The sequence below is a fragment of the Sapajus apella genome, unplaced genomic scaffold (assembly GCF_009761245.1).
Source record: "Sapajus apella isolate SASKATOON/1434 unplaced genomic scaffold, GSC_monkey_1.0 scaffold39, whole genome shotgun sequence".
Taxonomy (NCBI): domain Eukaryota; kingdom Metazoa; phylum Chordata; class Mammalia; order Primates; family Cebidae; genus Sapajus; species Sapajus apella.
In genome coordinates this window covers 13,895,622-13,967,710 of record NW_022436979.1, presented here as the reverse complement: position 1 = coordinate 13,967,710, position 72,089 = coordinate 13,895,622, and positions in this window count along the sequence as shown.

The following is a 72,089-nucleotide window of genomic DNA, read 5'->3' as shown; positions in this document are numbered from 1 at the left end:
CTTGATGAGAAAAGTCAACCTTCTTCTCAAGCAACCATGGAGTACTGAAAAGCTACCAAGCTAATAGTGTAACAGCTGTCAGGTTTTGTATACGATACATACTGTACTGTAAGATTTATAAACACTTTTCTTTATGTAATGTCAATTTGAGTCTCTTAATTCATTTAAGTCTGTTAAAACAGTTTGAGTATGTGAAAAAAGTAACTCAAACATCAAAAAATTGGGATCAATGTGGTCAATGCTCAGTAAAGGTTAACAGAGAATGTCTATTTTTCTAGAACTATTCTGATTTATGTATAAAAAATCACTTGGGGGGGTGGATCCAAGATGGCCATTTAGGAACAGCTCAGGATTGCAGCTCCCAGTGAAAGTGCAGAGGGTGAGTGGATGCCGCATTTTTATTGCCCACAGACTAGGAAATTCCCAGGTGGAGGAACTCCACGGGTCGCCAGCACGGCTGTTTGGCCAGTGCGGCTGTGTCGGCCGGCACGGCTGATTTGCCCTGCACAGCCTCTTTGTCAGGGCCCTAGCACAGCGGTTCTCCGTACAAAATACACTGGTCCGGGTGCCCTTTTTGCTGGCAATTGAAGCCACGGGAAGTCACTCATTCATCTGTTTAACAAGAGGACTGAACAGAGAATGAGGACAGTAGATTCCAGGGCAAAAAAAGCGTCACGAATCTCAGTGCTGCTCTTTAAGCCAGCGCAGTGAGTTGCTGCACGGGAAAACACACAGATCCCGGCGCCTCTTCAACAGGCGACTGGAACACCATCTTAAAAAAAAAAAAAAAGGGCTATGAGGCAGGGAGCCAGGCGATCAGGCTCAGCTGGTCCCACCCCCACAAAAGAACAGCAATCAGAAACTCTCTGGATTGAGAGTTTCACAGCAAGCACAGTTGAACCCAGGACAGTCCAGTTCTGTGGGGGACGGGCGTCCGCCATTACCAAGGCACTCCAAAACTATGGAGGTAGTGAGCCAATGCTGAGGCAGCCCGCCATTGCCAAGGCAACCCACCACTACAGAGAGAGTCCGCCATAACAGAGGCGGGCCACCATTGCCGAGGCAGTTCTAAATACACCCATATAAACAGGACTGCAGGGAAGTTCACTCGGCAGCTGGGCGGAGACCACAGCAGCTCAGCAAAGCCTCTACAGGAAGACAGTGACTAGGCTGCCTCCTTGCTGGGCAGGGCAGCTCTCAAGGAAAAAAAACTGAAGGCAGCAGCACAATGGAAACTCATAAATAAAGCCCTAAATCTCTGGGACAGAGCACCTGGGAACAAAAAGTGGTTTATGAGTTCTGCTGCAGCAGGCCTAAACATACCTGCCCAGCAGCTCTGAATGGACAACGGAGCTCACAGCTCAGCATTTGAGCTCCTATAAAGAACAGACTGTCTCCTCAAGCAGCTCCCTGACCCCTGTATATCAAAAGAGCCACCTCATAAAGGAGAAATCAGACTGACACTTGGCGGGTATCCTTCTGGGACAAAGATAGCAGAAGAAGAAAACTGGTAACATCCCTTACTGTTATGCAGCTGCTGCAGGTGATCCTCAGGCAAGCAGGACCTGGAGTGGACCTCAGCAGACCTACAGCAGAGGGGCCAGGCTGTTAGAAGGAAAACTAAGAAACAGAAATAACTTCATCATCAACAAACAGAACATCCACTCAGAGACCCAATCTGAAAGCCAGCAACTACAAAGACGACAGGTGGACAAATCCATAAAGATGGGAAGAAACCAGCGCAAAAAGGATGAAAACACCTGAAATCAGAACACCTCTCCTCCTAAAAGGGATCACAACTCACCAGCAAGGGAACAAGGTTGGAGGGAGAACGAGTGTGATGAAATGACAGAATTAGACTTCAGAAGGTGGGTAGCAAGAGACTTCTGTGAACTAAAAGAACATGTTCTAACCCAATGCAAAGAAACTAAGAACCTTGAAAAAAGATTTGACGAAATGATAATGAGAATGGACAAAATAGAAAGGAATATAAGTGAATCGATGGAGCTGAAAAACACAACATGAGAACTTCGCAAAGCATGCACAAGTATCAACAGCCAAATTGACCAAGCAGAAGAAAGGATATCAGAGGTCGAAGATCAATTCAATGAAATAAAACAGGAAGGCAAGAATAGAGAAAAAAGGGTAAAAAGGAATGAACAAAGTCTCCAAGAAATGTAGGACGATGTGAAAAGACCTAATCTATGTTTGATAGGTGTACCTGAATGCGACGAAGAGAATGAATCCAAGCTGGAAAATACTCTTCAGGATATTATCCAGGAAAACTTCCCCAACCTAGCAAGGCAGGCACATATTCAAGTCCAGGAAATATGGAGAACACCACAAAGATATTTGTCAAGAAGAGCAACTCCAAGGCACATAATTGTCAGATTCACCAGGGTTGAAATGAAGGAGAAAATACTAAGGGCAGCCAGAGAAAAAGGTCGAATTACCCACAAAGGGAAGCCCATCAGACTCACAGCAGATGTCTCAGCAGAAACCCTACAAGCCAGAAGAGAGTGGGGGCCAATATTCAACACCCTTAAAGAAAAGAACTTTCAACCCAGAATCTCCTATCCAGGCAAACTAAGCTTCATAAGTGAAGGAAAAATAAAATCTTTTGTGAACATCCAAGTACTCAGAGATTTCATCACCACCAGGCCAGCTTTACAGGAGCTCCTGAAAGAGGCTCTACACATATAAAGGAACAACCAGTACCAGCCACTCCAAAAACATGCCAAATGGTAAAGGGAATCAACACAATGAAGAATCTGCATCAACTAATGGGCAAAACAGCCAGCTAGCACCAAAATGGCAGTATCACATTCACACATAACAATATTAAACCTAAATGTAAATGGACTAAATGTCCCAATCAAAAGACACAGACCGGCAAATTGGATAAAAAGGCAAAACCCATCGGTGTGCTGTATCCAGGAAACCCATCTCACATGCAAGGATACGCAAAGGCTCAAAATAAAGGGATGGAGGAAGATTTACCAAGTAAATGGAGAGCAAAAAAAAGCAGGAGTTGCAATTCTCATCTCTGATAAAGTAGACTTTAATGCAACAAAGATCAAAAGAGACAAAGAAGGACATTACATAATGGTAAAAGGATCAATGCAACAAGAAGAGCTAACGATCCTAAATATATAAGCACCCATACAGGAGCGCCCAGATACATAAGGCAAGTTCTTAATGACTTACAAAGAAACTTAGACTGCCACACAATTATAGTGGGAGACTTTAACACCCCATTGTTAATATTAGACAGATGAACAAGACAGAAAATTAACAAGGATATCCAGGACTTGAACTCAGACCTGGACCAAGCAAACCTAATAGACATTTATAGAACTCTCCACCACAAATCCACAGAATATACATTCTTCTCAGCACCACATCACACCTACTCTAAAATTGACCACATAATAGGGAGTAAATCACTCCTCAGCAAATGCAAAGAACGGAAATCATAACAAACAATCTCTGAGACCACAGTGCAATCAAGTTAGAACTCAGAATTCAAAAACTAACCCAGAACTGCACAGCTTCATGGAAACTGAACAACTTGCTCTTGAATGTTGACTGGATAAACAATGAAATGAAGACAGAAATAAAGATGTTCTTGGAAACCAATGAGAATGAAGACAAAACATACCAGAATCTCTGGGACACATTGAAAGCAGTCTCTAGAGGAAAATATATAGCAATGAGTACCCACATGAGAAGCAAGGAGAAATCAAAAATTGACACCCTATAGTCAAAATTGAAAGAGCTAGAAGAGCAAGATCAAAAAAACTCAAAGTCTAGCAGAAGACAAGAAATAGCTAAGATCAGAGCAGAACTGAAGGAGATAGAGACACAAAAAAACCCTTCAAAAAATCAATAAATCCAGGAGCTGGTTTTTTGAAAAGATCAACAAAATAGACAGGCCACTAGCCGGATTAATAAAAAAGAAAAGAGAGAATAACCAAATTGATGCAATAAAAAATGATAAAGGGGGATATCACCACAGATTCCACAGAAATTCAGACCATCATCAGAGATTATTACAAAGAACTCTATGCACATAAACTAGTAAACCTGGAAGAAATGGATAAATTCCTGGACACTTGCCTCCTCCCAAGCCTAAACCAGGAAGAAGTCGAAACCCTGAACAGACCCATAACAAGGTCTGAAGTTGAGGCAGCAATTAAGAGCTTACCAACCAAAATAAGCCCAGGTCCAGACGGGTTCACAGCCAAATTCTATCAGACATACAAAGGAGCTGGTACCACTCCTTCTGAAACGATTCCAAACAATACAAAAAGAGGGAATTCTTCCCAAATCATTATATGAGACCAACACCATGCTGATTCCAAAACCCGGCAGAGACTCAACAAGAAAAGAAAACTTCAGGCCAATATCCATGATGAACATAGATGCAAAAATCTTCAATAAAATACTGGCAAACTGATTACAACAGCACATGAAAAAGCTTATATACCATGATCAAGTAGGCTTCATCCCAGGGATTCAAGGCTGGTTCAACATACACAAGTCTATAAACGTAATTCACCACATAAACACAACCAAAGACAAAAGCCACATGATTATCTCAATTGATGCAGAGAAGGCCTTTGACAAAATTCAGCAGCCCTTTATGCTAAAAACCCTAAATAAGCTAGGTATTGACGGAACGTATCTCAACAATAAAAGCTATTTACGACAAACCAACAGCCAATATCATACTGAATGGGCAAAAACTAGAAGCATTCCCCTTGAAATCTGGCACTAGACAAGGATGCCATCTCTCACCACTCCTATTCAATATAGTACTAGAAGTTCTAGCCAGAGCAATCAGGCAAGAAAAAGAAATAAAGGGTATTCAAATAGGAAAGAAGGAAGTCAAATTGTCTCTATTTGCAGATGACATGATTGTATATCTAGAAGAACCCATCGTCTCAGCCCAAAAGCTCCTGAAACTGATAAGCAACTTCAGGAAAGTCTCAGGATACAAAATCAATGTGCAAAAATCACATGCATTCCTATACACCAATAACAGACTTAAAGAGAGCCAAATCAAGAATGAACTGCCATTCACAATCGCCACAAAGAGAATAAAATACCTAGGAAGACAACTAACAAGGAACGTAAAGGACCTCTTCAAGGAGAACTACAAGCCACTGCTCAACGAAATAAGAGAGGATGCAAACAGATGGAGAAACATACCATGTTCATGGTCAAGAAGAATCAATATCGTGAAAATGGCCATACTGCCCAAAATAATTTACAGATTCAATGCTATCCCCATCAAGCTACCAATGACCTTCTTCACAGGACTGGATAAAACCACCTTAAACTTCATATGGAACCAAAAGAGAGTCCACATATCCCAGTCAATTCTAAGCAAAAAGAACAAAGCGGGAGGCATCACACTACCGGACTTCAAACTATACTACAAGGCTACAGTAATCAAAACAGCATGGTACTGGTACCAAAACAGAGATATAGACTAGTGGAAAGAACAGAGGTCTCAGTTGGCAACCCAACATATCTACAACCATCTGATCTTTGACAAACCAGACAAAAACAAGCAATGGGGAAAGGATTCCCTGTTTAATAAATGGTGTTGGGAAAACTGGCTAGCCATGTGCAGAAAGCAGAAACTGGACCCCTTCCTGATGCCTTACACTAAAATTAACTACAGATGGATTAAAGACTTAAACATAAGACCTAACACCATAAAAACCCTAGAAGAAAATCTAGGCAAAACCATTCAAGAAATAGGTGTAGGCAAGAAATTCATGACCAAAACACCAAAAGCATTGACAACAAAAGCCAAAATAGACAAATGGGACCTAATCAAATTCCACAGCTTCTGCACAGCAAAATAAACAGTCATTAGAGTGAATTGGTAACCAACAGAATGGGAAAAACTTTTTGCAGTTTACCCATCTGACAAAGGGCTGATATCCAGAATTTACAAAGAACTAAAACAGATTTACAAGAAAAAAACAAACAAGCCCTTTCAAAAGTGGGCAAAGGATATGAACAGATACATGAGGCCAACAAACATATGAAAAAATGCTCATCATCACTGGTCATGAGAGAAATGCAAATCAAAACTACATTGAGATACCATCTCATGCCAGTTAGAATGGCAATCATTAAAAAATCTGGAGACAACAGATGCTGGAGAGGATGTGGAGAAATAGGAACACTTTTACACTGTTGGTGGGAGTGTAAATTAGTTTAAACCTTGTGGAAGACAGTGTGGCGATTCCTCAAGGACCTAGAAATAGAAATTCCATTTGACCCAGCAATCCCATTACTGGGTATATATCCAAAGGATTATAAATTGTTCTACTATAAGGACACGTGCACACAAATGTTCATTGCAGCACTGTTTACAATAGCAAAGACCTGGACCCAACCCAAATGCCCATCGATGATAGACTGGACAGGGAAAATGTGGCACATATACACCATGGAATATTATGGAGCCATCAAAAACGATGAGTTTGTGTCCTTTGTAGGGACATGGATGAACCTGGAAACCATCATTCTCAGCCAACTGACAGAAAAGCAGAAGATCAAACACCACATGTTCTCACTCATAGATGGATGTTGAACAATGAGAACACATGGACACAGGGAGGGGAGCACCACACACTGGGGTCAGTTGGGGGGGAAATAGGGGAGGGACAGTCGGAGGTGGGGATAGGGGAGAGATATTAAGGGGAGAGATGCCAGATGTAGGTGATGGGAAGGAAGGCAGCAAATCACACTCCCAAGTGTGTACCTATGCAACAGCCTTGCATATTCTTCACATGTACCCTGAAACCTAAAATGCAATAAAATAAATAAATGAAAAAAAAAAAAAGAAAATTTACTTTCTTTGAAGCATTTGTAGAACATTTACAAGAATAGACTGTGTTTGGCCGTAATGAAGGTTTACTTTTCAGAACTGTGCCATCCACTATAGTAGCCACTAGCTGCATGTCGTTGTCTAAATTAAAATTAATTAAAAACCACAATCCAGATAAGTAACAAGACCCTAGTTCGAGGGCATGCAATGTCCTTTTGCCTTCAGACCAGAGGCGACAAGACGGTGGAACACTCCGGATGAGAAACTGCTGCTGCTGCGCTGAGGGAGCTATGAAGGCGATGGCTAAAGAGCTGAGCCCTCGGGAACCGGTGCTGCTGTCAGAGAAAATGTAGCCTATGGAGAAATTCTGGAATACATTTTTGGCAAATAAGTCCCCCTGGAAGAACATGGTCTATAAGGCATACAGAAAGAATATGTTTATTTTTACTCATGTACTTTTATCTGGCTGGATTATTCATTATTATGTGAAATATCAAGTGTCTACAAACCAAATGCCATCTTGTTCCTACATTACCATATTTACTGAATTTTCTGGAAAAGTAACTAATAAAGTGTAATCTCAAAAAAAAAATCACTTAATCTCCTTGCCCCACATAATTTATAAAACACATGCCATTAAGTACTTAGGATCTTGGATATTGGTCCATTATGTGCCTGTTAACAGGAGACAGTTTTTGTTCAGATTTCAGTGGCTTTGTATTAAGATATTAACAAGCCTGTGCACTGATTAGATTAACACTATCATGAGAGTATGCTATCAAATGCTAAATTATATAATGGTCCTTTTTGTAAACCAATAAGGAGAAAATAAAAATACACGAAAAAAAATCTAGATTTGCCAGGTGAGATGAAAGATAAACATATATTTAATAGCCAACTGAAGAAAACATATACAAAATAAACACATTTAAAGAAAAGTTGTTACTTGTTCTTTTCCTAAGCTCCTAAAGAAAGCAATACTGTGCAAAAATTAATAAAGTAAACATTTATAAGCACATGCTTTTCTCTTCGAAACAAAATTTCGTAAGTATTAATGATAAGGTATCTTATGCCAAAACTAAAAATTAATTAATGCCATATAATTTTGAAAAAGGCAACACTATACAGGCAGAGAACACATCTGTGTTGTCAAAGATTAGAGAACAGCTACAAAGGTGCACTAGGGATTTGTTGCGTGCTACTGAAATGTTCCATGGTTTGATTGTGGTGATAGTTAAATGACTGTATGCATTTGTAATAATTCCTTGAGCTATTACAACTAAAATGGATGAATTTTGGTGCATGTAAACCAATACACCTTTGTTAACAAGACAATCACATGAAACAATAAAATAGAATCAACTATAAACCAGCATGCAGTCTTAGAAATTTTACTTATCTTTTAAATGAATAGAAAAAAATTGAAGAGTATATATAAATTGCCTTTGGCTATATGTTCCTCTAATCCCTACATTTTCTTACAGCCTATATGAGCAACTGTTATAAGTGAAATAACTCCAGTTAATAATTTTCTATATAAATGACAACTAAAATCCTCATAAAGAAAAAATATATATAATAAGAGTGTACGACAGGTCAAAATCCAGATTTGTCTGAAATATATGTAGATATTTGTTGTAATCATCTATTTTCTTGGTCTACAAATGCAGAGTATATGTAATGAATAAAAATATAGTCCAGGCCAAATGCAAAAACTTCAGAAAGAACATATTCATTCTGCAGATAAAATGAATATTCATGGACACTTTTTGAAAATAACCTGACTTTGTCTTTACAATTTCAATCAATGAAGCTAATTCAAAGTTCTATCATAACCCACATAGGTATTTTATATAATTGGTTTGTTCAGAAAAATTAGACTATTTGATGATTCAGTTTTATAACTTAAAATGGTATCTTTGTTATTTTAAAAAGTTTTTGAATTAAGAACATTTTATGATATTTTTATGATACATTTCATGGCATGTCTACATTCTTCATGCAAATATATTCTTGAAGATTTGAGTGCTCAAGTGGTCAAGAGACTAGAGAATACTGTTTATGATATTTGCTGACTTTGGGATCACGGGGGAGCTTTGTAGTTTGATCAAAATTCTATCAAGATGAACTTCCAGGAGCGCATTTGCTAAGATGATGCATTAGAAAACAAGTTTATAATACAAAATTAAAGAAAAACTTATATGATATGTAATTCTTTCATTTAGAACACTTTATGGAGTTCAAACTTTGGCATTATGTTTCCTTAGTCAGTGAATTATTTCTTATATCTTCTTTGTTTTCATCTTTGAAAGCTCTGTTTATGTTTCAAGATGGTACATCTCCAGGGCAAAGATCATATCCATCTTGATTATTATTAATTCCCTGTTCCCATCATAATATGTAGGACTCAATAAATGGTTGGTGTATGAATAAATAATAAATTATCTCAACACTAAAAATCGTTAGAAACTTTTAGTATCACTGGCTTTCTGAGTATTTTTCTTTTAGAATAAATTTATTGAAGATACCTATTTTATTTTATTTAAGCTTTTGGTTTTCTTAGTATTTAGTAGAAAGTTTTAAAACCTGAGTTAAATTATGATGGTATATACTTGGTTACATTTTAAACATGGGAAATCTTTCAGTGTTAGAACATACTACAAGTCAGAATTTAATGGTAATCCAGAAACCCTTGTGATGGAGTTCCTCAACACATGACTATGTTCCTCAACTACAGAAATAAAGATATCTAACTTCAGAAAAACTTCTATTATGACAGGCACCATAGAGTGCAGAAACACAAATAATCAACGAGAGAGAAAGAAAAGGGGTGGGGCATGAGAGAGCACACTCAAATTGAATTTGTTCTAGTGTTCCTAGAGAATTCTATAAAATTCCTAACATCCACATAGTAAACACACACTGTATTTTAGGATAATATTGACTGGAAAACACCATTTTGAATTCATCATAGAACTCAAACCAAAATCATACACACTAAAAAATCCCAGTAAGCATTTCCAAATAAGGGGTTGACTAAAATAGATGAAACTATCTAACTGTGACCTATTTTAGTACACATATCTGTACATCAAACATTTGCCTCTATGATTTTCATGCTGAAAACATTTTCAAATCTTTGACCCTTGAGATTTCTGTACTGCTTAGCATGCAGCTAAATTGCGTTCAAACAACATTTGCATATGTAGTGTGATTTGGTAAACTAACCCCTGAGATGCTGCTCTCAAAAGCACAAGATCTATGTTTACTTGCGAATTTACTGACTTCATGTACTTTAAATATGAAATATGTGAAAAAATCTCTTTTGGGTGTTTGTAAGAATAGTTTCCTATTCTTATAAGCTGTCTATGTAAATACAAGAACTTTTTCCTTCTTTCTAGTCCATGTTGAAGTTATATACAGGTACTGAATGATAAAACAAAAATAAGCAACCCTGTGTATTCACCAACTTTTGGAATAAGCTTAATTTTCTACAATTTTTCATATGGGAAGATGAAACAGAAGATACCTGACCATCAGTTAATTAGATGTTTATAAACAAACATCTATAATCTTCAAAGTAAAATAAGTCTCTGCTGAATATCCCTATGAATACAAATAAGTATAAGCAACAATCCTGGCTAATTAGGAAATTAGGTTTGACTTAGTGAAGAAATACAACCTATCTATCTATGAAATGTTAATTTAATAGCATAATCTAAATAAATTAGAAATGCAGAGAAACATGTCTTGAAGAACTCAAAGTCTGGTGATACTATTTGGAATTCCATTGAGGTAAAGTTTTACTCTAAGGTAACTTGTTACTAATACATGGAAAGAACTGCATGAGAGAGACAAGGGCAAGGCAAGATGCAAATTTTAGCTGTGGGACATTCTGGAAACAGACACTTGGAGATTTTAAATACAAGTGTGTTTTTGAGGAAAGAGTAGAAAATTGTGGCTGAAGAAGTACTGTTTCATGGCCAATGGTCATGGTTGTTTCACTTACAAAGGCAATGTAAAAGCAATCTACTTCCTTATTAAATTATGTAAGTTAATTTCAGAAGCTGAGTCATAGAGGTGAATTTATAAAGTTTATAGTTTATAAAGGTGAAGATGAGGGCAAGAATCTTTTGTGTCATTCTAGCAAATGCTTTCTTCTCTATCAATCTGAGAACCTGCATGTGCAAAGTGGACATGGGTCCGAGAAGGGCAGGCCATTGGCCTTGCAGATGAGAGTCTATCATAAAAGATGATGAAGATGATCGTAATGGCCCAAGTAGATAAACTGACCTGAGAAGCAGATTTTGTGATTGTCTCATTCTTTCAACTGGCTTGATAATGTTATTGATCAAAACTTGCTTTAATGAGAAGTATGAGAATTTCTTTTTTTTTTTTTTTTTTTTTTTTTTTTTTTTTTTTTTATAGGGAAGGAAAAATATGGAACGCTTCACGAATTTGCGTGTCATCCTTGCGCAGGGAGAATTTCTATCTCTGTCTAGCTGTCTGTCTATCTGTCTGTCTCTCTATGTATTTCCATTCTCCAGTATCTTTAACAGCCAAGTTTAAAGGACACAGAAAGATCTGTTTGTGTTGGGTGTCACATCAGTTATTGCTCAAGCCAATGTTTTATTATGTAGTAGCTAAAATAAAAATCAACCATTTTTATTTTGAAAAACTCTTCATGTCTGGGTGTTTACATGTATGTTGTAAGAATAAAGTCTGAACATTTTCTGTTCATCTCATAACCTAAATTAGTTATGATAAATTTCAATTATCTTGGCTAAAGAGTTTCTTACCACATCGACAGTGAAGGAACTCAGTCTATTCCTCAATGGCCAAGTAAGATGTCAGATTCAAGATGCAGAGTTTCAAGATCAAGGGTTTGTGGGGCCGGGTTGATTATAGACGTTAATCTCTATGTATATGTTAGATAAATGATAATTTCTATCTCTGTAAATGTTAATCACTATCTTCAAAGTTGGTCTTGTCTAATACTATGACCTATACCAGTTAATATTTCTCATGTACTTACTATATGCCAGGAAATACACTAAGTAATTTTATTATTAATTTACTTCATTAATTAATCTTTGAAAGTATGCTCTTTATAAGTACAAGTATACATACACAGACATATGTACACACACATATGTGTACATATGTATATGCATGTGTACATATGTATATATGTATGTGTGTACATATACACATACATATATACATATGTACACACATACAGGAGTATGTGTACATATGTCTGTGTATGTATACCTGTACTTGTAAGGAAAAAGTGTACATTCAATATTTAAAATAATTAATGAAATAAATATAGATATATATCCTTTGATAACATCAAAGTATCTATACACCTATATGTATATATATATATATATGAATATCTGTATGTTTGTGTGTGTATAATGTATGTATATATAGCCAATGAAGAATAGGGAGGTTAAGTAACTTTGCCAAAGTCCAAAATACAGGATATATAGAGCCGTATTTTAAAATCAGAGAGTCAGGATTCAGAGCCAGGACCTCACCCAAGGACACAATCTGCTTCTTTAGTCCAGATTTCAGTATTTCTCAAAGAGTAAAACTAGGTGATTCAACTACAGATTTTATGTCACTCATAAATAAGATAATTTATGTTATGTTTGAGGAAATAGGAGGTAGGAAAAATATATATCCCTTTTACAAATGAGTTTCAAAAAAATAATATGTATAAAGTTCCAACAATACAGAGCATTATTTGATGTTATCATTTTATCATATATTGTTATTAATTTTCCATCAATTATTACAACAGCCATTCTATAAATGTAGTATGATATGTTTCCTTTCCTTCTCCCACTTTAACCTAACTTGTGCAGATGGGAATGCCAGGACATCTTAACCTGTAAATATCACCCCCCAATAAAGTGTTTCTGAGGAGTTTAGAGAAAATATTTCCACCTTCCATACTAAATTCCACTGGGGAACTGGGAAAAACATTTCTCCTTTTAAAGGCCTCAGTTGTTTTAGTTATAAAATTGTACTGCATGATACTAAGAGCTTCCAGTTGCTTATGCTATGTTTAAAACCCATCAATGGCTTTTCTTTCTTTGTGGCAAAAAGAGAGAGAGAGAAAGAGAGAAAGAAAGAGAGAGAAAGAATCTTTGGCATGGTGTTAAAGCCCTGCACCATCCTGTGGGCCAATCCCAGTCTATGTTGTGCTTTTTCCTCCACATTCCATCTTTCATTTCTTGAAAAGTGTCAGCTCCTCCTAGCCTGAGAGTCATGCAATTGCAGTTCCCCTTACCTGAAAAGCTCTGTTCTCCTCCTTCCCAACCTTGCTTAGGTAATTTCTGCACACTTCTCAGTGCTCTGTTCAAAAGGTATTAAGGAAGCCTTCTCAGACCTCTGGACATTCTCCTCCTAGTGCTTCTCTTTCATAACATGCACAGTAATTACAATCACTGAACATGCAGTTAGGAATTTAACATCTGTGTCTTCAAATAGAATGTAATGGATCTTCTTAGTTCATTTCTACATCTTCAGCATCTAGTACTATTAGCACAGAGTAGACGCTCAACAAATATTTATCACATAATTGATTAAATGAATTTTTAAAAATCCCTGTGATTGAAAGAAGAATTTGCCCAGCTTTCTTTATAGGAGCAATGCTTCTTACCAAAGGAATAATTATTTCATATTTTTACTTCTATCTACTATCAAATAGGTGGTTGTCAAGGGCATGTATTTCATATCTATCTTATTTCTAAAGCACGTTTTAGCAGAAATATTGAATACTACCCTTAACTGGCAAAATTTTCAACAATCTATGCTTTGGCATAAAGGAAAAGCAACGTCAACTCTCAAAAAAGTATCGTCTTTGCAAAATGGAGCTTATGTGGAAAGATTAGAAAACATCACCTATTCTAAAATTTTTTATTATAAAAGTTATATTAAAAATAATGAATACAACCAGCTCCAAAATTAAGTACCTACTTATTACAAAAGAAAAAGTTAAAGAGGAATAAGTGTATATGTTAATGTCAGAATAAACCTTATATTACTTATATTATTTCTTATCCCTTATGTAATGGAGAGCTTTTCCAGTCATACATTTCATCCTCATACATGACGGTACTAGTAGCATTTGCCTAATTTGCACTTACATGTAAAAAGCCACAGGATTCATTTTCATTTTGATGTCTATCTTTGCAGTTTGCCAATGTGAAAATTAAGAAATTTCTAGTGCACAGAATTTCTTTCTCCTCAAAAACACATACATTTTCCTTCTTCTTTGTTGCCAGCTGAATGTGTGGATTGTGGGATTTTCGTTCCCTTGGAATTCAGTATCACATCTCCACTGGGGGCTTTTACACAAGGAACCAGGACTCAAACCTGAGGAATCAGGTATCTAAGCGTAGTCACCACTGCTCACAGGCAGAGGCTACATGGGCCAGCCTAATGCACTACGCCATGCTTTGAATGGTTACCAGCCATGTTTCCACTGTGGTTACCATCTCTGCATCTTGTCTGACCTGGGTAAAACCCTAATAATTTGGACACCTCTTTTAAAAATTATGGGGTAAGGTGACTCCTCTGTTTTCAGACTTTCTCCTCCATGCTATGTCCAGCCTTGGGTTACCCCCTTTTGACTGTGACATACTTTTCCATAGAAGGCAAAATGAGCTCCCTTCATTTTAAAAAGTAGGCATAGCATACTCAGCCTCTTTCCTTTCCTCTTGTTCTCTAATTTACAATAAAATATTCTGATCGTTTCCCATTGGACACCAGTCAGCGATATTTCTTACAGTATCCTTTCTCACCAATAAAACAGAATGCTCATCAGAAATGTTCAAAATGTGAGAAACAGGAAGTAAAGCCAAAGCCAACAATCAAAGTGAACACACAGGCACTAGCCAGGCTGCCAGCATCTAGGGGCAAAGTAGCTGAGATAGCCAAGGGCATATCATTAATGTTTTATCAGAACTTCTGCTGTTTCAACCAAACGGCAGGGAATTCCACTTGGAGTACTTCCTCTTAACAGCGTTCATAATTGAATAACCAACCCATGTCGAGCATTTCAAGTAAAGAGGTCTGTCAGTAGGTTTGATATCAAATCTGGATGCTTTCTCTATTAAAATAGATATGCTCCTAGTGCTCCTCAAGTGAAGATCTTTTTTGAGAGAATATATATCACAAAAATAGAAAACTTCTTGGTAACTAAGAAAACACATTGCATTTGACTGCTAATTAATAGCTTTATAATAATAGCACATAAGATTCAGCCTTATTTGTTTTGCTTTGCATTATTATCCTTACACAACTGGTTTCAAGGATACTAAACATTGTTGTAGCTTTGGGCTACAAAATCTACAGACCATAACTTCACGTCATTTGTCTATGTGATTAGAGCCATATGCAAATGGGTAATGAGGAGGTCACGAATGTCTATGATTTATTATTTATACAAAAGCATTTCTTTTTGGTAAATTGAGTCACTAGAAGGTTACCTCCCTGTTGTTGTTATTATTATTATTATTATTTTATTTTATTTTTTGAGACAGAGTCTTGCTCTTTCGCCCAGGCTGGAGTGCAATGGTGCGATCTCCACTCGCTGCAACCTCCGCCTCCCGGGTTCAGGTAATTCTCTTGCCTCAGCCTCCCAAGTAAGCTGGGATTACAGGCTTGTGCCACCACACCTGGCTAATTGTTTGTATTTTTAGTAGAGATGGTATTTCACCATGTTAGCCAGGATGGTCTCCATCTCCTGACTTTGTGATCCACCCGCCTTGGCCTCCCAAAGTGCTGGGATTACAGGTGTGAGACACTGCGCCCGGCCCTACTGTTATTATTTTTTAAAAGAGCTACTACTTGTGTGGTAGTTGTAGACTATATATCAGTACTGCTAACTGTATAATGAGTTGAGCAAAGGATCATGTAGATTTTGTTTTTATTGAGACTTTAAGGGCTTCTTATCTTTTTCAAGAAGGACCATGGTAAACTTCTTCCAGTGTGCTATTGTTGGTCCAAACCTTCTTTCAAAAACTGTAATCTTAGGTTGTCACATATAAGTGCATTTTTCTTTAATAATTATGTATCATGTATTGTAAAAAGAAAGGTGCTTTACAAATGACATAACACAAGATAGTATTTAGGAAACTTTAAAGAGTCAATTAATTTAACTTTAAAACCAAGTCAAGTCAATTAATTAACTCTTCATTCTCCAAAGAGTTATCAGCACATGGTCCTTTTATCAGCTCATCAAAAGTGATGTTTGCTTAAAATTTATAGTTGCTCAACTAATTATACTCTTTGTGACTGCATTTGGAAAATAATTCAAAAAGAGATCACTGACCAAACAGAATATGCTTAATATAGATTTAAATATATTATTATTTCAGTATTGACTGGTCTTTCTATGTAACAAAGGCTCAAGCACCTCCTGCTTTAAGAAAACCAACAAGGATTAAAATAACAAATTGGAAATAGAAATAAACACACAATGATTCTATTTATTGACATCTTTTGCTAACATATTCATTGCTTTGATTGAAGAAAATATCCTTATTACATGTAATAGCATTTACTTTTGGAGTAATACATAATCAGTTTAATTATTAAAAGTCATATCTAGGTCCGTGAAGATAATATTAGTTAAGAAATGGGCTGAAACATAAAAGCCAAACTGCTGAAAGCAGTCTTGCCATTTGTGTGTATGTGTGTGAACACAGACATACATTTCTAAAAGAAAATGACTATATATTCATTAGACACTAGAATGAAACAGTTATCAGAGGGGCTAAATGAAGTAAGGTCATACAACTTTTATAATTCAAGTTATAGACAATTATACAAATAGTAAAAAGACATTTACAGGTTTTATTAAAATTCTTTTAAAATAAAACCTTGCTCCAATTTACAGAGTCCATTTATATATGAAGGTATTCATCAAAATGTTTTGTTAATTATCAAAAATTAGCAAGTATTGGGTATACATAAGTTCAGAGATCCCTTTTTAAGGGCAATTATGAGAACTGTACTGCTTTAATGATTAATATTATACATCAATAATATAAGAAAATGTTCCATAGAAAATATTACAAAAGTTTACATTTTGAATTTTGATTTTATCTCTATGGTTTTATTATGAGTGTTTTTTAAAATTGTTGCATGTATGTTATCTCTACAAATGATAATTCCTGAATGTCTCCATCAGAAAGGTGTGTCTCCTGGTGTGTATATATAGAATAGTAATCCTATCTAACTGTCTATCAATTATGTGAGAGTGTGAAAATTTTTTAAAAAGAGAAAGCCAGGGGTCACTCACTACTTCTCATAGAACTGGCCTGGCTTTTAAGTTACAGAGTCAGGTAGTCTGGAACTGCAGCAAATTAATAGGCAGCTGATGTATAGAAGCAAAGGGAGGTCTGTTATGGAGCATGAGTAATGGTAGACCTAATGGTGTCCAGATCACCTATAACGGGACAACAGGAAAATGAAGACAAAGCAGACATAGAAAAGTGCCATGGAGCCTAGAAATTGCCACTGCATTGAAGGAGGCCCATTGGAGCAACAGATTCACAAGTGCTCAAAATATTACTCATGAGTATCTTAATAGGGTGATACAGTGGACTGAGTTGTGTGCCCCAAAAAGATCTGTTCCTGTTCTATCCCTCAGCACCTATGAATGTGATCATTTTTAGACATAAGTTCTTGACATGTCTAATTGAATTAACATAAGTTCATTCTGGATTAGGGTGAGCCCTAAACCCAATGACTCATTTACTTATAAGAAAACCAGTTCTTTGCTTATATGCAGCCAACAAACATATAGAAAAAAAATCTCAAATTTTTTTTTGAGAAATGCAAATCAAAAGCACAGTGAAACACCATCTCATACCAGTCAGAAGGGCTATCACTGAAAAGTCATTAGAGAAATGGAAATCAAAAGCACAGTGAAACACCATCTCATACCAGTCAGAAGGGCTATCACTGAAAAGTCAAAAACCAACAGATGCTGGCAAGGTTGTGGAGAAAAAGGAACAATTTTATACTGTGGGTGGGAGTGTAAATTAGTTCAAGCATTCTGGAAGACAGTGTGGGTTTTCCTCAAAGACCCAGAGGCAGAAATACTATATATTTTTATTTCCCAAAGGAATATAAATAATTATATTATAAAGATTCCTGCACACGTATGTTTGTTGCAGCACTATGCACAATAGCAAAGACATGGAATCAACCTAAACACCCATCAGTGATAGACTGGATAAAGAAAATCCAGTACACATCCACCAAGGAATACTATGCAGCAATAAAAAGGAATGAGGTTATGTCCTTTGCAGCGACATGGATAGAGCTGGAAGCCATTATCTTCAGCAAACTAACAGAGGTACAGGAAATCAAATACAGCGTGTTCTCACTTATAAGTGGGTTCTGAATGATGAGAACACATAGACACATTAGAGGGGGAAACAACACACATTGGGGCTTGTTGGAGGATGGGGGGTAAGAGAAGGGACAGCATCAGGAAGAATAGTTAATGGATGCTGGGCTTAATATCTAGGTGATGGGATGATCTATGCAGCTAATCACAGTGGCACATGTTTAACTATGTTACAAACCTATACATCCTGCACACATACTCCTGAACTTAAAAGTTGGACATAGAAAAAGGAAAAGAAATTTGATGTGGAAAAAAAAAAGTAAAATTAGTGGATACACAGAGACACACATACCGATAAGAAGGCTCCTGAAAGAGGCAGAGATTGGAGTGACACAGCTATAAGCCAGAGAACACCAAGGATTGCAGAAGCCATCAGAAACTAGGAAGAAGCAAAAGGTTCTTTCCTAGAGCTGTCAGGGAAAACATGGTCCTGCCCATATCATGATTTGCAACTTCCAGTGTCCAGGACTGTGAGACAATAATTTTTTGTTATGTTAAGATCTCGTTTGTGGTATTTTGTTATGGCAGATTAGGACCTATATGCATATTTTCTGTAATAATTCCTAACTACACAACTGCTTTTAACTACTAGGTAGATGAAGGAAGATACTGTTGAAAGTTTCTGTGTTTTTTTACTATTTGCAGAAATAAAACAAGGTCTGGAGTGAGATTGTCTCTTACCTAATTTATTCTAACTATAAATGCATACATTACACTTTTGATTTACAATAAAATGTAGTTTAATTCTGGTTTGTCTTTGGGTAATAGTAATCTATACTGCATTATTAACTTTCAATATTAAGATTTTATTTATAAAATTCAGTCTATATAATTCAATACATTTAATTTAATTTATATATGATATAATTTCCTCATACACCATGAAATGTTCGAGTTTTATATTCATTTGGACAAATGATTAATAACTTTTCTTTTAATAAAAAAATAAAAAGAGAGAAAAGTAATTCCTCTCTGTTGATTTATCCAGGTACAAAAATCTCTGGCTATATTTCTCCATATGTAGTTCTGGTTACATAAGTCGTAGAGATTAGGGCAGGTGTAGAAATCCAGGCCAAAAGCCAATATCCCAGAGTTCCTTCACTGAGAATTCAAAAATATTGGATGCATTTATATGTGACGTCAAACATTTTAAAGTGAAAATATTTTTAAATCCCATGCTATCAATTTTGAAATTTTCTATGATATTAATTCCCTTTATAATAATTTTTAATAAAAAGTTAACTACTATATTAAGAGTTTTGTTTTTCATTTATCCTATTTTCCAATGTGAAAACAGTCACACTAACAACAACCTATATTTAAAAAACACATTAATCATATAGAAATAACATGTTTGCTTATGAAGTGAAAATACTTCTGTTTTATGCTTTTCTCAAGTATGTTTGTGAAAATTACATTTCTATGCCTTTGATATCAAATGAATTAAAAATATTTCACTGGACATCTTCTTTCTTTGGAAAAATTCAGCAAAATGACAATAAAACTTTATCCACAAACAAATCTAACCTTAAAATTTCTAAGGATAAACCATCATTTTTTCCAATATACAATTATGTTTTCTTGTGATGAGCCAAAAGCAGCAAGTAACTTGAGAGTATCAGCTTAAATCACAATGACATATACGATGTGCCTCAGCTATGTTTCCATCCTTAACCACATCTTAATAGATCTAGAACTCATTTTATCTTTTTTCTCATCAACTGAATTTCTTTTTGTATTTACTAGATGAGGAATAAAAGCCTATATAAATTTCATTGACTATAAAAGTTGCCCTTGGTTTGAAATTCATTTTAAATGGGAAATGTAATGCATTAACTAGTATGCAACAAAAAGCTTGGAAATAACACAATATGACTTAATTGGATATAGAGTAAATATCTGGCCAAAGAAAGTCCAACCAACAAATGAAGAAAAGAGCAAAAAATTAGTTTCTACTGCACATTGCAACATTTATACAGGGTTTCAGAAATTCTATTCTAGCTTTTTCCTTTTTTTTTTTTTTGCTTCATTTCTTAGTCTTATGCACAATGTGCTGATGCATGTCATTCCTAAGAACTTAAGAACTTGCAAGACCTATTCCTTAATCTCCAGATCACAGTCAAAAGCACACTTTGAAAATTTTGGAGGTAAAAGAAGCAGATAGCACAGTACCAGTAGATTTGTTGAATGAATAATGAGAAAAAGAAGTAACAGCACAACGTTCTGCAGTTCCAGGATGCACAGCTAAAGGACTAATGCAATCTAGTCATTTTGTGTCTCATTTAAATACAAGAGTCTGTTTCTATCTTTAATCTTCTAATTTCAGGAAATTAGATGTAAAACTCCCCTCATTCATTATAGGTGCAGAATGATCAAAAGAATAGAAATTTTCATCACAAAGCTAATTGCATTGTCAAATGACCTCATACATAATGAATCATTAAAAACGATCTATTCTATAATAATTGTATGCTGCCAAAGGTTAAAATAGTTTTAACATGTAGGAAAAGAAGTGTAATTAAACTAAATTCCAGCTTTATATTGCATTTGCCAACTACAAAATTACGAGATGATATTTGAGTTTTATAAAATTTATCTAATGAAAATGCTGATATGACATAAACACTCTGAGACTGATATCAAACAAACTTTCAGAATACCATCAACACTGATCTTGGGTAATTAGTTTTTTTCGGATCACCAATCTATAATCACACTTGCGCAACAAGAGTTATTTCGCTCCCAGAGAATCAAGTATGGAGCAGTGGAAATCAAGTTATTTCCTTCATGTTTCCAATAGAGACTCTCCTGTCATTTTTTTTTTTGTTTTTGCAAATTCAAAAAAATTCAACTTATCTATGCCTGTATAAATTAATATGATAAATAAAATACCCAGGTCATGCTACTGTGGAGTTGAGATTCAGCCATTTTTTCGTAAAAAGCAAAGATAGGTTCTGGAATAGAGCTACCATAAATAGGAATAACTCCAAACAGAACAAGATCCAGTTCTATTAACCCATGAGAAATCATGCTAACCTCATACATGGAAGTGACGTTAAATTTTATAAAACCATATAAAGATAAAGATAACATAATGGATAGTATATAATATACAAAATCATGATGATACCCAGTTCTGGTAATTCATCAATTCTCAGAAGTACAAAGTTGGTGAGTGAGGGACTGTCACACAGAAGTTGTCTAATAATCACATTTTATCCAGTCAAAATGAGGTTCTGTAATCATGAAGAGCCTGCAATTGTAAGCATGTATTTTCTAACTGAAGTGATTCCTAATCCTGATGAAGTGTGATTGCTATTACTGTTTTGCATTGCATCAGAAAGTATACAGTGATTATGCTAATAATATCATTTTGAGGTTTCAGAGTAGAGTGCATATTTCTCAAAACCTATTCCAAAATATCAAGGTCATTCCATTAAAGATGACCTCGAGCAATGAAGTAACAGGCAAAGGGAGAGGAAAACTCCGACACCTGTTGATTTGTGGGGTTGACCTATGTAAGTGTTTAGCAGCACAGAACTCATTCAGTCAGAAATAGTCTCCAATAAGAAAGATATCTCAAACAGTCAAGGACATGAAAAACAGCATTTCCAAAGGCCAGAGGACATCATTAACTTAAAGATTTTTAAGTGGTGGACAGAAATAGTTCTTACTAATAATTAGTATCACCCAGATTAGAAATGGATTGAGTTTCACAGTTGGCTAATGAATTGTTTCAATTTTTGAAAAAATTTTACCACTAAAACAACATTTCAATAAGTTCCTAGGATATGCCACAAAATCTTATTTGAACTAGGATGTAGGACTTAAGATACAAAGCACAGTTTTTTGTTTGTTTGTTTTAGAAATAGGGTCTTGCTCTGTTGCCCAGGCTAGACTGCAGTGGTGAAGGCATAGCTCACTGTAACCTGGAAATCCCATGTTCAAGCCATCCTCTAACCTCAGCCTCCTGAGTAGCTGGGACTATTGACACATTGCCACCATACCTGACTACATTTTTCTTATTTTAAGATGGAGTTTCACTCTTGTTTCCCAGGCTGGAGAGCAGTGGACTCAAGCAATCCTCCCATGTCAGCACCAAACAAAGGGCTAATATCCAGAATCTACAAAGAACTTAAACAAATTTACAAGAAAAAAAAACCCTATCAAAAAGTAGTGAAAGGTATGAACAGACACTTCTCAAAAGGAGACATTTATGCAGCCAACAAACATATGAAAAAAGAAAACAGCTCATCATCATTGGTCATTAGAGAAATGTGAATCAAAACCACATTGAGATATCATCTCACACCAGTTAGAATGGTGATCATCAAAAAATCTGGAGACAACAGATGCTGGAGAGGATGTGGAGAAATAGGAACACTTTTACACTGTTGGTGGCAGTGTAAATTAGTTCAACCCTTGTGGAAGTCAGTGCAGTGATTCCTCAAAGATCTAGAACTAAAAAGACCATTTGACCCAGTAATCCCATACTGGGTATATACCCAAAGGATTATAAATCATTCTATTATAAAAACACATGCATACGAATGTTTATTGCAGCACGGTTCACAATAGCAAAGACTTGGAACAAACCCAAATGCCCATCAATGATACACTGGATAAAAAAAAAAAAATGTGGGACATATACACCATGAAATACTATGCAACCATAAAAAGGATGAGTTCATGTCCTTTGCAGGGACATGGAAGAAGCTGGAAACCATCATTCTCAGCAAACTAACACAAGAACAGAAAATCAAACACTGCATGTTCTCACTCATAAGTGGGAGTTGAGCAATGAGAACACATGGACGCAGAGAGGGGAATATCACACACTGGGGCCTGTCGGAGGTTGGGGTGCTAGGGGAGGGCTAGCATTGGAAGAAATACCTAAAGCAGATGATGGGTTGATGGATACAGCAGACCACCATAGCACCTGTATAACTATGTAGCAAACCTGCATGTTCTGCACATGTACCCCAGGACTTAAAGTATAATAATAATTTTTTTAAAGTCCAGGAAGATATATCTTTATATAAGTTTTAAAAGCTTTAAAATGGATTAAGAATTTCAGAGGGTAATGAAAATAGAGGTAAGGTATTGTGATGTGTTTAAGGGGTGAAAAAAATTTTTAAAAATTCAGAAAATAAAACAACTAGCTAATCTGTGAAGTTTCAGTCTTATAAAAATAATAGGCAGATAACTAGAAAATTATGAATTAGATGTGTAATTTTGAATATATCAATGAACTTCTTCAGAAATAAATCAGTTAGGGTCATGATTTATGTATAAGATTTCTTCTAGACTAAGGTGTTAATAATCAATATTCTATACAGAATAGTAGAACTGGGTTCTGGGAATAGGGAGAAGAACTAGTGAAATGGGAGATGGCATATATATATATGTGTGTGTGTGTGTGTGTGTGTGTGTGTGTGTGTGTGTGTATAAATATATATATTTTAGATGGAGTTTCGCTCTTTTTGCCTAGACTGGAGTGCAATGGCACAATCTCAGCTCACCACAACCTCCTCCTCCCAGGTTCAAGCAATTCTCCTGTCTCAGCCCTCCAGAGTAGCTGGGATTACAGGAATGTGCCACCATGTCCAGCTAATTTTTTGTGTTTTTAGTAGAGATGGGATTTCTCAATATTGGTCAGGCTGGTCTGGAACTCCCAACCTCAGGTGATCTGCCTACCTTGGCCTCCCAAAGTGCTGGGATTATGGGCTTGAACCACTGCACCCAGCTGATGGCATATTTTTAACGTGAAAAGGCAAAATAAGTGTATATATCAGATTATGAAAAAATACTGATATCTAAGTTTCTAAACTTTGTATGGCGTTAAAAATAGAGATGTAATAACGGTATGAAAAGGGCCAAAAGCATTAGGAATACTTAGGTCTTAGGGTATTGGTCTTGGAGATACATATTTAAGGCTTTCAATTTTTCATAATTAATACTAGGGGCATGAAAAATGTTTTATGTTTTTATTCATAACCTATGCGAACATGTGATAATATTATCTTCAAAGGGGCAGGTAGAAATGTACAGTTCCTTTAAATTGCATACATAATAGATGATTGGATTGGCTTTAAAAATAAAGACAATGTGGCAGGGCTTGGTGGCTCACACCTGTAATCCCAGCACTTTGGGAGGCTGAGGCAGGGGTATCATGAGGTCAGGAGTTTGAGACCAGCCTGGCTAATATAGTGATACTCCATCTCTACTAAAAAATACGAAAAAAAAGTCAAAAATTAGCCTGGCATGTGGTGGTGTGTGCCTGTAGTCCTGGCTACTTGAGAGGCTGAGGCAGGGGAATAGCTTGAACCCAGGAGGGGGAGGTTGCAGTTAGCCAAGACCACAGCACTGCACTCCAACCTGGGTGACACAAGGAGACTCCATCTCAAAAAAAATTTTTTTTTAATTAAAAAAATAAAGATAATGTATCATTTATTTATGTAGTGGAAAGTTAGCATTAATAGAAAAAATGAATCTTTCTAAGGATCTCTAAGTAGTTCAGCAGTTCAGGTTTGTTTTTTTTTTCATACTAAGATTTATAATATTTAAAATTCATTGCATCTATGAAATGTTTATTGGGTGTCTAATATGTGCCAGGATCTCTTCCAGGAGCTGCTGATACAACAGAGAAAAAAATGTAGAAAAATGTCTCTTCTTTTACACAGTTAGTACTCTAATGTATAAAGATTAAAAAGTTGAGAAAAATGTGTATTTCATAGGGGTGATCAAGAGAGCACAGCATAGAGCTATATCACTATCAGAACACTGACTGTAAAGCCAGACAACCTGGGCTGGGCTAGCATTCCAGCTCTGTGAATTGGAGAAGGAGTAATAAATTCTGTCTCCGTAAAATAAAATGGACATAATGAAATATCTATCTCAGCATTTTTATGAGGATTAAATAAAATAGATATATGTAAACACATTTAAAAATCACTTGGAACTTTGTAAATTATCTGTGAATACTGCTATTAATATGTTGAAAAACTATCATAATCATTTTAACTATGGAAAATTATCCTATGAAATCAATCTATTTCCATTCATAATCAATCTCTTTTTACAAAATGTATACAAGAGGCTGAAATTTGTTTGATTTACTAAATATCCAATATTTAAGACCAATTCAAAAGAGAACAAGGTCTGAGTTCTTGCCCTGAGAGATACAAGATTTCTTTAATAAAATTTAAGCTAGAGTACTATATTTTATAAATTGGTCTCTGAAATTCATTACAGAAACCAAGAGAGCTTAAAAATGGTCCATGGTACACAATGGAAGTGTCATTATGCATCAATATGAAAAGATAAACAATTCAATAAATGGAAAATAAATACAATTGGTTGATGCTTCATATTACAAACAGAGATAATTTTTACTAGATATAGACCTAAATGCAAACAAATAAAAAATACAAACAAAATAAACCTATAACATTAATAGAAAAAAAAATCTATGTTTTTAAAGTAAAAAATACTACATTCAACAACACAAAAGAAAAGCCAACTCTAAAGGCCACAACTGCTAACTATGCTCTTAATAAACTACTTCATTTTTATTTGTGTGCCTCTCTCACTCAATACTCACTTTTTTTTCTCCCAGCAGGATGTGTGTGGCTATGAATGTTGTGTGTGCATATATGTGTCTGTTTGAGAAGGTACTATGTGAGAGAGTTTAAAAACATGAACAATTGATTGCAGTAAAAAAAAGAAACTTCAAAAAAAAAAAAAAAACTGAAACAGAACAGTAGATCTACTTAAGAAATGTTCTTTAAATTCAGAAGAAAAAGTAAAAGAGATGAAAATGTGGAGAAAGTTATAGAGGAAAATTTATGGAATTCAAGTCCCGTAATTATAGGTGTTACAGAAAAAGAAAATAGAACAAACAGAAAATAAGCAATAATAGATTGTAAAATGTAAGACAAGTTTAATGGACTGAAAAAAATGTGGTTGGCACATTGAAAAGTCTCATATAAAAGGCAAATTAAATGTAAAGAGATACACATCTGTGCATATTTTGGGGGAAAATCTTAAAGGAGAAAATGTTTCTACTAGCATACAAGTAGAGAAAATAAATTATAAATGCTATCCACACATACACAAAATAGGAATCATCACTAAATATTATATATTACATGAGAATTTTTTAATTAACAGGAAAATGACTGTGTAAAAACAATGGGAGGATATTTTAACACACATGAGGTTTTGAAAATGAGAGATGACCCAAATATAACACTCAGAATATACATACTATAATGACTTGGGGAAGAGATAAAAGTTAAACCAAGAATATGACTGTACTAGGCCATTCTCATACTACTCTAAAGAAATACCAAAGCCTGGGTAATCTCAAAAAAAAAAAAAAAAAAAAAAGGTTTAATTGGCTCACAGTTCCACAGCCTGTACAGGAAGCATGATGCTGGCATCTGCTTGGTTTCTGGGGAGACCACAGGAAACTTACAGTTATGGAAGAAGGCAAAGAGAAAGCAGGCACCTCTTACATGGCCAGAACAGGAGGAAGAGAGACAGCTGAGAGGTGCCTCACACTTTTAAACAGATCTTATGAGAACTCGATCACAAGAACACCACCAAAGGGATGGTGCTAAACCATTTATGAAGTATCCACCTCCATGATCCAATCACCTCTCACCAGACCCCCTCCTCTAACATTGTTGATTACAATTTGTCATGAGCTTTGAGTGGGGACACAGATCCAAACCATATACATGACAAGGATTTGCTTCAGAATTATAACAATTATCCTCAGCAACATTAGACACTGATGATAATGTTGAACATTCTTTCAATTTCTGAGGAAAAAACATTGGTTTGAACATAGGATCCTATGATGGTTGACTTCCTGTCAAACTAGCATTCAGAAAGGATAAACAGGAAAAACAGAATTCACCACGCAAAGGAAGATGTACTATGCAATAAATAATGATGTGAACAGGAAACACTGAGGAACAAGACTTGAAACAATAATAGTGCTATGAGGTTTTGAAAATTTCCAATGATCCCAATGTCAAAATTTGGGAACCTGGAGTGAGAACAGGGAAAGCACGTTAAAATTGTTGCTGCAGAGAAGAGAGGTGTCAATTAACATAGATGTTGATTTTTTAAAGAGTTTAGATGTATATTTAAATATAATGATACTATTTCGATGATGACAAGACAAGATACAAAACTGAAAGAACACAGAAGTGAGACACATAATTTCATTATAGTAATAAAATTAAATAAAGAAAATCTAATTAAACACAAAAGATAAGCACTAACAATAAGAAATTACAGTCTACAGGAAGCAAGAAACAAAAAGCATAAGTCCAAATAAAACAAATCACAATAAAAAATAAGTATTAAAAACAATGGTAAAATTACATGAACAGACATGAGGAGTTCTTCAAAGCATACATGGAAGGGAAATGTAAAGCAGAATGACACATATTTGAATTGCACAAGAGAATAATGATAGATGGTGTTAAAGTATTTTGCCACTGACTGACAGACCAAATGGACTCTCCATGGCTGAGGCGCTCAAAGTGAAAACTGAACCAGGCAGCCATAGCTGGGTGAGGGAGCAGTTACTTACTCTGCATTGTCAGAAAAATGTTGTAAGTATCACTAGATCTCCCTTTCTACAATCAGACAAAACTATTTCTGTTGTCTCCTTCCCTAGGTGCCAATATTGTGGCCAGATACCTGTTTATCCCTCACCTCATTCACACCTCTCACCCCTACAGTTTGAAAGAAACATCAGACAGAGACTTCTGGTTTTGGGCTTGGAAACCTACTAATTAGAGCTTACCTGCATCAATGATAAGGGATCCTCTGTATCAATCAATCAGAACTCAGCTGCAACAACCAATCAGAGCTAAGCAATTTTCAATCCTTCATTTGCTTAAGCTGACCTTATTGGGAAGCTAGGAAAAAGTTTTGCTATGAACCCAGACCCTCCCTCTGTTCTCTAGAACAGACCTTCATTTTACCCTGGAGTCTACTTCTTTTCAGTTTGTCAACTGTTCACAGGAACAAAGTCTCTTTCCTCCAAATTCCTTTGCAGAGAACATTTGTTCAAAGTGGAAGTGTATAGAAAAAGGAGAGGATGAATGAAAACCATGACCTCTGATGAGGGTACTTGGGAGAAAATGAAGGATGAAGAGAGAGAGAGAATATGTGTGCTGGTTCATAGGCAGCATGCATGTGTATGGGCAAAGGGGCTTTCTCTCATGGTTACTCCACATAGCCCATCTGTGTTTTGTGTGAACATTTTATATAAGAGTAATTTTTAAAATTATTATTTATGTAACATATATATGAACAGAGCAATGAAAGAAGAAAAATGAGAAAGTCATTAATGATAAGACATCCCCAAAAGGCTCTAGTCCCAGAAGATATTCGAATTCATCCCCTGCAACAATTTAAAGTTAGGTTAATTCCACTGCTGCAAAACTTGCTTTCTTGTTTAGCATAGAAAAAGTTGAAAGATGTTCAAAAAGATTATGAGACAAAATGTAACTGCCATCAGAAACAACAAATAATGTAGTTTGAAAAAGAAGTACTGTCCCTTTTAACTTGTAAGTATACTTACTAAATTTGCAAATATAATGTGAAAAAAATATACAGTTCTACATTACAATATTAATATAAAAATGAAAGAAGGGTCTTGTTTATCAAAATTCTTATGAATCTTTATTAGTTAAAACAAAATCTCATTGAAGAAAATATTTGTCTGATTCTCTGTTTTCCCCACCTCAAAGCTAAAACAAATCAGTTTCTTCATGAAACCGATAAGGTATTTTGAGAACATAACTTTGTCACTTCTCTTTAACAAAATAAAATTAAAGGGACAATAAAGGGGTGGAAAAGATTATTCCCTACACAACAGAGTAATTAAAGAAGAAATTGTTAAGGGTAAGCTGTTTCAAGACACCTCTGCAAGATGAATCATTAGTGAATACATCAGGACTCCCGAAGCTATTAGAGGAAGGCATAGCATAGAAACTTATTTAAACAAGGTAGGGAACATGAGAATGTGCTACAATCTAGAAAGGCCAATATTTATGAATGTTTCTAGTGAGTTGGTAAGTGAAAAGAGACACTAACAAAACTTTCTTTATCCTGGTCTGCAAAATACTCAATGGTCATATGTTTATTCCATGGGAAAAACAAGATTTCTTACAAAACTCTGAAGAGACTGTTCTGATGAACCTAGAATAGCTTTTTGGGAAATGTTTCTCCAGAGGCACTGCTATCTTTATTTTGACATTGTTACATTTATAGGAAGCAATAGCAAAATCTCCCAAAGCCTGCTTGACGACAGTCCACAGGTTGTGTATGTTTGTGTGTGTCTGTGTGTGTATGTATGTGTGTTTATATTGCCTTATTCTAAATAAAAAGAGAACCAAGGATCACTAGGCATTTGACCAAGTATCACAAGCAAAGAATTCATAAAACTTTCCACTACAACTTCAGGAAATATAATGGAAATATTTCAATCAACTTTTTAAAATGTCAATGTATTTTTGTGGCAAATCAAAATGAGAAAACTATACCAAAGTTCTGTGTACTTATCTCTCCTGTGGAGTTATTTGTGTAGAATAAAAAAGTACCTTAATGGAATGGAGAGAGATTCAAAATAAATTAAAATACTTCACAGGGAGGCTAACAGGTACTCTTGAATTTACATTTACATTCTAAAAGATGACATTTGATCTGATAAATGTATACATAGATTAAGGGACAAATATTTCAGAATATAGATATGCTCCTTTATTGAGAGTTGAAAATTAAATAATTTATAAGCATTCGCTTAATTTAAACTTTAGAGAAAGTAATAAAGCTAGAAATTGATGCTTTTCTGAATTTAATAACATTTCAGCACATATTAGCCTGAATTTAATATTAGCCTGAATTTAATAAGTGAAATACATAAAACCACACAAACTAGAGCAGTTCGAATTAAAAGGACTGGCAATACTACACATTAGCAAGAATGAAGAACAAAATACACTCCCATGCACCACCGATGGGAGTGTAAACTGGTACAACTACCTTAGAAAACTGTTTGACCTTTTCCACTAAAGGCAAGTAAATGAGTCCCTATAACTTACTCAAAGGTATATTCCCAACAAAATGAGTTCACATATGCTCCAGAAGACATCGGCAAGAATGATCTCTGGTATTATTTATAGTACACAAGAAATGGAAACAACTTAAGTATGCCACAATTAAATGGATAAATTAAATATGTTGTGTTTATATATTAGAAAACTATCACATAATAAACATGTAAAGCTATAGCTCCACATACCCAACTTGTGCAAATCTTACAAACATCACGTAGACCAACAGAATACATTCTGTATGACTCCATTGATACGACGTTCAAAAATCAGGAAAACTAAAACATGGTAAAGAGTAATATATTCTTAGGTGGTAAAGTTGGGTTGTAAACTTAGGCCCTGAACACATGGATAAAATAAATATTACCAGAATAAAAGTCATAGTACAGGTTATTTTTTAGATAGGAGAAAGTGTGACTGGGGAAAGGAGTACAGGACCCTTTGGCATACTATGCTAGCAGTATTCTGTTTCTTCACATCACAACAGTTATAGGGATACACTTTCAAATACTTAATTGTTTGGTACATATATATTTATGTTTTTTCCATATCACTGCTATATTTTTATAATTGTCTATAAATAAAAGCAAATTACATGTTTTTTTGTGAAATGTTTGCCTTGAAATATGTTCTTTTTAAGTATGGTGTAACCTGTAGGCTTAAAGATATATTTATGAATTGGTAAGCTCCTTATTGACACAATGTCTAACATCATAGTCTGACCATATTTATATATCCAATTTTAATTCTAAATTTCATGTGATTATACACAGGTTAGTGTTTATAAGATAAATTTAATTGAGAACATTTTTATCACTCAAACGCTTTTCTGCTAAAACTAATTTGTCTTTAAATTTTCATTTTCAGAAAGTAAAGCTCTACAACATATATGTGTTTAATATTCTTAAAAGATACTCAAGCTTATTTAAAGTTTACGCAACTTTTATTCATCCATTTATTTGTTGATTCAACTATCCATTCACTTATTTAGTTTTTCAACAAATATTTAACTTGAACTATAACTAGTAGCCTTACTATTACAAGATCCAAAAGACAGGGTCCCTGTTCTCATGGAAGTAATCTAGTTGAAAAGAGAAACATCCAAACATAAGAATCCAGTCATGTGTTGCTTAATTATGGGGATATATTCTGAACATGTATCATCAGGTGATTTTGTCATTGTGGGAACATTGTAGAGTATGTACACAAGCCTAAATGGTAAAGTTTATAGCACACCTAAGCTACATGGTGTAGCCTATTGCTCTTAGGCTACAAAAATGTACAGTATGTTACTATGCTGAATACTGTACATACGTGTATCTAATCATATCTAAACATAGAAAAGGCACAGTAGAATTACAGTATTATAATCTTATGGAACTACAATGTGCATGCAGCCCAAAACATCATTACATTGCATATGACTCTACATGTGTCAAGGACAACTCTACAGAAAGAAGGAAATGTAGGAACCTAGTCTACACAAAGAGGGTCAGTTTGAACTTTGTGAACTTGAATCTGAAAAGAGTTTTAAGCCTGAATGTACATTACCCAATTGGAGGAAGATTATTTGGGTCACCAAAATCTGGAATTTGAGAGATGCAGTATACACATATTGACCGACTTACGACCTATGCAACTTATGACCATTCGACTTTACGACCGCAATTGCTAGCCACGACTGCTCCGCGTCTGGCAGCGCATACGTTGCCCAGCTGGGCTTACGACAGTGTGGACCAGCTTCCGGCAGCACTACCATCTCCGGGTGCACCATTTCAGATGTTATCCCAGACTCGTTACAGCAATTTGTGTTTTGTGTCTTGGATATTTTTCATCAAACCCCTCCCAATAAACTTCTTATACATTTCGAAGCAATGGACTCAAACATCAAACGATTTGCAAGGATTGAACGGATTGTGCACGATGTGTTTCATCCGTATCGTGAAATTTATGAAGAAAAAAAGAAACATACAATTCAGACAAAGCTCACCATGTTTATGAAAAAACCAACTCCGGTAACCCTAACTGCTGCCTCAGATGACGACATCAACGATCCGCAGCCAAGCACCAGCGGCCAATAAAATGTTTCGTACATGTTTATATATTTTGATATGTTTTGCAATTGGGAAAATGTTTCCTATTGTATTTTTTACACCTGTATTCTGTATTTTTGTATGCACCTGTATTTTGTAATTTTGTATGTTTTGCAAATATTAAACCAGTTGTACTGGTAATGCGGTGTTTTACTTAAACCTGACGAATGTAAAAATAAGAAACAAAATGGTGTAGAGATGATAAAAATGGCATAAAATGAACAAAGAAAATTATGATATATAACAATAATGAAAGAAAATTATGATAAAATATGACTTGAAGATTTTTATAACATCATTTCACAGTACTGTACATATAGCCTACTCAACTTACGACCAAATTGTGTTACGACTGGTCTGTCGGAACCAATCGTGGTCGTAAGTCGATCACTAGCTGTATCACCGCAGGATAACTAAACAATACTGTACATGCTTGAGAACAGGTTGGTGACTAATTGTAAATATACATCCTTTCATTCTCAGGAGCTCTAACAAACTGAGATCATAAAAATGATCTAGAACTACTTTATAAAATAACCACATCAGAAGACATATATGACAATTAAATTTGACATTTAAAGGAATACAATTTTCTAATAGCACCGCATTTTTTATACAGAAACTAAGATTTCTCCAATCAGATGCAATGCATTATGTAAACATCTTACAAAACTAAGTATTTATATCAAAATAAAATTCAGCTATGCTAGAAAGACTAAACAGTAAATAAATAGAATGTCTTGAAAAAATTTAATAAGCCAAATACAATACAATTTTGTTTCATAATAATTACATGGGATTCAGTTTCTGGCAAGGGAAATATTAGACTTGTTGGGAATGTTTGATTTCTCTGTTTCAATAGTTTTCAAAAATTCAGCTAAATTTAAGCATTAAAATATATGAAAATTAGAGGGATGCTTAGACGAGGGTAGCAGAGGGTAACAGATATTACTAGGTGACTGAAAACAAAACAGGGAATGACTGAGGAACCTATGAATGTTTAACTGGGGGAGAAAAAATCCATTTGTCGGGCTATTGTTTAAAAATGTGAACTTATTTTTCAGTTTCAATAGGGGAAAACTAAGCTCAATGAGGCTGATTTTGTTATCCAAAAAATTAAATTTAAAATAATCATTCATTATCACAATAATCATTAATTAATAATTTTTAAAAAATAATGACTCGTATAAATAATAGTTAATTCCTAAAGACTTGACTTATTTAGTTATTGCTTGACCAATCACATATATGAAATGAGGAGTAAAGGATTTGCCTCTTAGAGTAATATTGAGCTGACCAACTTAAAAGCGTCTTTAAATTCTATGATCTCATGAATTTCATTATTTTAGAAACAAGATTTAAAATTCACCTATAGAGAAAATATAATGTGAGAACTGGCATTTTGTCTGACATTTTTGCCATAATAATGTTACAAATACTATATTTTCTAATTTTTCTTCCAATAATTAAGTATACTGACATATAACCATTTATTATTCAGGCCTGAAACGTTGAGTAGGGCATATCAAAACTTTGAGATCCAAATTATTTTGTCATATAGGTCTTTATTTAACTTGAAAGCCGTGAAAATTAATATAGAACTAGAATTTTAGGACTTTAGTTTTGAAATATTTCCTTAGTCCTACTTCTATAAAACTGTATTGATTTTGCTCTAACCTGTTCCCAAGATTAGCTCAGTTTCCATTTTTAAGAAAAAATATTCTCAAATATATCAATAAAATAATATTATACTCCTCTTTTATTACAAAGTTTAATATAAAAATATTTCATTTCTCAAAACGAAAAAGATGTTTATTTCATAAAACTTGCTAGCCAGAAGAGACAAAGATTTTTTTAATAATTAATTTCACATGTAGCCAACTAAAATAGTGTTCTAGTAGACTTTTCAAAAGATAGTAACAGCAACCCAGCACTTTAATGGTCATATGTTTCAAATAGATTTTAGAAAAGTTATCTTTGTCTGTTAAAGTAGATTTCTTTGTGATTTATCAGAGAGAACAAGGTTGATAGTTAACTTCAAATGCCTTCAATGGATTCCAAATCAAGAACAGAAGAGGTACATACAGAGAGGACAAAATTAGAAAACTTTCAAAAAAATCTCTTAAGGCCACTTCTCTGAAACTTAAAAGTGCTTGATGTGTTCAGAAAGAAATTATATTAAATATACTTAATGTCTTAAATACTGAATTTAATGTCACAACATTTATTATTTATCATCTCTCAAAGTTCATTCCAAGTTCCTGCTTTATACAGGATCTGTGATATTGGGATTTAAAGTTCCTGCAGCAAAACCGGCATGTAGACACTCAATGAATATTTATTGAATAAATGGTAACATGATATGCTGAATAGTCAGAAAAAAAAAAAAAAAAAGAGATTGCTATGAAGCATCCCAGAGTAACTACTTAAAGGGTGCAAGGTTAAAAGATAAAGGAATCCTTACCTTCTGAGCAAAAAATTACTCTAGGGTAGTCTGTCTTTAATTTGAAAAAATGTGATATATTTCTAACCCTGTGTGCCTTTCAAGAAGCATGATACAAAAGAGTTAGAGTAGGAGGACATGATGCCTGCCCCATGTGCAGCAGTTTAAGATGAATGGTCTGAGGAACCCATCCACCAAAACACAGTTCCCACACTAATTCAGCTCCCATAATGCTCACTGGCAGATACCTCTCTTCAGTGTCTAATCTGTCAGAATGCAAACACTCTAAAGTGCAAAGTTACCACGATATAATTAGCTCCTTTGTGCATCTTACATAAAATAGTTTGTTTATCAGATCCGGTAGGCACTCACTTAATAAGATCTCAGAGGAATAAAAATGCAGCAGATAATTTGGATGAGTAGAGAACTGAAAAACCTACAGCCAGACATCTGGGAGGATGAAAAAGAAAAAGGGGTGCAGGTCATGGACTTCTTGTAAGATTCAAGTTGAGAGCTATTTTATTTCACCTGTCTTTTTCTCTATCTCTGAATACAAGTATATGTTGGCTCAATCCAAAAAATGTAATTAGAGCATATTTTAAATTTGCCTAAATCATGTTAAGTGTGCTTTTAATGTATCTTTCCATTGGAGTGTTGGAAAGATATTTGTTGTCAACAAAACATAGGTTAAAAAAGAAAAAAAAAAGTCTTTGTTAGTTTTAAGTTAACTTTGGAAGTATGTTTTAATTTGGCATTCATAAAAACAAACTTAATTCTTTTATGTTTCTATTGACTTGCATTGTCATCAAATAAAACATAATTTTCAAGTAAAAATAGACTTTAAGTCTAATAATAGTTAGCTGCCTGAATCTGGTAACTGCTTTCAACATGGGCTGATTCTTATGGTATTTGCCACCATATTTCGGAATACAGTGGTTAAACTATTATTTCTTGATTTCTCAATTTTGGACATTATGTAGTGCTTTCTTACAAAGTATTAAAAAAGAGGACCTAAGTCTTCTTTCTTTCAAGACACACACACACACACACACACACACACACACACACACACACACACACACACACACACAGGCGTCCCGTGCCCAAAAACTTCCAATAGAGTTCTACCACAATTTTTAGCTAAGTCAGTAATCAGAGTTTATATTTTTGTCCCTATAAAATGTTATTTACAACTGAACCATGCACAGTATTATGATTGATAAAACATAGAGCTTTTTCTTCTTAAATTCTTCAGTTTAAAAGTCTTAGCTTTTGTTTGTCTCGTTTTATTTTTCGGCGGTGTCTTTTTTTTTCCCATGTACTTAGCACTGCTTCCAAACACTACGGGAAAGGAGTTTTATAGCGTGGTTAAAACTATGTAGCAATCTATTAGTTTGCTACTTATTTTTGTTATTATCAATTTTATTACTTTAAAAACGATAACGCTGTATGTCTGATTAATGATTTTAGGGCATGCTGCAGAATGTCCGTTGGATCCTTTCACATCACCTCAAAACTCTCCTTAAGCATCACCCTGGGAAAAAATTGCTTTCACTTCCTCCTTTGTTGAGGCCACGTTTCCTGCATCCCATATCTTTTTGTTCGTTTGTTTGCTTGTGTGTTTGTTTGTCTTGAGACTACCTTCCTGTCATTTCCTGAGAAGGTATGCAGAGGAAATAAGGTGTTTGAAAGCTGGTATATCTGAAAAGACCTTCATTCCATTTCCACATGTAATTAATAGTTAATTAAAGTGTATCGAAGTTCAAGATGGAAATTGTTTACCTTCTACATGTTAAAAAACGTATTTCCACAGTCACACTAGACACTTTTCAATTGTTGAAAAGTCTTGTACATCAGTGGTCCTCAACGTTTTTGGCACCAGGGATCAGTGTTGTTCAAAACATTTTTCCATGGACCGGGGAGTGGGGGATGGTTTCAGGATGTTTCAAATGCATTGCATTCATTATGCATGTTATTTCTATTATTATTACATTGGAATATATAATGAAATAATTATACACTCACCATAATGTAGAATCAGTGGGAGCCCTGGGCTTGTTTTCTTGCAACTAGACAATCCTATCTGGGGGTGATGTGAGACAGTGACAGATCAACATGCATTAGATGCTCATAAGGAACAACCTAGATCCCTTGCACTTGCGGTTCACATGCTCTCACAGGAAGTGGAGCTCAGACAGTAATGCAAGCCATGGGGAGTGGCTGCAAATACATATGCGGCCTCAATCATTGGCCCGCCGCTCACCTCATGCTGTGTCACCTGGTTCCTAACAGGCCACCGAGTGTTACCCGTCTGTGGCTCAGGGGTTAGGGACGCCTGTTGTATATGACAGCTTGAAGCTTATTCCTTTATATGGGATCTATTTTTTTCTCTTGAAACTTTTGAGATTTCCTACTTATGACAGTCTAAAATTTTACAATAATATACCATAATGAACATAGTTTTCTATTCATTGTACTAGGCACTCAGTGGTCCTTATCAATCTAGAAACTGCTGTCCTTCGGTTCAAAAAAAATATTGTAAAATGTGTTAGTCACTGACTACAACTTCCCACCCCCTAGACGCATATTGTTTGTATTTTTCCTCCATTTTATTAGAGATTTCCATTTTTTTCCATTTATCATTGTATTTTTAAAATTTTGGCTAATGCATTTTAAATTCCGAAGATCTCTTTGCTCTTTTCTGAACGCTCCATTTTTTTTATTGCTTACTATTTTCTTTATTGCATTCAATATCTAATGTTCTAATCTTGAGAACAGGCTTTATAGTTTTTTTAAAAATTCATTTGTTCCTGGCTTTATCTTTGTTTCTGCTAAGTCCATTTATCTACTTGCTTGTCTTGTATTATTTTTAACGTTGCAGCTTTCCTCATGTGTATGATGATTATTATTAGTTCTTTAGTCATAATGAACAGTGGGGCACCATAAACCCTTTGAAAGTACAATGCTTTAAGATAAGGTGGGTAAGTAAACTGAAGCAAAGTCACTTAGGAGAAAATTTGCCAGAAGAAATTGGGCTTGACCAACGATATTTAGCCAAAAATAGAAACAATACTGTGATAGTAGGTTAAGTTTAGCTCAATTTGGGACAGCTTTTGTTAGAGATGTATGAGAGAGATCTGGGTGAAGGTAGAACAATGCAGGCAGGTGTAAATAAAGATCTGGTATAATTGATGAAATATAAAAGTGATAGCTGAAACCAGATGATGGATTTAACTGCCAAGATAGGCAAGCGTCTGAGAAAAAGGTCACTTAGTCCCTGAGCATAACCTGAACTAAAATCCAAATTACTATTTAGAAGTTTCTTTTCACTTTTAAGGAATATCTTTCACATAAGCAACAGAAAAGCAATCATTAAAAAAAGAAAGTACTGGATGGGAAATTGTCATATTGTAATTAGTCAAAAATATCCACACTTAGGATAAAAATAATTCAGGTAAGTGGGTTGATAATAAAGATTTATTATCTTCAGCCTTCTATGCACTTATCTAATTCATAACTGGTAATCACTAGAGTATTGAAAGAGCCCTTCATGTCACAGATTTTTATTGTGAAATATGAAACTCTACTGAATATTCATAAAGTCCTCCTAGAAATAATTGACAACTTTAGTATATACATAGGATTATTAACTAAACTGTGATGTGCACATTCATCCGCCCATCCATTTACATATATATATGCATGTATATGTGTGGATTTATATATGTACACACAAAATTGCCCTTGAATACAAACTTAATTTGAGGAATTAATTAAAAAAGAAAACTAACATGAGATATAACATGCTGGTAGTTTGGCCTTAGACAAACTTCACACATTAGAATTTCTAAATTTCTCATTTGAAATATTTTGGAAGTTGATTTCTTGGCAAGATTCTCACTGGTCTTCAAAATGGTCTTATCCATAGTAACTTCTCATTTTCAGGAAAATATACCCATTCCCATTTATCTCCCAGGGACTTCAAGACTGAAGACAAAGTGAGTTCCAGTGCTTTACCTCTGTGTGTCTTCACTGCATCCATTCATGGCAATTTAATAGCAATAAATCCACAAGTTTCCCATTATACTATCTTCATAATTAATGATTATGGTGAAAATGATGGAGAACATGTAGCACAACAGCAGTGAGGAAAGAGCAGATTTCAGAATACATAGATTTGAATTCTCACTTTACTGTTCATAAACTAAAAGGATGCAAATAAAATTATCAAGCAGCTTCACAAGGTTATAATGAGGAAAAATATAAAGCACTTATCACAATGCCTGGCATTTAATAAACATCCAATAAACATTAACTGCTGTAATAAAGCTAATAGCTGGCCTTGGAGGGCTTACACTGATACAGGCACCACTGCTGAAAGTACTGGATACTGTCTGCAATTTGTCCATTACCTGCAGAGAAAAACTTCTTGCTGATTTTTCCTTACCACTGTGCTATTAAAGTATTTTGACCTCATAAGTTACATTGTTCTATCTTGGGATCTAAGCTATAGTCTTATTTTTCTTCTTGTCTTTCATTATGTATAATGCTGATTAAGAGACATAGAATTGAAGAGTGGAAGATGGGCTTCTTGTGCATAACCAAGAACTAACAGAGCCTTAAGTTCTCACTGCCACTCAAGACACTTGGACAAAGGAATAAAACCAGAAGGAAACAGGAAAGTGAAACTGAACCACAGTTTAATAAAGGAAAAATATTTTAAAACAAAATCAAAGTAAAAAAAATGATAGCTAAAAGTAATATTTGGTTAAACTTTTATCTTAAGTGTATATACAAAAGAAATAAGATTTTTCACTTTTAAGCATAGTGTTTCAAGAAATGAAGGGAGTGACATTTTCAACAGACATATTGTTAAAGGAATAAGAAAGAATAAAATCAGTCAAGAGCAACTAGAATTTCATTTCTTTAATCATGAATCAGATCTAAAATTAGCCTAGGTATGTTAACATAATTTTTCTGTGGTGGCTCCCTCAGTTGGGTTATTGACCATTTCGTTCATTTATTAGATTACCATGACTTTATGGCAGTACTCCTGTTACTATTCTCACCCCAACCCATTATAAGAACTGAAGTAATACCTCAGGATATATTGAATAAATCAGAATTTGCTTTCATGATCTAGTAATTCTGAAATTCAAAGCAAGTAATGAAATATTTTCTTAATTAATAAGAAAATAGTCACTCTGAGGGAGGAAAATCTATAAAAATATGTACTATTAAGAGTGTTTTTTAAATTAAGGTGCACTTTTCTAAGTCCCAGAAACAAAAAAAGTTATGTGAATTTACCTCAGTTCTCCAGAAATAAATGATCTATTGTCTGTGTGTGTGCTTATATTTGTTAATAGGCATCTTGTGTATGCCTAAGCAAACATTGAGTAAAAGATTTGCATTATGAAGTATGTTAATGAAAGTCATATTCTTTTTTTCTGTTATATTAGTGAATTTTATTTTTTATATTATTTTAAGTTCCAGGATACATGTGCAGGATGTGCAGGTTTGTTACACAGGTAAACATGTACCATGGTGATTTGCTGTGCCTATCAACCCATTGAAATTCATACCCAAATATAATTTTTGGTTTGTTTATTTTAAAATATTGTTAAAACATTCAATTATTTTTCTCAAACCCCTACAAAAAACAAACAAAATAGTTTATGTCAGTGTACTAAGGCAGCATTAGGGAGTACTTTTGTAAGATGCTGGATGAAACACAAATACTTTATTTTCTGCTATCAACTTCAAATCTGTTCTCTTTAGTAAGTTTTTGCTGGGCTTCTGCTAGATGGATGGGTGATATGGTTTGGCTCTGTGTACCCACCCAAATCGCTCCCGTAATTCTCACATGTTTTGGAGGGGACCCAGTGGGAGATGACTGAATCATGGGGACAGGTCTTTCCTGTGCTCTTGTCATGTTAGTGAATGGGTCTCATGGGATCTGATGGTTTTAAAAATGGGGTATCTTTGCACAAACACTCTCTTTGCAGTCTGTGTCATCTACGTAAGATGTGACTTGCTCTTCTTTGCCTTCCACCATGATTGTGAGGACTCACAAGCCATGTGGAACTGTAAGTCCAATAAACCTCTTTCCTTCGTAAATTGCTTAGTCTCAGGTATGTCTTTATCAGCAGCATGAAAACAGCCTAATACAGTGAGACATTCAGAGTGTGTGGATACTGAGGATGGAAGATAATAGCCCATTAGGGATTGAATAGGCAGAAAGAGGGAGATCATCGGAACAAAGAGAAGCAACTAAAAAAATAAGGATTTTCTCATACACAGATAATTAGAATGGAAAAATAATAAGATAACTAAGGAGATTCATACGTAGAACAAACCAACCCGAACCAAAGAAAAGCTGTAACAGTAAGTCTGTAATTTTTCAAATATCAAAATGAAATTTAAATCATAGGAGCAGAATAAAATATACTAAATTTTCAAATCAACAATATCTAAAAACATACAGCAAAATATAGAAACAGTGAAATTGTCATGGAAAAGATAAAATGCTATGGCCTGGACACCTAACTTACAGATAATTGGCATTACAAAGGAAGAAAAAAATAAATGAAGGAGATGCATTAATTGAACAAATAACAGAAGATTTCCTGAGGTGAAGAAAGACTTGAGTCTGCAGGTTGAAAGAACAAACCATAGGCAGGTCTGGGTTGATGAGACAAACCTCCACCTGGATCTATCCTATGGAAAATACTGAACTAGAAAAACAGAGAAAAAAAGCTTATAGGTATCTGGGTAGATGTGAAAGGTTGGACACAAATGAAGATAACAGATCGGGTTTATCCTGTGCTGCATTTGAAGCTGGAAGGTAGTAGCATAGCCTCCACAGAATCCCTAGAGAATAGGACTTCAAGACTAGAATCCTAGTCTGGATCACACAATTTTCTTATTTGAGCAAAATACAGTATTAAAGATGTAGACTTTGTACAGTAGAATAAGTGACACAGGTACTTCATCTGCGGGAAGTAATAGAGAAGTGTAACTACACCACAAATCACCTGGAACAGAAACCTCAGCAAGATGAAGAGCGGAAGAAATAATCACAAATTCTGACTCTTGTAACTTTTCCAATAAACACACACACACACACACACACACACACATATGCATGAAAACACACATAATAATGTGTGCTTCAAGAATATATAACATAAGTTATAAAGAAAATATTGAAAGAGTAGGATAGACTTCAATGGAAATTCTAATAATGGCCCATAACTCAATATATAGCATGCTCCAAGGAAAGCTAGATATTGCATAGGTTTGAGGTGAGAGTAAAACAAAAATAATCCAATTATTTCATTTCATAAAGGAGAGGGGAGGGTAGGCAGGAGATGAGAAAACATATTCTTCTTGTCTCTTGAGCTGACGTTGAAGTTGGGGAATGAGGTGGGGGTAGAGTAGGAAAAAAATTAGGATTTGAGAATCACTATATTTATTGGAAAATATAATCTTGTTTTCAAAAATAGAGAAATATATATTTAACTAGAGGTTAAAAGCAGAAATCAATGGACTAAACTGAAAAATAATATGTCTAAAGAACAAATACTAGAAAATGAAGAAACAATAAAAATTAATGGAGAAATATTAAAAAATATAAAAATAAAACCAAGTAAATCAGTTATTCTAATAAAATGATATAATTTTCCTTTTAAATATTCAGACTGACATATTAAATTAAAAACATTTATCTGTATACTTTTTACTATAAAAATAATTAAAACATAGTGACAAAAAAGTTGAAAATATAACGATGAGGGAAAAGATAACATATGAATGCAAATGAAAAGAAAAGAGTTGCAATGTTATTTGCTTTCTGAAAAGTCATAATGGTAACATTTCTAAGCTGTATAAACAAGAAAATTGTGTAAGGATAAAAGGAGGCAGACAGACCAGGATGATTTATGTCTAACAAACTTGCATTTACCAAACAACATGTTATCTATATACCAGAACATGAAAGAAATGAAATATACTTGGAAGCTTAAGTAAAAGCATTTGGGATTAGAAAAGATTTAGTATAATTACAATATAACAGACAAAGATAAGTGAATAATATAGTCAGGACATTTGATTTAACAAATATATAGCTGCAGAGCCTTTGAATGTATGTGTGTGTGTGTGTTTGTGTGTGTGTGTTGTTTTGTCTAGAATGCTTAACAAATTAATCACTTAGCTGGCCACAAACAAAAACTCAACTTTTTTAAAAAGTAGGTTTAATCAAATCAACCTCTTTACTTGGAAATTACAACAATGAGAACAAGATTAAATTGCCCTTGAATCAAAAGGAAATCATTAACTAGCAGGAAAATAATGAAAAGGGTAACACTTCCTACCAAAACTGATGAGACACAGTGAAAACTGCACTAAGAATAATATTTATAGCCTTAAATGTTTTCCCTATAACAAAGAAAAATAGAAAAATAGAACTTAGTACAAATAGAAGCAACTGGAAGGAAAACAACAGATTAACAAAATAAACAAGATGGAAAATTAGTAACATTAAAGCCCGAAACTAATGAAATAGAAGAAAAAATACAGTACAAAGGATACATAAGTCCCAAAATGTGTTTGTGAGATTACATACTTTGCAAGGCTTATTAATAGAAAAGAAATAAGGGAGCTAAACAGATATATTAGAATTAAGAACAGAGAAATAAATACAAACATGAGACAGATTAAAAGAAGCGTGAGAAAATACTATGTATATTGAAGGCAATGGATCTGAAATATTAGAGAACATAGATGGTTTCTGTTTCAGTTTCAATATTTCAAGAAGAGTTAGAACATTTGAGTAGCTATATTACCAGACTAAAGACTGGGAAGAAGATTACATACGTACTACTGAAAAAGTCATTAAGACCAGTTAAGTTCACAGATGAGACTGATAGAACCCTTAAAAGAACCATAGTAGGGGGCGCAGTGGCTCACACCTGTAATCCCAGAACATTGGGAAGCAGAGGTGGGTGGATCACAAGGTCAAGAGATCTAGACAATCCTGGCCAACATGATGAAACCCAGTCTCTACTAAAAATACAAAATTAGCTGGGTGTGGTGGTGCTCACCTGTCATCCCAGCTACTTGGGAGGCTGAAACAAGAGAATCACTTGAACCCAGGTGGCAGAGTTTGCAGTGAGTCAAGGCTGTGCCACTGCATTCTAGCCAGCGACAGAGAGAGATTCTGTCAAAAAAAAAAAAAAAAAAAAAAAGCCATAGATTCTATTTTATTTACAATGAATCTGATCCTATAAAAAGAAAGCACTGAAATTTACATCTATTATAATCTTTGTTAAAAAATAAAAATGAGACAATTCTCACTTATTAATATAAAAATAAAGCTTTCAATTAAAAGGTTAACACACAAAATAAAAAAAAAAGATCAAAACAATAATATTACCAAGAATGATTTATTTTGGAAATGAATTCAACTTATATGAATTTAAATTCCAGTTAGAATCAGAGCATGTTTTGTGGTAGTAGTGCTAATTCAAATTTTGTAAAATATTCTTAAAGTTTACATGTAAGAGCAAATGTCAGAAATATCTGTGAAAATATTTGCGTGTTTTGTGTTTGCGTTTTCCTTTTGAGTGGGGGAGGGCACAGGATTTCTTTACAAGAATCCAGATTATGCTTCAAAGATACAGTCATCAAATCAATGTCCCATAGGCATGGAAATATAGAAAAACATCAACGGTACAGAACAGAATATATGGAAAGAGATTCCTTTATATTTGGATATGACACAATTGATGTTTCCATTCTGTGGGAAAGGTCGATTCTTTAATAAACTGCTTGCACAATTGATTATTCATGCCAAAAGAAAAAATGGATATCTATCTTTTACTGAAAACAAAATTAAATGTTAGGTAGATTAAAACTGAAATATGAATCATGAAATAATTAGAATTCTATAAAATATATCTCATGGAATAGTCAACAGAAAGAATACCATGCTACAGTACAAATAATATTCCACAAACAGAGTATTGAACTAAATCTAGAGAGCAATATGCTCTATATGAATCTGTTAATATTAGGGCCCCAAATATAACCCAATAATATGACTTAAAACTACAAACAAAAGCAAATAGATTATTAACACAAAAATACAAGACATCCTTTATCTGCAGGGAGGATGAGAACAGATGTGATTGGAAGGAAATGCTACACCAATAGCCTATAAAGTTTACATGGGTGCCCATTTTATTATTTTCAAATATTATGTATGTTATACATGTTATTTAGGGTTTGTTCCATGTATATATAAACAAACAAACAAACAAAATGAGCCTTAGAAAAATGTGAAAGCTTATGTTTATATTCTAGGGGTTGAGAGATTTTCTTTACCAAGAATGGAAATACCAAAGTTGGAGAAAATATACTTGCCTAAATACATTTAATTGTTGTACAGCAAATAATGCCATAGTAATGTCACATATAAATAATAAATTTGGGGAAAATGTAGCAAAATGTAACAGAAGGAAACAGATCTTTTAAAACTGGTGAAGGTAGATAAAATTTTAATAGAAAAATGGAGAAAGAACAGAAATAGGTAATTTATATAAAAATCAAAACTGATTAGAAAGCATGTATATATTCAAATACATTGGATATCGGAATATATGTGTGTGTGTGTGTGTGTGTGTGTGTGTGTGTGTGTGTGTGTGTGTGTATTCAAACACATTGGATACTGAGTAATAACAAACTAAGGTAAAATGGGATATCATTTTTCAGTCATTAGACAGACAATACAAACTTATGCTGGCAAACATATGTGATAAAAGGTGGTCTCATACATTGATGAAGATGTAAATCCTTACAACCTTTGGGGGAAGCAATTCAGAAGAATAAGAAAATATTTTATTCGATTCAGCAGTCCTAGTCTTGGAGCCTAGGGCATGAATATAAAAACTCCACTGTGTAAGGATATTTGAAAAACATATTTATCACAGCATTGTTCCTAGTGGCAAAATACTGATGACAAAATGAATGTCCATGAACTAAAGAAAGGCTGAATAAATTACAGTGTAACCATAAAATAGAACATCATGCAGTCATTAAAAGCCAAGTGAAGCAACTGACCAACTGACTTGGAAATGTGTCTACAATGTGTGCTTCAGAAAGAAAAGCAAGATGCAAAATTATAAACACTATGAATATGACCGAGCACCTTGAGAGGCCCAGGAAGGAGAAATGCTTGAGCCCAGGAGTTCTAGACCAACCTGAGAAACATCTCATCTCTATAAAAAAAATACAAAAATTAGCTAGGTGTGGTGGTATGCATCTGTAGTCCCAGCTACTGGGGAGGCTGAGGTGGAAGAATCACTTGAGCCCAGGGGGTCAAGTCTGCAGTAAGTTCTAGTTGTGCCACTACACTTCAGCCTGGGCAACAGAGTGAGAGACCTTGACTTTAAAAACAAGTACTAGGATTCTACATAAAACTAATTTAAGCCTTATGTATTGTCTAATACATACCTATTTATATACGATAAGAATAGCATGAAAAAAGCTTATAGACACACAGCAGGTAGGAAATGTAGATAACCTATATCGACAAGGAGCAGTGCAGGTATAATAAAATGAATCAGTTGTGGCAAGGAAGAGTAATTTCAGTACAGAAAGGAAAGGGGGGGAGGATGCATGGGGAAATCAAAAAATAAACAACATGCAGTAAAATACAATCAAAATAATATGTATCTGGTGACCATATTTGGGCTTTTATGTAAACTTATTTGTGTATGTAATGCAATTACAGTATGGCAGCCATAGAGAAGAACCATATTTTCTTTTGGAAAAAAATAGCTTTTCCCCTATTAGATAACAGCAATAATAGAAACACAAATAAAAACAGATAAGAATATAATTATTTCAAAATAAGAAAACAGCAATTAAAAAAGAAAGAAATTCAGTTTTTAAGAGTTAGAAGTGAAGGATTTTTGATACCATCAGAACGCGTATCTACTTACCTTTACGGAGTCTGCCCATAACATTCGACTTTTATAAAAAGTATTCTGATATTTCATCTGTTGGAACAGTTCCACTCAACAAGAGTGACTCCATTTAAATAATCACTAATTATTTCTACTTTTATGTGTATGTAACAATTACAAATAATTTTTTTCTAAATGTTCTGGAGGTAAATAGTACAAATAATCAAATTGAAAATATTAAATATCATTATTATTCCTAATTAATGAAAATTAAGAGCTGGTACTTGAGGGTTTTTAGTCAGTTCTCTGATTATGACAGCCAATCTGTAATTGTTCATTCAAGTCCTATGCCACTTCTTTTCTAATTAATGTCACTTTAAGGATATATGTTTTATCATCAAACCATTTTATCAATTTCTCTAAAAAATTACCAATTTTATATCAATTGTCATAGCAATATTTAATTCACTTTCTTGTTTTGAAGTTGAAAAATATGTTCTTTATGTATATTATGCAGTAATTATTTTCTGTATTATATTAGCACTATATAATTGACCCCACATTGACCCCTCAGCTAAACATTGTTGTAAAAATTTAGCTTGCTTATGATAAAAGTATCTACAGTCTTCAAATATCTCATACATTTTAGGGAAAGTTGGAAACGTCTTGAGGGTTTGAGATCTGTTTTCCCTGTACATAAATATCAGTAATGGAAATCTATAGTAAGTATGTTTCAGGTGCAAGGATTTTAATTATTTACACAGACACTGATGCATCTCATTTATAATTCTGAATTCTTTGAAATAATGCCAAAGACCTCTGACTATAAATGAATAACATATTTACACCTTTTTAATTTAAACACACACAACCACACAGACACACACAGGCACTTCACTAGACCACATTTTTTATATGTTCCCACTGTGAATATTCTCACCTTAACTTCAGAGCATGGATCCACATATTTATACACAGAATATACATCATTGGAATATGAAACCAGCTTATGTGATTTTCAGAAATCAGAAGAGAAGCTGTTATTTTAAGAAGAAAATGAAGGTTTGTAGCAATGGCTACGTATTCGATCATGCAGCAGTTTTGACTGAGTCCTTTGGATTTTAGGACCCCTGCATCAACATATTGGGCATCCCACCAGGCCTAACACATTTTGCCTGACAAATGCTGTTTGAACTGAACCCTACATAGCCAGAGATCCTCAGATACAGCCAGTTATGCCAAAATTCTTTCTAAATAGTTCACTACAAGGATTATCTTCTGCAAATAAGCCCCAGACTTTCTTTTTCTTTTCAGATGTTTAGAAAAGGCACTTCATGGCTGATAAATAATTTATATATTATTTTTCTCTCATGCCACACCTGCTAGACTGAGTCTCAATGGTGTGGTGATAGGTGGGAACCATTAACTAAATGGTGTCAGGCGTTGACATGGTTTCCTAAGCTGCAGAGCAAGTATTCTGAAAGCTTACTATTTCTTTGGGACAAGATGCTGGCTATTTTTACTATAAATACATTACTAAATGTAAAGTAACTTTAAGAGAATGAGAGGATAACCTACACTCGAAATTTTCCATGAACTTTAAAATCTCAATAATAAGAAAACGAACAACCTAATGAAAATACACACGAAAGATCCAAAGAGTCTTTTCAGCAAAGAAGACATATAGATGGAAAATAACATGAAAAGGTGCTCAATATCATATGTGATTAGGGGAATGAAAAGTAAAACAACATCGAGATGCCACTACACACCTAGTAGACTGGAGGAAATCCAAGCAACATCACAAAATACTTACGAGGATGTGGAGCAACATGAACTCTCATTGCAGCTGGAAATACATAATGGCACAGCCATTTTGGAATTCAGTTTAGCAGTTTATTACAAAAATAAACATCCTCTTACCATATGACACAGCACTCACACTCCTTGGTATATACTCAAATGAGTTGAAACCTTCTGTCTGCACCAAAACTTGCAAGTGAATATCTATAGCACCTTTATTTATAATCATCAAAACTTGGAAGCAGCTAAGATGTCCTTCATTGGGTGAATGAATAAACTGTGATATATTCAGACAATATAGTATTTTTCAGCACTAAAGAGAAATGAGCTATCAAGCCATGAAAAGACATGCAGGAACCTTAAATGTGTATTACAAATAAAGAAAATCTGGAAAAGCTACCTACTGTATGATTCCAACTAAATGATATTCTCCAGAAGGCAAAACTATGGGGAGAGTAAAAAGGATCAGTGGAGTTAAGGGAAGGGAGACATGAATGGGCAGACACAGACAATTTTTAGAGCAGTGAAACTACTCTGTATGAATCTATGATAGTATACAAGTGTATCAAAACCCATAGGATGTACAACACCAAGAGTGAACCCTAAGATAAACTATGAACTTTGGATAATAGTGTAGGCTCATCAACTGTAACAAAGGTACCACTCTTAGGGGGATATTTATAGTAGAGAAATCACTATAAATAGTAGTGTGTTCAAGGCAGGGAATATATGGGACCTCTTTATACTTTCTGTTCGATTTTGCTGTGAACTTAAAATTATTCTAAAAGTAAAGTCTATTTAAAAACACTAACAACAAAGTATAATTACTTTTAAACTATCTTTTCAAAACGTTTTGGAAAATATGGTAAATCATACAACAATCAAAACTACCATAGATTTGGCTAGTAGTTACAATATTGAAGACTATAATTTAATGCATAATTGAATAGTTTAAATTATATGAAATCATTGACAAATGTTTTTGAGCTTTAAAAGGCACAGATTAATATGTAACAAGTTAATAAACATAGCACTTTAAAACTAGGGTTATTCTGGCAAATTTAAATATATGCCCACCCTTTCAAATCAATTTTTCTACCATTTTCATGATCCAATTTTCCCTGAAACCATTTATTAGTACCCCACCACACTTCCTGACACTCTTGATTCTGACCAATATTTTACTTAAAAGCTTATCAGTAGATAACAAAAAAAATCTATTTAATTATAAGGTAAAGAATATATATTTAAGGCTGGGTGCAGTGGCTCACGCCTGTAATCCCAGCACTTTGGGAGGCCGAGGCGGGTGGATCACGAGGTCAAGAGATCAAGACCATCCTGGTCAACACGGTGAAACCCCGTCTCTACTAAAACTACAAAAAATTAGCTGGGCATGGTGGCGCGTGCCTGTAATCCCAGCTACTCAGGAGGCTGAGGCAGGAGAATTGCCTGAACCCAGGAGGCGGAGGTTGCGGTGAGCCGAGATCGCGCCATTGCACTCCATTGTTACTCCTGGGTAACAAGAGCGAAACTTGGTCTCAAAAAAAAAAAAAAAAAAAAAAAAAAGAATATATATTTAATCTCTTTAATTAATCAATTCTCACTTTTTCTTTCACTAAATTATAAGCTTTTCTGATGTTGATCCTATTATTTCCTTATCATCTATTATTTTCTAACTACCACCATCTTCATCCAGTGGATACTTAAAAAATAATGATAATTGATGGTTACCTTCAGGAACCATAGCATAATGTATTTCAGTTGTTTGTTGCAATACATTATGTTACAGTTAAAGTGACTCCAAAAGTTCTCCGAGGATTGTAGAGTCCTTTATGGCCTTGACCAATCACCTGGGCCGTGTGAATGATAATCATAAAAATTCTCTCTCTGAATATAGCATCTGTCTACTACTTAAAAGGGTATGGAGAACAGTCTCTGTAATGCCCAAAGGCTGTTTCTTGACATCTGGCAGCAAACTCTCTATTCATGTTTTGAGGCCAGAAGGTGACAGAAGAGAGAATGTCTGACAACAGTGTGGTACCCCTGCTTTAAATCTATGTGCATCATGATGGGGATATCCATAGTATCATGGAAATAGAATAAACTCTTGCAGTAAACACATTTCTCCTGGCTATACAATGATGTTTAGAACATGACCATTCTTAACAACTTTCAAGAAAATTCTAGTATTTAAAATAGGTAGTAAAGAACATGAAATCCATTTATTATAAAATAAGAGACCTTATAGATGATTCCTAACTGAGCTTTCTTTTCCCCTTTATCTAGAGCACAAACAATGCACAATAAGAATACTTTAAGAAAATCAAACGCATTTTTAGTGCACTCTACTAATTCACAACTTCTCACAAGATATATGAGTTTCCATATGGCTTATTAAGAAATGAACCCTATTGCATTTTAACCACAGGCTCTTATTCTTGTATATAAATAAGATTGCATATACTTAAATGTTAAATCTTACCCTGAAACTGCTGAATTCTTCCCTATGCACACAGTAATTACTGTATCTTTTATCCAAGGAAAAGGAATATTTTCTGTGCTTAAACATCACTTCCAATAAGAAACATGTTAATGGTAGAAAATATTTAAGGGACAATTAACATAAAATCCATGAACTATAACCCACTGCCTCCCAAAGAGAAACTAATACATACAGTAAACAGTGTGCACAAATGAATGTATGGCTTTGCTGAGTCCGTGATTTCCATGTGCTGGGGTGACTTCTGGCTTCATCTCTTAACTCTGCTCAGTCTCTGTCAGTGACCCTTAGCCATCTCCAACTACTCAAGCTGCAAACAGACTGAAGCCAATTTGTTTTCCTTATGTTTTTAAAGCCACAAGCCTGGTATGCTAATTAGAAATAAATCGCTTGACCCATAAAAGAAACGGCAGGAAACCTGAAATGAAGGCATTATCCAACACTTCATGCTCCTTAGTGATGCCATTTTAAATATTTCAGACAGCCTATAAATAATTAAAACCTCACCACAGCAAATTATGTCCTATTATGCAAATAAATAGCCTCCTCCCTGGTTTCATTACAGATTCTAAATGACAAGCTGAGCAGTTTAAACATAGCAAGGTATTGCAGTTAGGCGAGAAATCTTTCAATATTTTTTAAAATTCTTAGTGCCAAGTTTCATGTGGATTTTTACTCTAACACTTTAATTTGCATGAGCAAATAAACCTTTAATAAACCTTTTGTAGTGGAGGAAATGCATCATTTAATTAAATTTGATTTGTTGTGAAACTATTGTGCCTTATGCATATTTAAGAACCACAAACTCTCCTTTTTACTGAAAAGAGTGCAATATTAAGTAAGATAATAATTTTCAAAAGTGAGCTGACAGTATCTGAGAAATTGAAAATAATCAATAAATGCTTTGGATTAACTTTTCAATAACATCGATAGACCTACACACATATAAATATCAATAGGGTGCTTTAAATTTAGCCACTTCATATCAAGTTTCTATGCATATTTTTTAAACCAATGATATCAAAAACAGGTTTAGTGTATGAACATTTCAAAACTCATTTGTCAAAACTTTCAGTCTAGCTTTCTGCTTGTTTAAGGTGTTTGATTCATGTCAAGTTAAAAAAAAAAAACCCTAAGGATTATAGAGTACATTCACTGTAAAATTCTGTGGGGGAGAAACACGCTATTTTTTTAGTCTACAAAAGTTCTATTATAACACAGAAATGACACAGAATAGAGAAATGCACTCTTGTCAAAGTACATAGATATTGTGGCCCTTATATAATTAAAATATTATATTCCCCTGAAGCATATTCTAACATTTTACTTCAATTAAAACATTATAAACATCAAAGGAAAATTATTCTATAATGATTTCACTGGTAATTGATAGTTGAAGGAATGTCTATCACATTGTAACATGCCAACAGAACACTGTTTCTAGTAATAATAAATGTGACTTTCTCTCACACCTACAAGCCAAGGAGTTTTCTAAAAAACGCCTACATACTCTTATTAACAATTTTAAAAGGTCATTGTGAGTTGTAAAATGTGTTATATGTAGTATAAATTATGCTTGCATAAAATTTTAATGAAAAGTAGGTAGATTTATCATCTCAGAAAATTAAAAAATTGGGATTATTTATTATTACTAAGTTAATTATATTAAGCTAAATGATAACTATCTTTGAAAATATTGTGATATATTATTTCTGTTATGGTAGTCTAGATATTTTTAGAAAATAATTTTAATTTAACCATGATTATTATAAATATATGAAGCCTGTTAATAGAATCAATTATAGTCAAGGTAAAGTAACGGTATTTGCTAAAGAGAAGCAATGGTTCAGTAATTATTTGAAAAAAAAAAGGTGGCTTGGCCTAGACTTTATCAATGTCCTCAAAATATCAAGCATCTCCTTTTCCCCAATAGTTAATGACCACTTATTTTGAGAAAAAAAAATCCTCATCCCTCTCTGTCCACCACCCACATTCACCAAGACCTGTAATTACCTCTGATTCCAGCATTTACATCTTTTATTCTGCTCTCAGAAGATGAGGTCTCCCTCTTCATGGATAATCTCTTTAATAGACTTCATCCTATTTCCTAATTTTTCATTTAGGTATTCTTCAATATTAAGTAATTTGGCTTTATTCTGTTTCCAACTTCTCTGTCTCTGCCACCTCTTATCATTCTCTCTTATCATTAAAATAAATGAGAAAACAAACAAATCTATAAATTATTCCTAAGTCAACAAATGAAATCAAGAGAAAACCTCTCCTTACTCTGGGTTTCTCTGTAGCTGTCACTCTTTTGTTTCACTCCCTGTTAATAACTTCCATTCTTGTTGTACAGGCAAATCTCAGAGATATTGCAAGTGATGGTTCAGATCACTGCAATTAAGCATCTCTCTCAATAAAGCAAATCATATTTTTTTCCATGTCCCAGTTACATTTACACTATACTGTAGTCTATAAAGTATATAATAACATTGGGTCTAAAAAACCAATGTGTAGACCTTAAATAAAAATATTTTATTGCTAAAAATGCTAACAGTCATCCTAGCCTTCAGCCAGTTATAATATTTCTGCTGGTGGAAGGTCTTACCTCCATATTGATGGCCTCCATGGTCATAGTAATGGTGGTTGAATCCTGGAGTAGTAACCAGAATTTTTTTTTTTTTTTTTTTTTTTTTGAGATGAAGTTTCACTCTGTCACCCAGACTGGAGTGAAGTGGCATAATCTTGGCTCACTGCAATCTCTGCCTCCCAGGTTCAAGTGATTCTCCTGCTTCATCCTCCCAAGTAATTGGGATTGCAGGCATCCGCCACTATGCCCTGCTAGTTTTTTGTGTTTTAGTAGAGACAGGACCCTGTTGCCCAGGCTGTTCGTGAACTTCTGAGCTCAAGCAATTTGCCTGCCTAGGCCTCCCAAAGTGCTGGGATTACAGGCGTGAGCACCGCACCCTGCTGACAACTTCTGAAAATAAGACAACAGTGAAGTTTGCCTCATCAATTGACTCTTCCTTTCAGAAAACATTTCTTTGTAGCATTCGTTGCCATTTGATAACAGGTACCCAAATTAGAACTTCTTTCAAAACTGGAGTCAATCCTCTCAACCCCTGCAGCTGCTTTATGAACTAAGTTCACTGAATATTCTAAACCCTGTGTTGTCATTTCAACAAAGTTCACTGCATCTTCACCAGGAGTCGAGGCCATCTGAAGAAACCATTTTCTTGGCTCGTCCATAACAAGCAACCCCTCATCCCTTCAGGATTTATCATGAGGTAGCAGCAATCAGTCATGTTTTCAGGCTCTGCTTCTAATTCTATTTATCTTGCTGTTTACAAACCATCTTCAGTGACTTCCTCCACTGAAGTCTTGAACCCCTCTAAGTCATCCATAAAAGCTGGAATCGACATCTTCCAAACTGCTGTTAATGTTAATTTTTTGACCCCCTTGTTCTTAATGTCATCTAGAATGATGAAACTTCATTTCCAGAAGATTTCAGCTTCTTCCAAACTGCTGCCCATGTTGATTTTTTGACCTCCTTGTTCTTAATGCCATCTAAAATGATGAAACATTTCCAGAAAGTTTTCTTTTTCTTTTCTTCTCCTCCACACCTCACACCCTTGTACAACTTACCACAGGCTGCATATATTTAGCATAATTCTTAAGTGTTCTAAAATTTTCAGAATGGTAAATTCATGTTGGCTTCAACTTAAGGTCAACAGCTGGATTATCCTCTAATAAAGGAGTCAACCTGTTCTTTAAAGTGTTGAAGGCAGATATCGACCTTTCCTTCCTAGCTATGAAAGTCGAGGAGATCTTCCCTCAATCCAAGGCTATTTTGTCTTCATTGAAAATCTGTTATTTAGGCCCTTTCCCCAATTATTTTAGCTAGGTCTTCTGGGTAACTTGCTATACCTTCTTCATCAACACTTGATGCTTCTCCTTACATTTTATGCTATGCAGATGGTGTTTTTCCTTAACTTCCTGAGCCAACCTCTTTCCTACTTTTCTTCTGTAGCTGCCTCACCTCTCTGAGCCTTCATAGAACTGAAGTGAGTTACGGTCTTACCCTGGATTAGATGTTGGCTTAAGGAAATGCTGTGACTGGTTTGATCTACCCAGGCCATAAAGCTTTTTTCATATCAACAATAAGATTTTGCATTCTTATCATTTGTGTGTTCATTAAAGTACCACTTTAAATTTCCTTCCAGAACTTTTCCTTTGCATTCAGAACTTGGCTAGTTTTGGTGCAAGAGGTCTTGCTTTTTGTCCCATCTTGGCTTTTGATATGCCTTCCTAAGCTTTGTCATTTCTAGCATTTGATTTAAAGTGAGAGGCGTGTAACTATTCCTTTCACTTGAACATTTAGAAGCCATTGTAGAATTAACGGGCCTATTTTCAATAATGTTGTTTCTCAAAGGATAGGGAGGCCCAAACAGAAGAATAGAATTGAAGGAATGACAGGTCAGTGGGGTATTCAAACACACACAACATTTAACAAGTGAGTTTGCCATTTTATACGGTTCTGGTTCATGGCACCCCAAAACAATTACAATAGTAACAACAAAGATTGCTGATCACAGGTCACCATAACAGGTGTAATAACAATCAACAAGTTTTAGTTATTTCAAGAATTACCAAAATGTGACAGACACCAAAAGAGAGAAAGAGCATGCTGTTGAAAAAAAAAATGGTGCCAATAAACTTGCCCCACACAGAATTGCCAAACCTTCAATTTGTAAAAAATGCAGTATCTGTGGTTTTCTTAACCACAAGCTTAAAATCTGTAAAGCAAATTTCAATAAAATGAGGTATGCCTATAAAAATTTATGAAAATAGTAATTTACTTTTATATTTTTACTTGCTAATTCTCACCAACTATTTAATCTCCTTTAATCCACTTCTGCTGCCATTAGTATGCCTTGGACAGTGCTTTAACAAATGCTCTCCTATTTTGTGAGACCAATGCACACTGTTCTTAAACTCCCTGTGGCTTCTGCTCCTATCAGCAATTCATAGCCTTGAGAACACGCCTTTCTTGGTTTCCTTACATGATCCTCTCTAGGTGTCTGCCCACTTTCTAAACCTTCTTTTCCAGTCTCCTTCTTCCTTCTTCTCTGTCCCTGTGTCCCTCTTTAGAGTTTGATTCAATCCTCTCTTTTTGACTATACTCTAAGGTAATGAAATCTTTGTCCTTGGTTTTAATGACCACATGTTAATATGTAAGTCCAACATTTATTTATTGATCTGCTTTTCTGTAATATCTAACTATTCAGCTGCCTGTCACAGAACTCCACCTGGACATCCCATACATCTCTAAAATGCCTTAATTTCAGCTCCTAAATATGCCAAAAACCTATCATCTTCCCAATGTCCCAACTCTTAATTGTTAGATTAGGCTTTAGCTAATAAAGTAGAATGATAAATGGATTGACAGTTTGGATAAATGGAAACATAATCTCTAATCTACCATCATGACCCAATTCTTTTCTCTCTCCCTGCCCCGTATTTGCTGTTGCTGACTGTAATTTCTTACATCAAAACTCTTTTGAAATTATTTTCAGTAAAATTCATCATTTCCTCTCATGCACAGAATAACAGCTCAAATTTCTTAACATAGTCTATAGGTTTGCCATGAGTAGGCCTTGCTGTTTTCTGTTTCAGGCATCTTCTCTTCCACACCTCACACCATCATATCCTCTGTCGACATGCTAAGTTTCCAATGTAACCGCTAATTGCTGCTTAGGTACTGCCTTCACCTCGAAACAACTGTTCGAAGTCCCAGTAGGAAATTATTCACTGCCTTCACTACAGGGTTTCTGTGTCTTCTCTTTCACCTCTACACACATATCCCACCACAATGTATATCATTTATTTTCATGAATTTTCCTCAAACTGGACTGAGGGTTCCATGCTTTTATTTTTATTTATTTATTTATTCATTTATTTTTAGAGACAGGGCTTTGTTGTCACCCAGGCTAGAGCACAGTGGTGCAATCATAGCTCATTGCAACCTTGAACTTCCCAGGCACAAGCAATCCTCCCACCACAGCCTCCCAAGTAGCTGAGACTACAGGTGCCTGCCACCATGTCTGGTTATTTTTTTAAAAATATACTTTTGGAGAGACAGGGCCTTGCTTCTTTGAGCAGGCTGGTCTCAAATTCCCAAATTCAAGTGATCTTCCTGCTTCAGTCTCCTGTGTAGCGGGGACTACAGGCACGCACTACTGCACCTGGCCAGGGATTCCCATTTATCTTTGCAGCCTTAGCACTTATGTTGATGTCTACCATATATATCGCAAATTAGTTATTAAGTGATTTTAATGGTTAGTTATAGAAAAGAAGCAGAACCATCAATTCCATAGAATGGCAGTAAGGAAAAGGAGTACTAGATTTGGAGAAAGAAACATGAGTTCAAATCTTGATTCTATCCTTGAGGTCTTTAGCAAATCATGTAATCTCAGTGAGGTATAATTATCTCACCTGTGAACTTACAGAATAATACTTTATGAAAACAATAGTTAGGCACATAAAATCTGTAGCATGGTGTCTGATATGCAAACGTTACAGAAAAAAATGGTATATTCTTTTGGATTCTTTATGGTAGATTCTTCACTTAAACAGTCTTTCCTAATGACTAATTGTTGAAAAATCACACAATAAAATATTGAATTGGGTAACATTTTGTGTCAATTAAAAATAATTATTATAGAATTAACATATTAATATATAAAACAAATTTACACCCCTTTATGATTGAGTCCATCTCACTATGCCTATGTTCCAGTTTTTGATATGATCAAGGTCCCATAAGCAAAAGTATATGGGGTTACTTAGATGAAGGGTTCCTGATGAAGAGGATAGGAAGACAAGGGACAGAAAATTCTTAGAAATGTTCACAGAAGTTGATTACTGTAAAACCTTGAACCAAAATAACTGAAATGCAATATTGTAATATAAATATAAATAATAATTACTGACAGCAATAACACTGATATATTACACTATCAGTGAATACTGTTAGTCATAAATGTTAGCATGTGCTAGAATATAGAGAATGCAATTTTGTTCTGCTGAAAATTACAGGTTAAGGAAAAGGGTCTGAAAATGAAATGCTACTTGTCACAATCTCCAAGACTGACACTACCTAAGAAAGGGCTGCACTGACAGTAATCCACAGGAATCATTCAATATGCTTGTCTTACAGTATATAACTTAACCCTCCAACTGACATTTGACCATAGTCTAGGGTTAGTGCATGACATATTAGATATGTCTTACAGTGAATTTTGTTGGTATTGTTTCCTTTTCTGGTTTATGTTTTTCTATTAAGAAACATTACCACAATTTTGATATTGGCACTACTTATTATATATGGTAGTTCTTTGAACTCTTCTAGACTTGTAAATTAGTTGGCGTAGCATATTGGGTCTACATTTAAAACCTAAAATTTCAGTGACTTAACATAATTAAAGTTGATTTCTCATTTAGTTGCAATGGTTAATTGCAGGTAATTCTGGTATTCATTTATTTCCATTCTGTCATTCAGGGCAGCAGGCCTCTGCCATCTGACAGCTCCATGTTCCTTGAGAGTGTGTGCAATCAGTCAGTGGATGAAGAATGAGCATGAAAGAGGGTGGGTGTTAGGGTTTTAAAAGGGAAGTCCTGGAAGTGATGCATATCATTTCTGCTGGTATTCTATTGACTAGGTAGAATTCAGTCACATGGTCAAACTGGAATCGAAAAGGACTAAGACATATTCCTTACATATGGAATAACAGAGAATAAAATGGCATCCATTTCATGAACTGGTAGGGAAGCTTGTCAACAGAGTTTCCTCAGATTAATTCATGTTTAGATTTTGTTTTTTCTTTTTTTCCAAATACCAGCACCTCTTACCTCAAGGATTTGGCAATAATACACATCCTTATAATTCTATTCTCCCATTACTGCTTGTCCATTTCAAATTATAATGTTAATAATCATATATGTTATATTATTTATACCTGTCCTTTTATAAAGACTGAGCATATTGTCTTAGAGAAAGGATTATCTCAATTTTATAGAAGAAGAAACTGAGAGCAAAGAGAGCTACAAAATAATTCAAGAAGTTAAGCAAAGATTAAGACACTATTTTCCAAGTCGTCCTTATATTAGATATCATTTTATTGTAAAAATTAGATGATGAATGATTTTTATGCTGATTTTTATGTTGTATGTCATATACATGAAAATGTAATCTTTATTATTGAAAAAAGTATCTTTAAATATGTGTATTTTTAATTTCTCATTATATATCTATTTATTTTTGTCTTTATATGATCTTAAACTGTGGAACTATCTTTTTGTTATTTTAGTCATCATAGACATGAAAATCTTTACGCTTTATTTTTCAGTTTATGTATGTTCTTGACAAGATGCTTCAGAGTAATATACTTGAAACCATCACAGGTGACAATTCTACTTCCACAGAAAAATCACTTTATATTTTGAAAGACAGAACTTGAACTTTGGATGCCAACTTTTGCAAACTGCATGGCATCATTTTCATAATTTTATTTTAAATAACTTAATAAAGTAGACTATCTTTATTTCAATTTTTGGTGTTTAAATAAAGCATTTTGGCATGGCTTTTCTCACTGGGTAATTTTAAAATACATTTTCTGATCATGATTATGCTTTTCAACTACCCAATATTAAGGCTGAAATAAAATATGACATTTTAAAGTCATGCAAATTTTTCAGTTATACCAGGACAAAAGTCTAAAAATATGAACAGAAACTATGACTGATATATTTGACATTTAAATATTTAGCAGGTTTTCCCTTCTTGAACTGAGATAATTATTTCTGAATTGTACTGGATATATTTTAAATAGAATATTTTAAACTCTGACTAAATCCGACACCTTTAATTGAGATACTTATTTTTATGTTTTAGTTTTTTTGACATGAGAATATTGACTAATTTATACCTGCTTAAATATCTTTATGCAATTCTATATTTCTTCTCTGGGGAAATTACAGGCCCAAACTTATCAAGTAGTATTTTACTCTCTGATGTTTTATATGCTAATTTTAACTTTGCCTTCCCTTATTTTTCCTATCCTTATTTCTCTACTTCTATTTTATTTATTTTTCACCTTATATTAGATGTATATTTTATAAACTGCTGTAAATTTTTTATAAGAAGGACATATTTATGTACCAGTTTCTTGAAGCAACACAAAATGATAAATTATAGTTAGTCATTAATAATCTCTGCTTAGCCTGTGTGTGAGGCTCTCACAATACTTTGCTAAAAGATGAATGATTCCAGGTAATGACTTAAGATAACAATTCAAACATGCTTAGTCAGTTTGTTAATCAATAAAAGTAAATATTTAGATGAAGGTGTACTACAAAATAGATACCGTTCAGGTGCCATCAACTCATTCAGACTGTGTAACCCAAAGATGAAATTATAATGACATTTTAAAAATTTTTTATCAAATTTTTATTTTGAGATAATTATAGATTCACACGCAGTTATGCAAAATAAAACAAAAACATTCTCATGCTTTACCTTGTTTTCCCCAGTGATAACATCTTGCAAAACTCTAGAACAATGTCATAACCAGGACATTGACATTGTTAAACTAGAGGCACAGAATATTTTCATCACCATAGGGATCCTCCATATTAGTTTTCTAGAGCTGTCTTAACCCCTAACCCCTAGCCAATTACTACAAGCTGCACGGCTTAAAACAATGAATATTTATTATCTCAGTTCTGGAGCCCAGAAGTCTAAAATCAAGATAGCAATAGTGCTGCATTCTCTTCCAAGGTTTAGAAGAGAGTACTTCCTTGCCTGGTCCAGCTACTGCCTTGCCTATTTTGATAGTTCAGGTGTTCCTATACCTGTGGTTGTAAAAATTCAGTCTCTCCCTCTGTCTTCACGTGGCCTTATCTCATCTCTTCTGCTTATTACATGGACACTTATATTCAATTTAGAGTCCACCCAGATAATACAGGATACTGTCATCTTGAGAGCTTTCATGACATCTGCAAAACCCCTTTTTTTCATATATGCTCACATTCATAGGCTTCGGCCATTACGAGTTACTATGCTTTATTAGTGTGGGTGGGGAATATAGTTCAACCCACTCATTGTACCCTTTCATAGCCACACTCACTTCTTTCAGGTCCTCATCCCTTCCTTCATTTCTGGAAATCATTAATATCTCTTCCATTTGCTAATTTTGTCATTTCAAGAATGTGACATAAGTGGAATTGCATAGGTTTTTTGGATTGATTTCTGTCACCAAGTATAATTCTCTGGAGAATCACCCAGGTTGTTGTACATATCAAGAATTTATTCCCTTTTATCACTGAGTAGTATTCCATTGTGTAGAGGTGCTGCAGTTTGTTTAATCCTTCACCTATTAAACGATGTCTAGATAGTTTCCGGTTTGTGGATATTATGAATAAGCCTATTGTAAACATTTGTTTACTTGCTTTTGTGTCCACATACATTTATATTTTTCTGAAATAAAAGCCCAGGAGTTCAATTTTTGAGTTTTAATGCAAGTTTACATGTTTCATTTTTTTTTTGTCAAAGAAACTGCCATTTTCCAGAATGTATTTACCATTTTATCTTTTCACCAGCATTGTGTGAGTGATCCAGCTCCTCTGCAGTCTCACCAGGATTTAGTGTTTTCACTGTTTGTGATTTTAGTTTTTGTGAAAAATATGTAATGATATCTCATTGTGTTTTTAATATTAATTATCCAAATGGCAAATAATCTTGAATATCTTTTCATGTGTTTTTTGCCGGGTGTATATCATTTTCTGTGAAATTTCTTGTATCTTTTGCCTATTTTCTGTTTGTTTTTGTTACTGTTGAGGTTTTTTCATTTGTTTGTTTTTTGTTTTTGTTTTTTGACTGAGTTGCTCTCTGTCACTCAGGCTAGAGTACAATTGTGCCATCTCAGCTCACTGCAACTCCACTTCTAGGGTTCAAGCAATTCTCCTGCCTTAGCTCCCAAGTATTAATTTAATTAATTAATTGATTAACCATATCCAGCTAATTTTTGCATTTTTAGTAGAGAAGAAGTTTCACCATGTTGGCCAGGCTGGTCTCAAACTCCTGCCCTCAAGTGATCTGCCCACTTTGGCCTCCCAAAGTGCTGGGATTACAGGCATGAGCCACTTCGCCTAGCTACTATTGAGTTTTGAGAGTAGAAAAAATAGATCTAGATGTTATTCTTTTTACAGATATGTAGATTGCAAATATTTTAGCTACCCAGTAACTGGTCTTTTACTCTCTTTACAGAGTGTTTTTTTTTTTTCAGAGTAAACATTTTGATGAAATTCAATTAACTAATTTTTTCTTTGAGACATCATGATTTTGATACTGAGACAAAGGACTCTTTGTTTAGCCCTAGACATTGGATATTTTCTACTCTATTTATTCTAAAAGTTTTACAGTTGTTTAACATTTATGTCTGTGTGTGGCCTTTCTTGAGTTCATTTTTCCGTAAGATGTAAGCCTTAGGTTAAGATCCTGTTTTTATTGTTGTATGGAATTTGATTGCTCTAGTACCATTTCTCGAAATGCTTTTGCACCTTCTTTAGCAATTGGGTGAGTTTATTTGTGTGTGTTTATTTCTGGGTTCACTGTTCTGTTCACTGGCCTATGTTTCTCTCTCACTAACACCAAAACAGTCTTAATGAACACAGATGTAAAGTAAGTTTTGACCCTGGGTATTCAGATTCCACCTACTTCATTATCCTTTGTAGAGATTACTGGAGCTATTCTAGGACCTATGCCTTTCCAAATAAATTTTATAATAATCTTTTCTATACCTACAAAACAGTTTGCTGAGATTTTGGTCAGAATTCCATTAAACCTCCAGTATAAATTTGTAAACAACTGACATGTTACTAAGTTTACCCTTTCAATTCATGGAACTCAGAACTACGTTTAGTCTCTGTTCATTAGATCTTATTTGATTTCTTTTAGCAATGGTGAGTAGTTTCAATTTACACCTAAATATTTCATTTTATTTTTAGGTATAACAAATGATATCACATTCTTCGGTTCATTTCCCATGTATTTATTGTGAATATACAGGAATTTAACTTTTTAATGTACATCTTATATTCTGTAAACTTGCTGAACTTACTGTTTTTAGGAATATATTTGTAGATTCCTTGAGATTTTCCATGCAAACAAGTCATCTGTAGGCAGGGACATTTATTTCTTCCCTTCTGCTTCATATTTGTTGTTATTATTATTTGTCTTCTGCCCTGGTTAGAATTTGAAGCACTGTCAGATAAAAGTGGTGACAGCCTTGTTTCTGACCTTAGAGAAAAAGCATTCTGTCTTTCATCGTTATGAAAACATCCATAGATTTTTTTTTTAGATGTTCATTATCAGGTTGAGAAAGTTCACTCTCTATTACTAGTTTTCTAAGCAGTTGTATTATAAATGGGTTTTGAATACTTACAATACCTTCTCTGCCTCAACTGTATGATCATATGAGTCTTCTATATTTCTTTGATGTGAATTTCTATAGCCTGTTAATATGGGGGTTTACACTGTTTGATTTTTGAACACTGAACTTGCCTTGTTTCCCTAGAATAGAAGACACTTGGCTATAAACTATAATTCTTTTGATATACTGATGAATTTTATTTAAATTTCTAGTATTTTCTTAAATATTTTGTCTATATTTATGAGGGTTATTGATATGTTGCTTTCTCTTCATTTATTTATTTTCTTATCTTTTGTTTTTACTGTTTTATTCTGCTTTTGATATCAATCAAAACCAGAGTAATACTAGCTTTCTCAAATCTATCAAAAAGCGTTCCCTTCTCTTTAACTGGATTGTATAGAATTGGTGTTAATTCTATACATTTCATGTAAGTTGTCAAATTTGTGTGTCTAGAGTTGTTCATTGTAATCTCTCATCATCCTTTGATGAGGGCAGGATGTAAAGAAATATCTTCTGTGACATTCTACATGCTGGTCATTCATGTCTTTCTCTTATTTTTCATCATTCTTGTTAATTTTGTTGATCTTTCAAAGAACGAGCATTTTTGTTCATTGATTTTTCTATATTGTTTTGCTGGTTTCAATTTTATTTGTTTCTGCTCTTAACTTTCTCATATAATTATCATTTTTTTCTTTCTAATGTTTTAATATTATTTTTCTAGTTTCTTGGGATGCAAACTTCAATAGCTGATTTGAGATTTTTCTTCTTTTCTAATTATGCATTTAGTGGATAAAATTCCTTTAGCTCTGTTTTATCTGTGTCTCATAACTTTTAAAATACGTTGTTTTCTATTTATTTTCCTTGATCCTTCCCCTTTGACTGTGAGATTACTTAAAAGGCTTTTGCTTAGTTTCAATGTGTTGGGAGATTTTCCTGTAGTTCTCAGAATTACATTATTTATACATAACTCATAACACTCCAGTAGTGTCATCATTTCATCAGTTCAAATGAAGTAGAGAAAATTTACTTCTTTTATGCTCCTTTATTCTTCTCGATTTATAATATATTTGTCATAAATATTTCATCTGTATTCATATAGAAGCACATGAGATAGTGTTACAATTTTTGCTTCAAACATCAAACCTACTCTCTTAAAGTCAAGAGGAAATGGAAATCCTATTATATTTACCCATATTTGTTTTAATCATATGATTTCTTCCTTCCTGATCCAAAATTCCTTTCTCTATTTTTCCCCTCTCTGTTTAGAGAACTTCCTTTAGTCACTATTTTAGGTATGTCTGATGGTATTAAATATTCTTAATTACATATCATCTGAGAATGTCTTAATCTCCCCTTAATTTCTAAATACATTTTCAAGACTATAGGATTTGGTGTTGACAGTTCCTTTCCTTCAGCACTTGAAAAATATTGTGTTCTATTAATTGGCTTCCATTGTTCCAGATCAGAAATCTACTGTGATTATTAATTTCTCCTATAAGCAAGGTGCCATTTTTCTTTGGTTATTTTTAATATTTTTTCTTTGTCTCTAGTTTTCAGAAGTTAATTATGTTTGATGTGGATTTCTTTGGATTTATTTTGTTGAAGTCTTGCTCAGCTTCTTGATCCTGTAGTTTCCTGTATCTGGCCAAACTTAGCATTATTTTTCAAGTAAGTTTTTCACCTTTGCACCCTTTCTCCTTTTTTTTAGAGACTCTGGTTGCATGATTTTTTTTCTTAATATCTTTTGTTGTTCTCCCACAGAGCTCTGATGCTCTGTCATTTTTGTTATTTTTTTTTCCAGCTATCTTTTCTCTGTTAATTCGGATTGGGTAACTTCTCTTATTCTATCTATCTGTCAGTTTACTGATCCTTTACTCTGTCTCCTCCATTATGCTGTTCAGCCCAAACACTACACCTGTGCACTGATTACTTATTTTTAAATATTCAAATTTCCCCTTTGTTCTTTGTATCTCTTTGCTGGCACTTTCTATTTGTAAGTGCTCCTTAAAACATTTTGTAATGGCTGCCTCACAATGTTTGTAGGCAATTCCATATCTGTTGTCACATATTTATAATTGCTGATTGTCCTTTTCATTCAGCTTATTTGTTCGTTTGTTTGTTTTGAGACAGAGTCTCACTCTGTCACCCAGGCTGGTGTGTGGTGGCACAATCACGGCTCACTGTAGCCTTGATCTCCCAGACTCAAGTGATTCTCCTGCCTCAGTCTCCAGAGCAGCTGGGACTAAAGGCATGAGCCACCACGCCTGGCTAGTTTTTTTAAATTTTAATTACAGGTGAGATCTCACTAGGTTGTCCAGGCTGGTCTTGAATGCCTGAGCTCAAGTGATCCTCCCACCTCAGCTGCCGAAAGTGTCGGGATTACACGCGTGACCTACCGTGCCTGGCTCATTCAGTTTTAGGCCTTCCTGGATCTTGGTATGACAACTGATTTTCAACTTAAAAGTGGACATTTCCTGTATGATTTAGAGGCATATATTTAAACTGTGCATTTTAGCTGGCATGCTCTGATTCTACTCTGACAGAATGGGAGGGTACCACTTCATTACTGCCTGGTGGAAGGAGAAGTCCAGGTCCCCTTTGGTCAGTCTACGTGAACACCTGATGGGACTCTCCCCTGGATTCCTCTGACTCCATCATAATGGGCAGAGCGGTGGAGGAGGGCTTGTTACTGTGTGGTGAGGATGCAAGACTGGGATCCCCATATCATATAAACTGACCTTATGACAGGGAGTGAGAGGAAGGGGAAGGAGACTTCTTACAGCTAGAGAAGATGAAAATCAAGATTTCTTATTTGGCTTTCTCTGACACCAACCAACCCAGGAAGGTTTGGGGAGCACATCATTACAGCCTCAAGAGAAAGAAACTTTGTGCTCCCCAACTGATACGTATTGTGGGAGTGGGAGTTGGACCACGGTTTTTTCTGTGGTATTTGCCTGGAGTTGATGGGCTATTGTCTAAAAGTATTATGTCTTTCTAGGCAAGTCCTTTTCTCATCCTTTGTCTAGAAAGAGCATGCTTTTGTTGGGATATAGTTTTCTCTGTGCCCTTGGTATCTTCAAGTTGTTGAATTCTTCAGCAATAAGGCTCAGATATGTGAATTTAAAGGAAGATCCAGGAAACTCACCACTGAGTTTTTCCTGGGGTTCCAAAGCCACAGGCTGGTCTGATTTCTCTCTTTCAAAATCTTCTTATGATTGTTTTGTATATAATGTCCAGGGTTCTTATTCCTTGTTAGGAGGAAATATACAGAAAAAAATATATATTTCCTTCATCTTTCTGTAAGTAACAGCCCACTTATACTTATTTTTAAAATCAGATTAAAAGAGTTCATTTTAAAATAAATGCCAATTTGCTATAGCGAATATCCCTAATCAAATATATGAGCTTAGTTCTTCCATATTTTGAGTTATTTGTATTAGAAATATCCGTGTTATCTGTTAGTGCTTTCATTTAATATCAGACATTTATATTTTTATTAGTAAACTAAATTTTTAAAAATAAAAGTCCTTACAAAATTACTTAAAGGCCATTATCACTTAGGTAGGAAGGGCTGCATTGGAAAATCTACAGTCATTTTACTTACAGTATTATCTATCAGGAATTTTACAATGATTATAAATCTAATTTTTTTATTTGCTGTATTAAGAATCCATATTCAATTAAATATATATATATTATAAAGCATTATTTTATATTTATGCCGTACTGTATTCTCTTTGCTTAATGAATATATCATATTATCCATCGTTCTATTTTATTTTGCAAGCACATCATATATTCTGTATCTTCTTGTATTAGCCATTAATTCTTTCATTTTACACCATTTTCATAATATGGAAAGGTTCAAACTGTGTTCAGAAATGCTCAAATTAAAATAGTCATTCTGACTACAGGGTTTTGCCTGCTAAGTTTCTAGATTTAGTTATGTGTTGTTATGTATTTCCCCTGCTAGAAGCAAAATTTTATGCAACCCCTAAAAGAAAAGATCAGAAACTATTTCAGAGCTATGATTACACAATACAGAGGTTGTACAGAGTCATCTCTCAGCCTTATTTAGATGATTGGGAGTGAGGATCAAAAAGGTGGGCCAATGGGTCTTGCAGTGTCTAGTATGACTTATGATGAAAGAGCATTAGACTCTGCAGGATTCCAGTTTAGGGTCTGTCTCCACAGAACCTTGGCTTTTTGTGATACAGAAAATTTCTTTCCATTTCCCATTATTTTGTAAAATAACCTATCATCTCCCTTTCTCCCTCGATGCCAGTCTCTTTCTCTTCTCTACATTTCAGTCTGGTGCCTTACTGCTCCTTATATATTGACCCATTCCACCCTTAGTTTTTATTATCCTTTGAAAATACATCCACTTTTTCCAAGCTTGCTATATTTATATACTTAGAGAAAATAACCTGATAACAATTTGGTGCAAACATTTCAATAACAGTTTAGCAATCTAGTTTCCAAAGATATATGGTACCCTACATTGAAGCTTTGTTTCTTAAACTGTAAAGTGTAATCAGCATTCATTTAAAAGAATATATCACTATATTTGTTGTCAACATATTTTGGTAGGGATTCTTACAAAAGAGAAACATGTAAATGTTCTACCTTGATATATCTGGTGCCACAATTGGCCTAGACTTCAGAAAGTGTGTGTGTGTGTGTGTGTGTGTGTGTGTGTGTGCTTGCTCTTTAAACTTCCTGTGGGAAAAAATATTGAACTATATGGAATGTAAACTTTTAGCCAACAAAGTTTTGACACTAAAATAGTCTCAGTCCTTTGTTCTTGGAGCAATTTTGGTGTAAAACAATTGTTTGAAAGACAATTGCAAAGGAAATATTATGAATTTTATAGATAGTAGATTGTTAGAAATTTTAACAAAGAGTGGGAAGGAAATAAAACCTAGAATTGTTCGTTATATTAAATATTCCATTTACAAAAACTGATACTCTAAACACAAAAACCTCAACAGATGAATACACCATGGACATTAACAGAGAGTACTGAGACTGGAGCTGGTGAGCATAATATTATCTAAATGCATTGGCAAGTGGCTAAGAAACACATAGAAAATATTCAGCTTAATTATTAAGTGAAGATATTAAAATTAAAATGACAAAAATATTTCAATTTTTACTCATCATATTTCATAATCAAACTTTAACAAGAGTTCTTCATATAGGCACTTACTAACAATGCAAAGATTTGAATGAAAGAGACACTCAAATTTTTTTTTCTCTAATGAAATTTCTCAACTCATACCAAATACCTTTAAATAACAAGTTCATAAGATGTAAAATAAACCATGTCTAGGAATACATCCTAAGGATGTATCAAATTTGGACACAGTTTTGTTCTCAAAGAAGTTTAATGTCAGTTATTCTTTATATCTGCAGAATTGAAATTAATATATGTGTTCAAGACTATCAATTTGAAGTTAAGTAAATTAAACACAGTACATAGCATGATAAACTATCATCTGGCTATTGAAAAAATACTTCTTAGTGACATGAGAAAATAATTATCATACAATATTAAATTCAAAAGCACACAATTGTTCATGCATGCCAAAATGCTTAAAAGTTGCTTATCTTTGGCAAGTAGGTCAGCAATAACTTGCATTTCCTTCTCCACCCCTTCCTATAGTGTTCAAATTCACTGGAATGCAAAGATATTATATTGATAACATACACTAATCTTGAGGCTGAAACAAAAGATCCTTTTTTAGTGTGAATGGAAATAAATTCTTCTAATTGCAGAATAGACTGAAAGTTGAATTTATATACTTAATATGAAGTAAGTATATGCAACATAAAAGAAGTTATATGAAAAAGAGTGGGAAGCAAGCAAGTGCCAGGAATCTGCAGCTGGATTTGAACTAGACTTAGAAATGAGTTTTGGAAGTGGAGACAATCCAGTGAAAAAGAATTCCAAATAAATGGTAACATTTTTGTGTGATGTAGATCAAGTTTTCCAAGCACACTGGAACTTGACCCATCTTGAGGAATCCCAATTGTGGAGGTTTGATCTCCTCCTTGGAGGGATCTGGGGTTCCCGGCAGTGCTACAGCAGCACTCTGTGGGGAGAGCTGCTGGGAGCCCAGCAAAGGGTATAAAAGCTCACAACACTTCATCTAGCAAAGGGTAACTCAAAGAGATGAGAGGAACAGAGTCTTGGTTTTGTTTTGTTTTCTTTTCTTCCCAATACACATTAGCTGACAGGGCAGACTTAGAGAAAAGTGTAACATTACGTGAAACAATAAATTGAGAGCTGCTTGGAAAACCTTTTAAAAGCCATAACAATGCCTTCCTAATAATTTTAATGCCAAAATTTGGAAGATGAAGAAGATAACAAAAAGCAAAATATTTTTATTTAAATCTTATACACACACACACACACACACATTTTAAATTAATATAGTGTATGATTTGGCTTTTTTTGAAAAAAATATTAATTTACCTGAAAAATTTACTTTCACCATATGTTTTATTTACAATATAATGTCTTTCTGTACTCAGTGATGTTTTTTCTCTGTGTTTACCTAAAGCCGGGAAAAAAGGACATGTATTTTAATATTTACCTGAATCTTTGATTTTGGGCCCATTTCAAATATGTTTATGAATATTTTATTTATTTTTACTTCGCAACTTTGGAGAATGTGAAATTTAAATATTCTTTTTGTCATTGTCTATATTAGGAAACTGAAATTTTCAGGGGTAAAGGCCAAGCCAGCTGAAGGTAAACCTGGGGTTTTAAAGTATTTTCTTATAATTAAAGCCAATTCAAACAAGGAGATAATCAACAAAATTAGTCTAAAATAATTTAAACAAAATTTTCAAGGTATAGAAAGTTACCAGAGAGATCCAAGATGGCTGATCGCTAGCAGCTCGGGATTGCAGCTCCCAGTGAAAGCACAGAGAACGAGAGGACGCCACACTATCAGATGAATTTTTGTTGCTTACGGACCAGGATATTCCCAGCGGAGGAGCCCCTCGGGTCACCAGCGCAAGTCTTGTGGCCAGCATGGCGGTTTTGCCAGCATCTCAGCGTGGCGGTTCTTGGTGCAGTCAGAAAATCACCATCAATCTTAACGCCACTGTTTTAGCTGGTGCAGTGGGTTGCTCAGATTCCAGCGCTGGGAATCAACAAGTTGCAGGTCCGCTCAGAAACCTAATTAGAAAGTCGGTAATTACAAAGAAGACGGATAAATTTATAACGAAGGGAAGAAACCTGCCTAAAAAGGCTGAGAATACCCAAAATCAGAATGCCTCTCCCTCTACAGGGGATCACAGTTCCTCACCAGCAAAGGAACAAGGCCTAATGGAGAACGAGTGTGTTCCATTAACAGAAGTAGGCTTCAAAAGGTGGATGATAAGAAACTTCTGTGAGTTAAAAGAACTCGTTCTAACCCAATGCAAAGAAACTAAGAACTTTGAAAAAAGATTTGATGAAATGCTAACGAGAATAGACAATTTAGAGGGGAATATAAGTGAATTAATGGAGCTGAAGAACACAACAGGAGAAATTTGCGAAGTATGCACAAGTTTTAACAGCCGAATTGATCAAGCAGAAGAAAGGATATCAGAGGTCGAAGACCAACTTAATGAAATAAAACAAAAAGACAAGATTAGAGAAAAAAGGATAAAAAGGAATGAGCAAAGTCTCCAAGAAATATGGGACTATGTGAAAAGACCTAATCTATGTTTGATAGGTGTACCTGAATGTGACGAAGAGAATGAATCCAAGCTGGAAAATACTCTTCAGGATATTATTCAGGAAAACTTTCCTGACCTAGCAAGGCAGGACAATATTCATCTCCAGGTAATACAGAGAACACCACAAAGATATTCCTCAAGAAGACCAACCTTAAGGCACATAATCGTCAGATTCACCAGGGTTGAAATGAAGGAGAAAATACTAAGGTCAGCCAGAGAGAAAGGTCACGTTACCCACAAAGGGAAGGCTATCAGACTTATAGCAGATCTCTCAGCAGAGACCCTACAAGCCAGAAGACAGTGGGGGCCAATATTCAACATCCTTAAAGAAAAGAACTTTCAACCCAGAATTTTATATCCTGCCAAACTAAGCTTCATAGTGAAGGAAAAATAAAATCTTTTGTGAACAAGCAAGTACTCAGAGATTTCATCACCACCAGAGCTTCTGAAAGAACCACTACACATAGAAAGGAAAAACCAGTATCAGCCTTTCAAAAAATATACCAAAAAGTAAAGAGCATCAACATAATGAAGAATTTACATCAACTAATGGGCGAAACAGCCAGCTAACATCAAATGGCAGTATTAAACTCACATATATTATTATTAATCCTAAATTTAAA